Source organism: Impatiens glandulifera, chromosome 4 (genome assembly GCF_907164915.1).
Source record: "Impatiens glandulifera chromosome 4, dImpGla2.1, whole genome shotgun sequence".
Lineage (NCBI taxonomy): Eukaryota > Viridiplantae > Streptophyta > Magnoliopsida > Ericales > Balsaminaceae > Impatiens > Impatiens glandulifera.
The window spans coordinates 7,689,529-7,750,476 of NC_061865.1; the positions used below are offsets into that span (position 1 = coordinate 7,689,529).

General features: G+C 29.7%; 6 protein-coding genes across 6 annotated transcripts; all 6 read left to right on the forward strand.

The window, feature by feature from the left end:
• The first annotated feature begins 10,963 nt into the window (after window positions 1-10,963).
• On the forward strand, window positions 10,964-13,186 carry LOC124935729. Its single transcript, XM_047476148.1, has 5 exons — window positions 10,964-11,182; window positions 11,725-11,797; window positions 11,870-12,051; window positions 12,267-12,339; window positions 12,924-13,186. The coding sequence occupies exons 1-5, from the start codon at window positions 11,081-11,083 to the stop codon at window positions 13,109-13,111; spliced, it is 618 nt and encodes a 205-aa protein (XP_047332104.1). The 5' UTR covers window positions 10,964-11,080; the 3' UTR covers window positions 13,112-13,186.
• Window positions 13,187-15,312: 2,126 nt separating this feature from the next.
• Window positions 15,313-19,340, forward strand: LOC124933953 (FRIGIDA-like protein 3). Its single transcript, XM_047474404.1, has 4 exons — window positions 15,313-15,470; window positions 15,811-16,846; window positions 17,087-17,256; window positions 18,477-19,340. The coding sequence occupies exons 2-4, from the start codon at window positions 15,823-15,825 to the stop codon at window positions 18,966-18,968; spliced, it is 1,686 nt and encodes a 561-aa protein (XP_047330360.1). The 5' UTR covers window positions 15,313-15,470; window positions 15,811-15,822; the 3' UTR covers window positions 18,969-19,340.
• A 1,371-nt stretch (window positions 19,341-20,711) lies between these two features.
• Window positions 20,712-21,273, forward strand: LOC124936175 (protein transport protein Sec61 subunit beta-like). Its single transcript, XM_047476645.1, has one exon. It carries the CDS (start codon window positions 20,742-20,744, stop codon window positions 21,069-21,071), a length of 330 nt encoding a protein of 109 aa, XP_047332601.1. The 5' UTR covers window positions 20,712-20,741; the 3' UTR covers window positions 21,072-21,273.
• Window positions 21,274-27,417: 6,144 nt separating this feature from the next.
• On the forward strand, window positions 27,418-28,656 carry LOC124934611 (alpha carbonic anhydrase 7-like). The gene is made up of 5 exons (XM_047475137.1): window positions 27,418-27,511; window positions 27,623-27,840; window positions 27,949-28,055; window positions 28,160-28,262; window positions 28,357-28,656. Exons 1-5 carry the CDS (start codon window positions 27,418-27,420, stop codon window positions 28,654-28,656), a joined length of 822 nt encoding a protein of 273 aa, XP_047331093.1.
• A 15,620-nt stretch (window positions 28,657-44,276) lies between these two features.
• LOC124934612 (alpha carbonic anhydrase 7-like) lies at window positions 44,277-45,544 on the forward strand. The gene is made up of 5 exons (XM_047475138.1): window positions 44,277-44,370; window positions 44,496-44,695; window positions 44,819-44,925; window positions 45,045-45,147; window positions 45,245-45,544. The coding sequence occupies exons 1-5, from the start codon at window positions 44,277-44,279 to the stop codon at window positions 45,542-45,544; spliced, it is 804 nt and encodes a 267-aa protein (XP_047331094.1).
• A 2,649-nt stretch (window positions 45,545-48,193) lies between these two features.
• On the forward strand, window positions 48,194-49,433 carry LOC124934613 (alpha carbonic anhydrase 7-like). The gene is made up of 5 exons (XM_047475139.1): window positions 48,194-48,287; window positions 48,399-48,616; window positions 48,725-48,831; window positions 48,936-49,038; window positions 49,134-49,433. Exons 1-5 carry the CDS (start codon window positions 48,194-48,196, stop codon window positions 49,431-49,433), a joined length of 822 nt encoding a protein of 273 aa, XP_047331095.1.
• Window positions 49,434-60,948: the final 11,515 nt, after the last annotated feature.

Consider the following 60,948-nt stretch of genomic DNA (forward strand, 5'->3'; position numbering starts at 1 on the left):
TGGACATCCTTAACAATATAAGTTCAACTTTTAATTAACATATATATATATATAATAATAATACTAATGTTTAATTTCAAAGTGTTCGGATTGTCGGGTTGAGAGTTGTGGTTAATTTGGATATATATGTGAGAGTAAATGGATATTTTGTTCGAATTGTGGGTTGACCCGCACATAAACTTAAAACGGTTAAAAATAAAATTAAAATATTATATATATGTTCCAAATTTGCAACCTAACAAAACAATTGAAAGTGTGAATAATCATTTAACCAAGTGTGAATAAGATGAGACTTGTTGATGGATAATAAACCGGTAACTATTGAAAGTGTTTAAAAAATATGTAATAAATCTAAATAAATAAAATTAATAATTCAAAATTTATTTAAAAATACAAATATTATATATATATAAGTAATTTTTATATAAATTCTATATGTATACATAAAATTATAAATATAAATCAACAATCTTAAGTGGCCTAGTGGTTGAAAAGTTAATGCTACATACTAGAGACCATGATTCAAATCATGTTATGCACAATTTTTAAACTATTAAAAACCATTGATGGTTAATATGTGAAATAAAAATATTGTTTATCGAACTGAGAAGATGGTTGGATGCGAATGATATTGGTAAAAATTTGCGATTAAACAACATTCACAAAATTAAAAATCAATTGGGGATGGATTGTTAAAATATGACATGGAATTGGTGGGTGGGTAATGACATTTACGATATAGACATCGATAGTTTGTTGATTTGAGGTCACAAGATTAGAGGTCAATTAAGGTGGATAAATATATGGAATGAGATGGTTGGTTAGTCGAAGTGAGTATGTCATGCGATGAGAGGTATATTGGGTGAGCATAAGTAAGTAGGGTTGTTTATTGTAAAATATGTGAGGAGATGGATTATTTGACCGAAATGAAAGTATGAGATGTTCGATTTGGGTGGATAAATATAAAATGAGATGGGTTGGTCAATTGAAGTGAGGGTCGTGATTTGACCAAAATGAAATTGTGTAAGGTCACACAATATGAGAGGTTGATTAGGGTGCAGATAAATGTGGAATAAGATGATTAGTTATCCGAATTGAGGATAAAAAAAGTTAGGTTGTATATTGTAAAATATGTGAGGAGATGGATCACGAGATAAGAGGTCGGTTGTTGGAGATGATTGATTTAACCGAAGTAAAAGTGTAAGGTCACATATAGGAGCTCGATTATTGAGATAGAATAAGAGTGTTTTAATTTTTATTTTAATATTTTATTCGTGATTTATTAAGAATTTCAAACATTGAATACATATTTTAAAATTATTAAATTTATTTAATTTATATTTTTCACGATAATTAAATATTTCTAGTTATGATATAAAAATGTTAACAAAATTATTAACTTTGATGATTGATTTAATATGAGATTCTTCTAAACTTAATGCTTATTATGGAAGACATGAAACTGTTAAAATCACATATTATGATCTAATTTTAATTATCTCATTAATAATGGTTTGGGTTTAAAATTATTTAATTAAAATATTTAGGGAGGAAATGTTTATCGTAGATATATCTTATCTGTTTTTAATTAGCTTATTCTTCAAATTTGGGACTTTTCATTGGGTAACATTAAAATTTTTGACATTTCCTTTAGATATATTTAATATGAATTTTAATGGTTCGAATGTAATAAAATATAATTAAAAAAATAATAGAAAACTGAATTTGAACATAAAGTATATTACTTTGGGAGTAAATAATTGACAAAGTCTGGAAATTGAAAGCAAATGTTGATTAATTAGGAAACGACCATACTTGAGTGGGTGAAGGGAAGAAAAGGAAACATGTCATTTTATTTCACTCAAATCAAATAAATAACATAGGCAGTCCTTTTCTGTCTTCTTTCCCTCAAAAGAAAAAGTTGATAGTGGAATTACGCGTAAGCCTACTTGGATTTGAAATATATTATTATTATATATTAATTATTCAAGTTATTTATTTAATTTAATTACTTAAAAATATAAAACAAATATAAATTAAATTAGTGTCAACATATAACATATTTTTGCCTATTTAATTAATTTGTGTTATTATTTTATTTATTTAAATTGTGATGTAAAAATTAACTCTTCACATTAACATTATTATTATTTTAACTATCAAATTATTTATTTAATGAATTAAAATATACTTACTTTAATTTTTAACACAAAATGACATATCAACACATTGCAAATAACATTAAAAAAAAAAAAAAAAAAAATCTAGATTGCTTCGACCATTTGGATATAAAAGGTCCTTAGGTAAGGTTCATACACCATCTAAATCTAAGAGAGAGAAACAAGAGCCTAAATCATAGAGGAAGGTTTAGAGGGATTAAGCAATGGTTGGAGGTATGTAATTTAATTTGTTTTCGATTCCGCGTTAATTGTATGATCTGACCAAACTGTCTGTTAACAACAGATACTCAACATAATTTAAAGGTAGAAGAAGGAGAAGATCAGCCAAAGCAGAAGAAGAAGATGATGATGATGAAGAAGCTGCTGAAGAAGCTGCAGAGTACTACTCCTACAATAATACTGAAATATGCGGTATTTGTCACCTTACCTTTCTTCTATTTGTATCGCACGTGTCTGTTCGACATAGTCAAGGACATGGCCCAAGATCTCTTCATTGACAAGGCCAAGGATCACTTCAATGACATGGCCAGGGGTGCCTTCATGGCCATGTTTTTAGCTGGCTACGCGCTCATTAAGAATGAGAAGATGAACAAATTAGACAAGCAGCTTGGTGGTGATGATGATCAACAGCAAGCTGGTGACCCACAGCCAGTTAATTGTCCTGCTGCTGCTGGAGTCAGAGCAACAAGGAGTGAGCCCTTGCATATAACTTTTGTTATGTTCGGCCTAAAGCTCACCGTTATAGTTTTCTTCTATAACAATGGCATGACTCTGTTTTCCATGGGCAAGGAGTTGGTCATTACCATAGTCAAAGAATTGGTCAAGGGTTTGGCGATGGCCATGGCCATATTCTTCATCTTCATGGCCATACTTTTCATTTTCATGCTCATAATTGGTCAAACGTCGAGGGATGGACAACGTCGACACCATGCAGTAGTATCCGATGATCTTCTGCATATTAATGAGCAAATTCCTACTAGAGTCGTGGACCAAGACAGGCCTCCCGAGATGATTAATTTGCATGCAAGTAAGCTACAAGTAATTGACGAGGAGCCAAAATACATGAAACCTATGCTTAGTCCAGTTAGTAAGCACGAGGACATGAAATCAGATAAGAAAGTAGTAATTGATGAGAATAATGATCGTCACATGAAGAACAAGAAGAAGATGAAGAAGAAGACCCGCCGTAATGGTAGAGGAGGGATGACTCGGGCGATTTTGGAGGCGATTGATGGGTCATGTGATGTTTTCATAAATGCCTTTACCAGAGGAGACTTTTTTTCCTTTTGAATTCAACTTAATTTGGAACTAGCTATATATATATTATATTATAACTCAATAATAAACCAAAAGTACTACTTTGCTTTATTTGTGAAAATAATCAATTTTTATTATTGTACTATTGTCCACCTCCTTATCCCTCCCTAACTAGCTAATCCTTTTTTTCATTTTGCAAATATATATTTATTTATTTGAAAATTAATTTTAGTGAGAAAGTAATTAAACGTGTTTTCTTCCTCTTGGTTAGTCTAGTGTCTCCCCTAGCTAGTATAAATATAAAAGGAATAGCTAGATCCATATATATACTTCCTTCAATTAATTCAAATAAAGTATAAATAATAACAATTTAATTATATATACATATTTTTTAAAGTTTGAGCCTTATAAAATGGGTTAAATTTAAAGTTCCATCCCTATTCCTTAAATACACAAATAATAGCTTTAATTCAAGCTTCAAATAACTATATATTTTCATGACCATTTTATTAAAGAACCAAAATATCATTTAACATGATAAATAATAATAACAACTTTTGAAAAGCTTATATTTTCCCTCAAATCATTGATTCAATTGTCATTAATTTTTAATATCCTCCTAATTGATAGTTTGTTAATACTCATATAATTAGTTAGTTGGGGAGTAAATAAAAGTATCAATATTTTCTTCTTTTAAGAAAATATGTAATGTAAATTAACAAGATATGTTGGACATGAAGAGAAACTCATATTTTAGAAGGAATGTTCAATTTACTTAATAACTTGTGAAATAATATATAGGTATTTCGATAGGGATCTAAATAAGGGCTATAGGGGAAAAAATGTAATAATGATACTAGTTAAGGTAAGAAGTACTTTTCTTAGGTTCTACTTTAAAATATAGTCTCTACATATTGAATATTTTAACACGTAATAGTTATATCATTTAAAAAAAAAAAAACATTAAAACCCTATATCTAATAAAGGAATCTCAAGATTTGAAAAAATCTTTATCTCAAGATTTGAAAAGATTTAAAAGTATAAGTTTTTAGTTCAAAAGTAATCGACTTTCACGAGACCCCTATATAAAGGAATCGACTTTCATTCAAAAGTATTAAGTTTTTAGTTCCTATATTATTTTTTAGCAATAGAAAAGAATTACTTTTATTCATTTATACTAGTTTAATTAATTATGATAAAAAAAAATTATATTTATTATTGTTACTAAGATTTAATTTATATGTTTTGTTTAATAAAAATCACTAAAATAATTTATAAGAAAATAAATATTACAAATTCATTTTACACTTAGAAATCTTTATATGGTAATTTTTTAAAATTCTACTTTGAATTATTATAAAGTTGAAAATTTTAAAACATTTTCATTAGTATACACAATCTTACGTAAAGTTTAAAATAAGTTTATTTTTTTTAAAGAGTGAGATCTGTTTGAATATTTGTTAGTATCAATTGAATGGAATAACAAAAATATTTATAAAAAAATTACTGATAAAATGAACCATGACACCGTAGTTTTTCCCATTTTATGCATAAGATTCATTCTTTTGCAACATTTTTTATTTCCGTACTATTAAGTTTGATCCACATTTCAATGACTGAGATCATTTGATTATTAGTGATTACAAGTTTCATCTTATCTGCAAAATTAATATTTTGTCTACCATACTTTTGTTAAAGAAAATACCAAAAAGAAATGATGAATTTTCTTTTGACCATCACACCAATTTTGATTTTTGATATATATTTTTTTTTATTTGAAAAAAGTGATGCAATATTATATAAACTAGCCTGTATCTCGTGCATTTGCACGAGTAATAATATAAAAAACCATGAAAAAAATATTACGGTAAAATTTTTATGGGTAGGTCAACCCACCATCCGACCCAAATATTCATTTACTCTCACATATATCCAAATTAACCACAGCTCTCGACCCGGCAATCCGGACACTTTAAAAATTAAGCATCATTATATATAAAGATTAGTTAGTTAAAAAGTTGAACTTATATTGTTAAAATGTCACGCGTTTATCAAATTTTGGGTTGAATTTAAAATGTAAAGTGTTATTAGTATAGTTGGTTAAAAGGTTGTATTTATTTTGTTAGGTTGCAAGTTCGAACCATACCTATAACATTTTTAATTTTATTTTTAACCGTTTTAAGTTTATGAACGGGTCAACTCACAATCCGACCCAAATATCTATTTACTCTCACATATATCCAAATTAATCACAGCTCTCGACCCGGCAATCCGGACACTTTAAAAATTAAGCATCATTAATTATATATATATATATATATATATATATATATATATATAGATAAGAGTAGTTTAAATATAATAACAAAAATATTACAAAAACACGAGTGTTCAAATTGTCACTAAACACACATTAAAGACAACGAGATTAAACATTTGAGAATTAACAATGAAAATTTATATAAAAAAGGTTCACCAACGAACAAACATAACATAAAATACAGCGTTAACAAAATCGAAGTTCATTACTAATATCAATGAATTCACGGACAGATACCACCAATTTTTATATTCTGTTCTTTTGTGTTTATTTTTATAGCTCGAGTTTGATATTAATTTAAACAAATAATTATGAATTTATTGACATTTGTTTTTACAAATTTATCTCAAATCCAATTTTAAGAGAGTTGTCAAATTAACTCACCAGAAAAAAAAGTGTTCAAATTTGAGCAATTCTTGATGCGTCTACTTCACAAGAACATATATTTTTTTTATTAGTTTAGCGTTTTTTTTTTTCATTTCATAAAATAAAAAATAAAAAAAAGCCTAAAAGTGGGAGAAAACAAATAACTGAATTAAGCTAGACAAACTCTTACAGCGTTTTAAATCTCACCCTACTAGTAAACCCATCAAATGGAATATTTCAGCTTTGACTCATGCTTCAATTGTCTTCATTAGTTAGGATACATCTCCAAGTGTGAATAAGAGAATTGCCATCAGCAAGCAACCACGTCATTCCAGATTTGCCCCACAGAATCTTCAAACTCTAGTATAAATTCTTGCATTACGCTCAATCCAAACATTGTATATATACCAAAGCACCAGAGAAAGTTGCACATTCCTTGCTGCTCATACTTGGATTGCAACTTCCAAAGAATTTATTGTTCATACTTAGATGGATATTCTTAACTAGCCTCTCTAAGGTCCTGGATTTGATTCCGTCAGATGACAAGTTCTGCACCTAGTTAAATTATTAAGTGTGTTTTCGAACTATTTGTTTAACCCGCGTGATTAGTTCATACTCCAAATAAAAAACGGAACCAACGTTTAAAAAAAATAATAATATACTCAAATAAATATAACTCTATTCTCCACATTGGACCCATCCCTATCTCCCCACATTTTGTAATAAGTACAATACTTAAATAGGGCTAATGGAAGATGGCATTATTGCATATGGGTCTAGAAGAAGCATCATATAATAAATTTGAATATCTAACCCAATCTCATCTTTCTCTAGATAAAATGAATGTGAGTGAAAATAAGTGACCAAATAAACACACACAAAAAAACGCTAGGCTCAAGATAGATTTATTAAGTTTTAATTAGCAAATCAAACTAATTTAAACACGGGAAGATTCGACTTTAAGAACTAATGGGACGATACAATGAACGAAGAAAGTGGGTCAAATTTAATTACAATATTCACCTAAATTGCTCGCATAAGAAATTGTAACTACTCATTTATGTTCCAATCATAATTACAATAATTTTTTGTTTTAATATTTATGTATCGATCTTCATTATATTTGTGTACAAGTACAAAAACGAATAGCGAACTTATCCAATTTTATGTGCCTTGTGCTGAGTCAATACAAAACATATTAGCTCTCATTTTATAAATGAGAAATGAAATTACAGAGAAGATATAAACGACTGCCTCCTCCATCAACCAAGTCATGATCATCCCCTTTCTCTTATCAATTATAAGTCAAATGAGAATGAAACATGCTTCGAGTTTGGCTTACCCAATTTGTAAAATTTAAACATAGGTCACGAGCTAATTTTGAAACAATCATATATTGCAATGTATGCATCCTTCCTATTTTAGATGTTTCATTTTATAGTTATAGCCAACTTTGCAACTTTGTTTTACATAAATGGTGCCAAATTACCCTGTGAGATACAACATCCGATTAGCTCAGACACACTACTACTCAATTAAAGACACAACTTTGGCATTTTTAAATGCATTGGTAGATAAATTAGGAACGTATTTTGCTTACAAATTTGAAGAATCTCTATTTAACTAGACCTTAAATGTGTTTCTCTTTCGAGTTGCGTCAAACACGAAACTCATGAGCATTTTCTCCTTTATAACATGGTCGAATTACTGTATGTTGTAACTTATGTGGTAAAAAAAATTAATACAGGCATGATTTCTTGAGAATTTGGGGCCAATGCAAATTTAAATTTTAGGGGTCCTAAATTAATAAAAATAAAAAATCTTAATAATATAAAATGAAATATTAATAGTTAATATATTATAATACGAAAATAAGAGATTAAAAATGAGATAAAAAAATATATAAATATATATAATAATATTAAAGAAGAAAAAAAGGAAAAAATAAGATTAATAATATAATATTATTAAATATTAAAAAATGAGAGTTCTATAAAAGTGGGGCCTATGCAATTGCTTAAGTTGACATCGGTTGTTTATTACTATTCAAGAAACCACACATTTGTATGACATACATGGATACAAATTAATATATTCAGTTCATAACCGCTGATGAGAGTGACAAACAAGAGTACTATTTGGAATTTTGCGATATGAAATTGAACCAAATGAACGGATCTATCATTGTTTTGACTGGATCTATCATTGTTTTGACTGCGATAGGTATGCCGACACTTTAAATGTGGGGAGAGTGTTAAATATATTTCAAGGTTGCATCAAGTTTGGAGGAAGTTATTCCGACTCTTCTAACCACCAACATCCCTTCATTGCATCCCAATTTCAAAAAAAAAAACATGATCTCTTTTAGTGACTTGCATCCCAATTTTTAAAAAAATTATAACTTTTGTAGTTGGAGTAAAAAGGATGTTTGACAACATCTTTTCTACACAAACTACAAAATTTATAAAATTTAATTGAAACTTGGATACAAGTGAGGGGATGTACATCTAAGAAATAAAAAGATGTAATGTTTTTGTGAAACTAGCTAGGATGCAAGTGAGGGATGTTGGTGGCTGTAAAAGTCACACATAAACCTCCAAACTTTATGCAGCCTTGAAATATATTTAACACCCTCTTCACACATAAAGTTTTCAAAATAATGATTGATCTATTCATTTGGGTTCAATTTAATCTCGTAGAATTCACAACCGTACTCTTGTTCATCACTTTCATTAGCGGTAAAAATATGACTTTATTCTTGTTTATCATACAAATGTGTGATTTCTCGGGGTAGTAACAAACAACTGATGTCAGTACTATAATTTGCAAACATAACAATCATATGAGAATCTGAGAATCTCGTATTAATTCTTTTACCATATGAGATGCAACATATTGTAAATCGGTCATCATTCAAAGTAGAGAATGCTCATAAGTTTCGTGTTTAACGTAACTTGGAGGATGATAGGTAGAAAGAAAATTATCCTAACTTGTAAGTGAAACAGTTCCCAATTTGTTGACAACAAGTAACTTAAAAAATGTAAAAGTCATTTCTAATGGAGGAGTAGTGTGTTTGAGCTAGTGGATAGATAAGTGAAAAGGGTGATCATGTCTTGGATGATGGAAGATGCAGTTGTTTATATCTTTATGACCTTCATTTCTTTTATAAAATGAGCTAATAATATGTACCAACTCAACACAAGCCATAAGAAAATTGATGAGTTCACTATTACCTCTAGTTATCTCGATAACGTTTTTTTGTCGCAGCACAAAAATATCACGAAGAACGATCAATAAACATTAAAAGATGGTTATGATTAAAACTTAATTAATGAGTAGTTACATCTTCAATATAAATTATGATTGAAGATTATTTTAGCAACATCTTCAATACATATCTTATTTTAGCAATGTGCTTCTTCTCTTTTATACTCATTTCTTAGATATTTGGATTTGAGCTTTTATTTGAGCTCTCTCTTTTGCTTTTTCTTTAATCTATAAAAGAGAATAACATTATATAAGAATAAAAGAATCTTAATATAAGAGCTTCTTAGATCCTTAGTTTTTAGGATTTTATGCATTTTTTAAAAATAAGTTTGATGCATAAAGGAATAGGCTATTTAAGATGTATTTAAAATCATTTATTAAATTAATTTTTAATATTTAAAATATAAATTTAATAAAATAAACATAAAAATATTTTAATATTTTAGTTAATGAATTAAGTAATTTTGTTGTTAAAATAAGTTTTTACGTCATTCTTTTATTTTATTTCTTTAGCGTCCAAACTCTATTATATTATTATAAAAATTTAATGAAAATTCAGATATTTATTTTTTTCTATTAATAAAATTAAAACAATTAATTTATATAAACACAATTATATTAATTTCAGATTTTACTTTTGTTTAATCTGTTTATTAATTTATTTATATAATTTAGAATTATTAACCTTGTTTGAAATTTAATTAATACGAAGTTAATTTCAAATTAATTATTCGTTTTAATCATGTGTAATGAGTCCGTATAAAAATATTTTTTAAATAAATTGTTGACTCGAAATTATTTAAAATTATAAATCGAGAGTAAAAAAATAAATAGACATATTATAAAATTGATACAATTGAGAAATTTATTGGATTTCAAACGTTCAGAAATAGAATTCTTGATTTAAATTTTCTTTTAGATTGGTATTGTTTTAAGATCGTAGATATGCAATGCACTTCTCAAATTTATTTTCAACTTCTCAAATAAAAAGTGGAAGATTGAGAATTTGAGAGTAATTATGTGAGATAAAGAATTTTATTGGGAATATTAAAAATACAAAGTTGAATTGGGTAGGGATAAGAGTAAAATAAATTATGTGTTTATTATGATATTTGTGATGATTAATGATTAGGCACGTAAAAAGTCATCTTATTCCTTAATTAAAAAAAATATTTTATTTTTAAAAACAATATAAACGGATATCGGATTTCAGGTTTGAGTTTCACATACGCCCATCCCCGAACTCAATCGGGTACCTTCTTTCTTTCCTCATGCCCGCCTGATCCCGAACCCGACAAACGAATACACACAAATATTGAGTATACGGATACTCATTGTCATACCTCATCGTCACATAAATTTAACGAGCTTTGAGATAATAAAAACAACAATGAACCCAATTTTTCTTAACATGTTTATTTGTCCAAATTTTTCTTAAATCCAATTTTAAAAGTATTTTCAAATAAATCCATTAAAAAAAATTGTTCAAATTTGAGCAATTCTTGATAGGTCTACTTCACAAGAACATCATATATTTGTAAGATACTGAAAAATCAGTGGCGTGCATGCTTCCAATAGGGTTTGTGGATCAGAAAATAAAAGGGTTCTCTCCTCATGGCTCTTTTCCTCCTCAAAAGAAAAGGAAACTGAACAATTCAAAATTTCAGATCTCTGCTGCCTCTCTAAGAGTATGGCGACAACCGCAGGAGGCTCTGTTGCTTTCTCAAGCTTTACATCATCGCCGTCCTATTTCAGCACCCACAAAGGCAACACCCACTCGCCACTTCCACCGGTACGAGTTTCTATCTTGAATCTTCAATTAAGCTTTTAGTAGTTCTGGATTGACTTTGATTGTGAGTTCATGAGTCACAGAGCTTTGAAAATTTTGAAATATCAATCAATATTGCTTACTCATTCAGTCATATATGTGCTATTGGAATGGAGGGAAAGACTTGGTTATGCATGTGAGAAAGATTACTGTTTTTTCAACTTCCATTCCACCCTATTTTGCACATTAGTTTCTTTCTGTTTTCTGATACCATCTGGCACGATTTGAAGGGTTTATAGATTGATTGAGGTGAAAAGAGGAATGGTTGAAGTCTTGCTTTTGATTCTGAATTTGGGTTCTGATCCGAAATCCCCAATGATTTTCTTGAAAACGTGTCAGCCTAGGTTGAAATTCACCATGTTGACATAACTGTCTGGTTCAATATAAAACACATCTAACAGATGATGGATTTAGTTCTTCTACATTGCTCTACAATTAATTGATTCAATTGACAGTCTTATGATTAATGCTGCTTAATATTTTTCACATAATTGATCTGTAAACAGATGGTTGCTAAGTATTTCTCTAAAAGGCGAAACTTTGCCTGCTTTGCTGCACAAGAGTCAAATACTTCAGCAGGTGTGGGTTTTGCTTAATTCCCTCCTTTTTCATAAAATGGACTCTTTTTTAAACGAGGGTGTCTTTATTCAGTTACTGCTGAAACGGAAGAAGTGAAGCCAGAGAAAAAACCAGCTAGGCCAAAGCCTGCTGCGAAAGCTCCTGTGAAACCGCTACCAGAAATGATGATGGAAGATGTGATACCTTCGCTAAAAGAAAGAATCGAAACCCAAGAAGATATCACTGACCTCGAACTATCTTTTCAGGACAACCGGGTTAGTTATCAAATTGGAAATTAATGAAATTCAAATAATACAAGTATATTTCACTTGACAGTCACATGATTTCCTTAACTACAAAAACTATGATATCATTAAGCATATAGTATGTTTGAAATGACTGTTATTCTTTAAGCATACTAGATAAAAGATGAATATTGATTTTTGTTTTCCTGTTTTTGGTTGGTTGATTATATTATCATTCATCACAGCTTGAAGGTTCATTTCTGAAGCTGGGCTATCCTTATTCATTTTGGGCGTTTTTTCCTGATGGCGTTATCACAGGTATATATATATTTTTCTTAAATGCGTGTTAAGTTGAAGTTGGAGATCGAGTTAGCTTTTTTCAGGGAATAAACTCTGGTTTCAAAAAAGGAAAATATGGTTAAATGAAATAAAGAGTATGAAGAGAATCAAGACATCTTTGAAAGTTCAATATCATCCCACTTATTCCCTTTGAAATCCATTGATCCAATTTCTTCATTTCATCAAGCAATCTAACATAAGGAAAACAACCAAGTCAACCCAAACCAGCAACAATAGTAAGAACCCTACAATTTACAAATCCGAGAACAGCACACATAAACTATCACCAACTATCAAACCGTCAAAAATACCCAAATACATCGATGGAAAGTGATCAAAATCCCCATTAATGTAGTCAATCCAAGAGCTTCTATAATTTTTTGAAAAAAACAAATCTTGATCAAATCTTTTATTTTGGTTGATGATTCGATAAAAGAAGGAACCAATGATGGGATAGAACCACATCAAACAAGCCATCAAGAACAATTGATAAACTAATTTCTTCTTATGATCTCAAAGTTAAGTTAAGAATGACTTAGATTTTCATAATTCTGGTTGAACAGGTCCAAAAGGATTTTCTATATCCTCCTATGGAAATGAACCAAGCACAGTTGAACCTTTCCTGGTCGATGAGAAGAAAATAACATCAAAACATGTTGTCTTTTGGGTCGAGAAACGTTTGGCTGCTCAAGGTATATTTCCGGTATGGAAAGAATCGTCAAATGTAGAACCAACGAATGATGATTCTTAAAGAAATTGAACCAGATGTCTTGTTGTATGGATTTTTTGCATTTACATTGATGTATATAAACATCATGTTTTATCATCTGATCCCAGCTTGATATATGAGTTCTGTTGATAATGGGAGAAAACTTTTGAAAAAGATACATGGAAAAGGAGCTTAGGTTAGACCACGATTTGGAATTTTAACAAGAACGAGGTAATGTACCTTCTGGTGTCTGAGATGTTTTTTTAATGAATGTTGTGCCTTGACGGTTTAGTGGCGGTCGAACCGACCTATCATGATTTATGGTTAAAATTAAAAAAATATATATAACTGAGTTAAATATTTTATTTTAAAATATAGCACACCCACTTCAATTTTAAAATATTTTAACTGAATTATATAACTTTTATTCTCTTGAATAAATTTTTTATTATAATATATGTGACTATTATTTACTTATTAAAACAAATAATTTATATAATTATATTGTTTAGCAATAATGTTTTTTGAGATGAAATAAATTCGATCAATCTGAATTGGTCAATAAATAAAAAATGATGGATTGAGATTTCATTAAATTGAAATGTTTGTCTAATTTGGTATATAAAGAGGCTTGTTTACCCTAATTTAAATAAGAGGAGTGACAGAGAGAGAATTTGATGAGGGAATGACTTGGCATTTCATTAGTTGGAAAATGTAAAAATGAGAGAAAAGAGAGAAATTATTTGATTTTTTCAGCGAATAAGATTATGCCACGTCATTCCCTCACCAAATTCCTTATCCAAATTCCCTCACCTAATCTTTTTTTCTTTAAATAATTAAAAATCAAACAACTAAAATAAAAATTTAACATTTTTATTACAATAAAATTTATAAAATTATATTTCTTGCATTTTAATATATAATTCCAGATAAAAAAAATTAGTTGGGTTCAGGTTAAGTTTAGTTAGTAAGCGTTATTATACTTATTATACAGGTATGTAATATAAGATAACATAATTTTTTTTTTTATCAAAATGGTTTCGAACCATCATTTTTCTTTTGTCAAATTTTATTGGCCTCCTTCGATGGTTTTTTTAGTATCGGAGGGTGCTTTATTTTTTTTTCCATCAATTAGTTTTGAGTTGATGTTACGTTTTGTTTGATCCAACATCCTATTTAGTCGGATCGGTTTTTTCGTCTCGGATTTTTATAGTTCAAATAAAACTCTCAATCGTCAGTAGGTCGTTTGTTGCTCAAACCCTCCGATTGTGTTGATAATAATTTCTCATGTCCGTGTCTGTCCCATAGCAGCAAGGAAGATAAAGTAATCAGATTTGAAATTTTTTCATGTTTTCAATAAAATGTTATTCGATTTAATTTTTCATATGTATAATCTCTTACATGTATTCTCCCATGAATTGTATACATTTTTCACTATTTCGACCACAATTTTTATTTGGCATATTTTTTTCGGCGTTGTTTATCAACCCTTGACTAAGGATAATATTAATTGCCGTTCATAATCTTTGGTAAAGATTCTTTAAAACACGGTTTCATTGATTCATTCGACTTGCTATATTATAACTCGACTTGCTCTATTATAACAGTCATCGTTCAAAAACTCAAATAAATTCATCTTTAGAGGGATTCTCAACAAACTCGAATAATCGTTGAATTATTTCTTATGAGAGTATTATTTTTGTAAATTGTTTATGAAATTTAATATTTAGATTATCAATTATTAATTTTGATTTTGTATTTTTTATACGTTATTTTGTAATATTTATTAATTAATTTTCCTTAGGTAACTTTTAATAATTAATAATATTATTGTGTCTTATAACTCATTTGTTAAGTTGAATATTTAGCCGCCACTAATTCTAAGTGGATAATTGATACTATTCTTTATTTATTTTTTCAACATTAAATATTTTAACGGAATAGACCAAACGCGTTAAATAAATATCTCAGGCCAGCGCAGCCATTACCCGTCGGCTGTTATTATATGGATCAAACCTAACCCGAATTCTAACCCGCCTCGTTCCCGAACCAGCAAAGTCCGAACCACAATGTTATCTCTTATTATCTGGATCAGTGGACAAACCCGAAAAATTCTGACCCGATCTCTTTCCCGAACCAGAAACGTCCGAACCAAAAAAAAAGAGTCCGAACCAAAAACAAAAAAAATAGCAAAAAGCCAAAAAAAAAAAAAAAGATGAGAGAGAAACTGTGACTTTTGTCGGAGACTGCAATAAATAGTATAAACCCTTCTCTCACTTACTTTCCTCTTTCTCTCTCTAGGGATTCGAAGGTTCAACAGGAACTCTTCGACGAATATGGCTTGATTTCTCGGCGAAATTCGCCGTCATCGAACAATCTCTCGTTTCCACTAACCGATCCAGTAAGTACTCATAGACTCCACTCGTTTTCTTCATTTCAATCGTTCAATCACTCTATCTAATCTTTCAGATCGACTCCTCCTTCAATTTCACTTCACTTAGGTATGTAGCAAAAAAAATTCGGAATTATTCTTCGATTTGACGAAATATTCAGTTAATTTCCCCGTTTTATACTCTTTATTTGCTTCAGATTGTTCTTCCGATGAGTTTGAATTGATTATGTATTTTACTGTGTTTTGATTCGTCTTATTAGCTAATTGATGGATCAGTATGTTTAATATGTAATTTACTGCTTAGAAGTCTCATTTTCACACCACTTTTGTTCGTTTATGGTTGCCCTAGGGTTTCTGAGCAATGGAAGATACTCAGTCAGTTTCGACACTTATAGATTCGACAACATCAAAGATACAACAACTTCAGAAAGCGTTTGCTGAGCTAGAGAGTCACCGAGCTGTAACTCTTAATCTGAAATGGAAACAGCTCGAGGAGCATTTTCATGGACTTGAGAAGTCTTTGAAGAGACGTTTTACTGAACTGGAGGATCAGGAAAAGGAATTTGAGAATAGAACAGGGGAGGCGCAGGTGATGTTAGAGAAACGTGAAGCGGCTGTTGTTGCGAAAGAACAAGCTTCGCTCGAGAGGCTACAAGAGAAAAGAGATGCAGCGTACTCTATTATAGCTAACGCTATACAGAAACGTAGGAATGTTGTAGATGCAGATGGAGATGAAGACCAAGGTGGGGAACTGGTTACGGATGAGCAGCCATTAGAAAATCATCTGGAAAACACGAAAAGCTCCTTTGTGAATGTAAACATGGGGGTAAAGTCTCATCCCGAGCTAGTAAAATTGTGTCAAGAGATGGACTCTGAGGGACTGCACAAGTTCATATCGGATAATCGTAAGAATCTTTCTGCCATGAAGGAAGATATTCCATTCGCTCTGAGAGCTGCATCAGACCCGGCTTCACTGGTTTTGAACTCTCTCAATGGTTTTTACTGCACAGACAGTTCGAGTGCGGATGGTAAAAAAGATGGAAATTTACTAGGTATCCGTAGGACTTGTATTATGCTGATGGAATGTCTTAGCATTCTTCTTACTAGCCTGAACCCTAGTTCCGTCTCCAACCTGATCTCTGAGGATATAAAGGAAAGAGCTAAGGGCATTGCAAAAGAGTGGAAACCAAAGCTAGCTGATCTTGATATGGATGCCAACAATGGCAGTGCTTTGGAGGCTCATGCATTCTTACAACTTCTGGCCACTTTCGGTATAAACTCTGATTTCGATCAGGAAGATTTAATAAAGCTTGTACCTATGGTTTCTCGTCGTCGACAAACAGCTGATCTTTGTCGTTCGCTTGGCCTGTCGGAGAAAATGCCAGGTTTATTATTTCGTTCTGCCCTTTAGTTTATCTTTTCACACTACATAAAATTGGCTTGAAGTTTAATTTAATGAATTTTTTTCAAAAAGGTATCTGAATGGAACATCAAATTCTCGTAAAATCATTTTTGAGCTGTTAGTGATTTGGTGATGTTATGGAATCCATTTAAATATAAATGAATCTAAGACGAATAATGTACTTGCTTAGTTGCTTATAATGTGTTATGGCTTAATTTTTCAGGTGTAATTAATGTTTTGGTGCAAAGTGGAAGGCACATAGATGCTGTTAACTTGGCTTTTGCATTTGAGCTTACTTCTCAATTCTCACCAGTTTCATTGCTGAAGTCTTACTTGAACGAGGCAAAAAAAGCCACTTCACCCGTCAAGGCTGGAAATACGTCTCATGTACAGGTAAGTTTATCATGTTTTTATTAATCAATGAAAAAACAAGTTTACCTTATTTTCACTTCACATATACAAGGGTTGAAAGCAATTGAGCTTGGTATATTCAAGTTCATTTGTTTGCTACTTTGACAAGTTAAATTGATGGTAAATGACTTTTGAGTTTGTTGTCTTTGTTAACTGAATTTATTAGTTTCTTACTTATTGTTCATTACGTTTTCCACAAATAATAGTAACAATAATTATTTTTTAAGTACAACTCAATGAAAGACCACATTCAAAATAACATAACTGCCCAAAACCACATCACAAATAAACAAAGACCAACAAACTCAATCAATGAACATCCACTAAACAAATAGTGCACAAATAGTGCACCTAGTGTTGTAGCTCAAGTTGTAAGAGTCTTGAACTAAAAGCATGAGGTCTCGGTTCGATTCCCACTTAAAAAGGTCATTTACGTGGGATGTTGTGTTAGCCTCCTCCAGGTATAAAACCCTAGTATGAAGAAAAAGTCTTATATTTCATGATAAGTATCTTCATCACTTTCAAGATTCACAATAAAATCAATATCATCTATTATAGTTAACAAATCATTCAAGACCTAGATTATTTGGATATAAGATTATTCAAATCATCATTTAAAATATCCTCATTTTTCTTAAAACCCTCCATAAAGAAAACCTTATACCCCTTGTTCCTTTTTTCCTTAATTAACCCGGTTAGTTATACCCTCCATCATCAAACAAGGTTATTTGAAAACGAACTTAACTAACTCCTACATAAAGTTAGTTTTGTGTTATAGGTTTCATAAGAAAGAACCTCATGAACAGGGACTGATCTATGTACCGGGCTTAAGCCCAGCCCAAAAAACAAATTGTTACCTACTTAACATTTATATAACCCAATCTTTTAAAAAGTACATTAGATTTGTATTAGTTGTCTAGTGATTTTTATTATAAACTGTATATATATATATATATATATTCTATCTTGTGTGGTCGATTCTCGCTAAGTGCATCATTTTTTTTATTTTTTTTATATTAAGTTCAAGCCCCTAACTCTAATCTCTAATATATGGTTCTGTCCCTCCTATGAATGAATCTATATACATACAATAAATGTTTTAACTTGATTCATTCTGGGTGCTATTCGCAAATGGTATATTTAACACGATTCATGTTGTTGACTCGCCCAATGATGGGTGGGTCGGTCTTGTCTATTTCCAGAACGATATAAATGAAAAGGAGCTGATGGCGTTAAAGGGTGTGATAAAATGCATCGAGGAACACAAAATGGAACAACAATATCCTCTAGACCCACTAAATAAACGAGTTGTTCAGCTAGAGAAGGCAAAGGAAGACAAAAAGAGAGGTACAGAAGTGGTTAAACCTCAGACCAAAAGACCTCGTGCAAGTGGAAATGGAATTGGAATTGGACACGGGCCTCCTCGAATGATGACTAACAACAACATGGCAGACAAGAACAACAACAATTTCCATCACCCTCGAATGGTAACCGACAACAACAACAACAGGTACCAGCAGCAGCAGCAGCAGCAGCAACAATATATGTACGAGAGGCCTTATTTCTACCATGGACCTCCTCCACCTGCGGAGAATCACGTGACAATGACAGCACAACCTGCTTACGGTTTACCAGCTGGACATGGAAATTTCTTCGGAAACGGGTTCCAGTATCAGGCTGCTTATCTTCACTAAAGCTTGGTAACAGAAAAAAGAAGAATGATAATAATAATAATAATAGTGGTGATGCTGTTAATCTTTTGATTTGATGATATGATATGAAGATGATCATGTTAACCTCTAGTGTTAACCCTACTCTGTTCTCTTTTCTCTTGTATGCTTTTGTTCTATGATTGAATTTTAGTACCAAGACTGATGGAATGGTGATGATGATGATGATGAAGAAGATGAAGAACTTTAAGGTTGGTTGGTTGGTTGTGTTACTTTAGTTGTCTGTCTGTCTACTACTGAATTCTCTAATTTGTTGTATAATCATCTGACTTATTCTGACACTGATAATATGTGAACCACTTTTAATATATTCACCTGTTCTTTGTTTGGTTTTCATTTTTTTACTTCTTTTTTTGGCTTAGTATTACTTATTGATATGGCTTTAATTTATAGGTTTTGGTTTGAGATTTAAATAATAGGGCTTTAGATATGAGGTTAAATGTTAAATTGTATGTATTTGAATGTGTTTTAAGAAGTACCTTTTTTAACATGATTTTATTTGGATCACATTAAGAGCTCGTTTGAGGAAGTGTTTTTTATAAAAAAAATTTAAATATAACTGTTTTATAAAAAAAATTAAAAATCAGTTTTTTTTGTGGTTAATATATTTTATAAAAACATAGATAGTTTGATTATTTTTTTTTAATCATAATATTTTTGGGATTATTTAAATAATCTGAGTTATTATAAAAAAAATAATGATTAATATTAATTAAAAAATAATAAAGTATTATTTTATTTTGAAACATTTCATATTTTAATATTTTAATTAATAAATTACGTAATATAAAAAAATGGAGAATGGAATAAAAGGACGTTAATATTTTTATTATTAATAGTCAATTTATTTATTTATTTTTTATAAGCATAATTAGTTATAAATATAATATTTTAGTATTTTTTTATTATTGATTAATTAATTTATTTAGTTTTTTTTGTATTATTTTAAGCATAATTAGTAATTGTTTTTTAAAAGGTTCATATATATAAAAAAAAAAATTGAAAAAAAAAATCGTTTAAGAATAACGACGAAACATTCAAAATAAGAAAAAACACACAATAAGTTATCGAGTTCGTAAATTTTCGAGAAGAACGACTACTCGACGTACTCTACTAACTTTCCTAAACGAATCTAAAAAAACGTCATCATAATAATATTATAAATAATACATATTAGACGACTATGTTGGACGATTTTTCTACAACTAAATAATTCGAAAAAGAAACAAATCATAATAATATATATAAATAATGTTTTAGTGTTACAAATTAATGAAAGTGATTTAAGTTGGTTAAATATTAAATTATATATATATATATTTTAAATGAGAATTAAATTTATAATTTATAAAAGCAAATGAATTAAACTATTAAGATAGTTAAATCAATAGATTATTTAAGTAAAATAAAATATTTTTATTGACATAAATGTTGGTAGGTGGGGAATCCACCGTGTTTTTCAAATTTCCACAAGTAATAAATGAACCAGCTATAAAACTTAAAGAGATAAATTAAATCAAAAACAATAAACAAAGGGTTAAATTAAATTTATTTAAAAGTCAACATTCAACGTGCAGTTGGAGGGCGAAATTAGACTTTTCACACAAGTTTATCGACGAAGATTCGTTCTTTATCTCCTCTTCGTTCTTCATCAATCGATTAATCAATCGATCGATCGATCTAGCTTTCTCTCTCTATCAGATCTCCATTTCTCCATTTTCAAATCTCCTCACAGTAATGGCTAAAGGTGCATCTCAATCACAATCATCTACCTCCTCAGGAGGAGCTACAAGACCTGGTCCAGTCGGAGTAGCGCCGCGTGGATCTGCCGCCGCTACAGCTGGAATGCGTCGTAGGAGGATCGGTGGATCATCATCATCATCAAGTGGATCTGCTGGATTTAGTGCTGGAAGTGGAAGTAACGTGCTAAGATTCTACACCGATGATGCACCTGGACTCAAAATCAGCCCTACTGTTGTTCTTGTCATGAGTCTTTGCTTTATCGGCTTTGTTACTGCTCTCCATGTCTTTGGAAAGCTTTACCGCTACAAATCTGGTAGTCCTTAATCTTCATCTCTTTAGATCTACCACGTTTGATCGATCGATTGATTGATTGAATCTCAGATCGTTTTCTTTGTTTTCGATCCGGTAATTTGGTAACTGATACACGAAGTTTTGATTTGTATGATTTTCTTAGTTTGAACTTGAATTTGAACCGCAATTCAGCTTTTGTTTTGTTTAATTTAATGATGGATTTGTTTTCATGTTATAGTTAATTGAAATTCAGCTTAATGATTATTGCATTATGGAATCAATCCTTTACCTGTTCAAATTTGATATAACTTTCTTTAAATGCTTTTCCATGCAAGGTTAGAACTCAATTAATGCTATTATTAAGTTTGTTCATTGTAAACCTAGCTAGCTGATAACTTATTAGGAAATGATCTAAAACAAACCTTCCATTACTAGAAATTTGCTTTTTCATTAGGGTTCTTAAAGTTTTATATCATTGTTCTAGATATGGGTGATAAAGATTAGTTGGAGATTTTATTTCCTTTTTGAGTTTGGGTAGCTTTGATATGGAGATTCTTGTAATCTTAGGCTTGTTATTGTTATTCACATCTCAATGCGTATAACTAAATACACAAATTTACAACAAGATGGGCTTAGATGATGGGGTTTAAATTTTGTTCTATTGAGATGAGATTTTGTTCTTCATAAGAAACCTTCTCTATAGATCTTGAATTGTTGGTACTCTTTTTCTTCTCTAATATATATATGGAATTTGTTATTTGGTATATCTTTGTGTAGATCTTTGAAATAGTGGCTTTGTTTGGAAACATCATGTATGGTAGATTTCTTATCTAGATGTGGATCTTTAATTATCATAGTTGGAAGTGGGTTGTGACCCAAATTGAAAAATTCATTGTCCTTATTTTTTGGTTGAATCCATATATAGAAACAATGAATTAAGGTCTTTTTTTTGTTCTTTCTTGATATATTATTATTGCTTTGTTAAGACAAAAGCTAATATTCCTTCCTTCTATTATACCCTACCCTGGTTTGATGAAGTGTTATTTTTCAGTCTAATTTTACAGGAGCAGACATTCTCCAACTTTATTTGTTCCTTTCATTTTAATTTAGGAAGTTAAACAGGAATTTGGTATCATGAATGATATCGGGAATGATTTGGAAAATGAATTTTTTCTCTCCTATTAGATTTAAGTTCATTCATATCATTCATTATACCAAATTTTGGCTCATTTTTTGGAATGGTTTATTTGAATAACAATTAAAAAAAATTAATTTGTGTTCATTTTAAGAAAGTGGATTTTTTTGGTAAAAGATTTAGTAGGTATTAATGTACAATGATAAAATAATTTAAAAATAAATAAAAATAAATGGTGTTTAGTATTTTAGTTGAAAAAAGTGTAATGTGATTAATGAGATAGTGGTTGATTTATATATGTATTTTAAAATCCATCCAACAAAGACTTTAAATGAGAATCGAACCTGAGATTTTCTTGTATTATCTCTTTTAAAACATTTTTTACATCTGATATAATGTATTGTAGACCTTTGAAAATCATCCTTGTTAGCACTTTTTGTTGATTATTTTTGTCGTTTTGATTTTTTTTTTCTTCATTTTATTTTTACAAAATTGCCTTAACTAAATGACTTAAAAAAAGGTATATTTCACAACAAACTTGTAGGAAAATATGGATTATTTTTTCTGGTATTTTAGTGTCTATATTATTGTACATGAATGAACCTATTTGGAATGATATTTTCACAAAATTATAAAATTCGTTAAACTACAATTGTAAGATAAAAAATTATTAAAATTTTCAAGAATGAGAGAGAAGCAACATTTTTTACTTCTTCTTTCATGGATCGCCTATTAATGAAGTTAATGATAATTCTGACTTATTATTATCCATCCATTTAATTACCACATTCAACCGATTTTAATATAGACTTCGAACAAAAACTAATCTGTGAGATGCCTAATATGTTTTGAATCACTATTTAATTGGTTTGATTTAATGATTTATGATAATTTAGTTTAGTTTCTCAATGGTAGAATTGAGTAATGTTTGGGGTTGAATAAAACATATTTAAAAAAAGGATTTTAACTATTTTAATAATTTCAAGTTTTATTTACTTTTTAAAACAGAATTTTGAAATAACTAATCAATAAACCGAAATCGACAATTTATGATTTAGGCAAACTGATATCACCGATTTGATTTTGCATTTTAATCTATAAACCGCCCAAATAAATGATCACTATGAGTCACCCTCTATAGAATTTGATTCATCATTTTTTCCACTTCCAGCTCCTATATTAATATAGGAGAGACTTTTTTTTTCACGGGCAACAAAAAGCCTTCGCCGTCCAAGGAATGAACTCCAAGAAGAACTCTTTTTAAATTATTCCGACTCCGACGCATTTATTTTCATCTACTTACTTTAAGATCTCGGCATACACACATGGAATAGTCATAAAACAAAATAATTTTTGTGAACTTTTCTTTTAATTGTAGGCTCACAAACCTACTATTTGGTATTTGTTTGACCATTATGGACTAGACAATTTTTTCATTAAAAATACAACTCATTTTATTGACCTAGTAAATTAGAAAATTGCAATCTAATGGTGTAAATATATTAAAAAAAATGGGTTTAGTTTAAATTTGGGCATATCTTGTAATTAATTATCCAAATATTACTTTATAATAATAAAATTAATATGTCATTAATATATATGGTCAATTCACTTGACTACATGACATTCTTTCCGATAATAATTAAAGATATATTTGATCATTAATGTGGAACTTTATGGAGTTTATATTACTTGAAATATTTTATTTTTCCTTTTATAGGACGAATCTCTTTTCATTGATCCAACTTCGTAGAGACTTTGGAAATTATTTAAATGATTTGAATAATTAATAAATTGATGAATTATTCAAATAATTAAATAAAATTTAAATAATTAAATAAAATTTAAATAGTCAACATGATCAAACAATCCCGTAAACCTATTTTTACCACTTCTTTCATCCATTTTATATTTATAATCCATTTTTATACATATTATTTGTTTTATTACGAATTTAAAGAATACTATAAACAAATATTTAAAATAACTTAAGACATAAATATTAAACATTGTTTAAGTGAATTCAAAGCAAAACCAACCCGGCCCAAATACAATCATAAGTGCTTATCCAAAACAAACAAACAAAAGAAAACCTAAAAATCCAAATTGAAAGAAAAAATGAGTATATGTAACATTCAACTTAGAAATACAAAACTAAGCTTATACAAAATTTATGATTCTGTTTAGCATAATTTTTATTTAGCTCTGTCAATAAACTAATATAAAAGTTTAAACCCCAATTAAACTTAGTAAAAAATAGACTTTTTAAAGCTCGAAAATACAAACGTTATTGACCAAAATATGAATGCTATTGATTTAAGATGTTCATATGAATTTCAGACGCCAACAGACGACTAAATACTGAGTCGGTATTACAAAAATGAATAATCACGACAGTTATAAAACCGACCTTATTAACTAACCACGTTCGTAAAAAAAAAAGAGTAGATGTTATTAATCAATAATGTTCGTTTTTATAGCGGATTTGATTATTCAACAAAGTCCATTTTACAACTGACCTTATTAATCAATCATACGGACCTTATTAATCAATCATACGGACCTTATTAATCAATAATATATATGTTTTTATTACCCACGTGATTGAAACATGATTATTCAATAAAGTGCAATAAGGAGAAGGTGTGAGTTAATACACAATCTTAATACAAGGAAATGATATATTCAACAAAAGAAAATTATATCTTTTGGTGTTTGGTGTATAATTTTGATATAAGAAAATAAGATTAGCACGAAAAGAAATTAAATCTTTTTTTTTTTTATGAAAATACAATTAGGAAATATGTAAGAATATTTTGAAAACTTTTTAAGAGATCTGGAAAAGATATTGATGTTGACATAATTAAGGCTTATTTAAAGGTGTAGTCGGACACTTTAGAAATCCAAATATTTTTCTTGCGAGTATCATTTCATTGTGAGTTGTATGTGAACTTTCATTATAAAAGAATCATTGTAATACTCCTATAACAATCTTGATAATAAAGTTGAGAGTTTCTTGTGCTTCGAAACTAGATGTATGTCTGTTTTTGTTGAACCACTATAAATATTGTGTTTGCGTTATTTAGTTGTTTTTTTACGTTTTCGTAATGTTCGATGTTGTTATTGCTTTTGTATTAAAGGATACTTCATTTCCTGATATCCCAAAAAGTGGTATTAGAGCGAGGTTGTTCGAGAGGAGAAGAAGCTAGAGAGCTTCGATGTTCCTTTGAGGGTTCTCGACAAGTTCTAGGGAGGTTTCCAAAAAATGTCCAAAGTTGTAGCTCTTATTGGTATGAAAGACTGCCAAGTTTGAGGTGGAAGAAGTACGAGTTACTTGATGTCCAAAAAATTAACTTGACTTCAAGACATTCTTTCAGAAAATAATTAAAGATATATTTCATCAGACCCAGAAAGAATAAGTAAAACAAAATCCAATGGACCTAGCAAATATTCAAAGGGATGGTTTGATATTATTTGAAAATTTGGTGGTTTCAGCTCCACCCTTGTTGTTGAAGTGTAATTCGATGTCTCATATCGATATATTGTTGATTAGCTAACTCCAATGACAAATTTATAAATTAGAGTTACGGTGAACTTAAAAACATTTAGAGGGAACTTGAAAAAAATAAAAAAGAACAATAAATAAAAATGGGGTAAATGTGGATTTTGACTTTTTCTTTAGAATTATCAAACTAAATAGTAAATTAAACTAAAAAGAAAACTAAGACAAAAATGGTCATGTTAATTTCAATGTGAATTAATATTTCTTTTAAAAAAAAGAAAAAAAAAAGATGAGTATAGAACTTTCAATGACTTGACTAAATTCAACACACAAAAGAACAAATGAAAGATAATAGAACAAACACTTAGGGATTGTTTGAAAATAAAGTGTTTTTTAGAAAAGAGAAAAACAATAGAAAGTAAATTATTTGAATCAAATAATCAAAACACGATCATACTTGATACATTGATTAAAAATGTTATATATTTTAATTGTGGATTGAAATGATTTGATTAATTAATTGCTGAATTATTAATATAATGAAATAAAATCTAGACAAATACACATGATCAAACAAGCATACCCAGCAATGACATTGACGGTATCGTATTTTTACCACTTCTTAATTTGCTTTTCCATTTTTATTATTATTTAATTATTACATTTATTCCATTCCCGCACACCCACCTGCTCTAAATAAAATCTCTTTATTTTTATTTTTATTTTATTTATAGCAAATTAAAGTCTCCATAATCTAAACAAAACTAAAATGTTGAAACATATTTAGCAAAAAAAAAAAAAATAACAAGATTATTTTGTGGAAATTGATTAAAATTTAATGTTTGAATACTTGATAATTTTTGAAAAATTTGAATTCAGACACTTGTTGTTAGCCTTATGTGTTTTGGTGGAGTCGACAAAGTACTTCTTAATCGTTTTCTTGAAAATTTATGAACTCGATAATTTTAATTTTTGGGTATCATTTTATTTTTTTTATTTTTTTTTTATTTTTTTTTTTTATGTTTTGTGCCTTTTTATTTTATCTCATTTTATTTTTGTTGTACTTCAATGTAGAACATTAATATAAAAAAACATATGCTAACAACACACAAATCAACTAATTAGATGAACCTATTTCTTTCAACCGAGTCCAAAATTTTACCAAATGTAAGATCACTAGTTTGCTTTTAATAATAAAAAATGAATTCAATACTAGCAAAACTACTATGTCATAATACCTTCTCATTGAAAAAACATCAACATTTTTAATAATAATAATAATAAAAAATCTACAATGTAATTATTTTTTCTCTCTAATACTAATTGGAAGGTTCCTTAAAATATATACATAGGACTTCATAATTGTCTAGGTTATCTTATCAATGAGATTTAGAATTTGAGGTGGGTTGAATTCTTCAAGCATGTATTCAAGTACTATACTTCAACACATGGTGTAGTCTTGAATATATCTATAAAATATATGTATTTGATGATGCTATCATATTTAGAAAAATTAAGGTTAATTAACATAAATAAATAGTGTTTATAATTTTCAAAGTATGATGCATGCATGGAACATTAGTATTATTGTTGTTCACATTAAGGAAGATCATGGCTGGCCTCTTCCTATATAAGCTCTTCATCTTCTCAACCCTAAAACCACACAACCGGCCTCAATTCTAATTCAATCACTTATAATTATTTGTAACAATCTTCTATTCAAAAGAGAGAGTCTTCAAGAGATGGAGAAAATTAGAAGCATTAGTACTCTTCTTATACTTTTCTTCATTTTGTTCTTAGCTTCTTCCAATTATACAACAGCATCTGAGAAACATGGTAAGCATTATTTTTTACTTCATTAATATTGTCTAAACAATCAGGTAAAAATTTTAATTTATAGTTAACACAAAGATGGCATCATACATTAATGATAATAAATGTATGCAGAGTATGCGGGAGAGTTCAGCTATGAGTATGATAGCGAAAGGGGACCGGAACGATGGGGAGAAATACGAGAAGAATGGAGTATGTGTAAGAATGGAAGGATGCAGTCTCCAATTGATCTTTCGAATGAGAGAGTTGAAATGGTTTCCCATTTAGGGATTGTTAAAAGGAAATACAAGCCATCCATTGCCACCCTCATTAATAAAGGCCATGACATGCAGGTAAAAATATAGTTTAATTAATGTGATTAATAATTAGATCTCGATTAAATTAAATAGGTCTTGATTGTTATTATCATTTTTATTGATATGTATAAACATTGATTGTAGTTGAGTTGGAAAGGCGACGCGGGATCTATAAAAATAAATGAAACTGAATATGAACTCGACCAATGTCATTGGCATTCACCTTCCGAGCATACCATTAACGGTCAAAGGTAATACTATTTTTTCAATGTTTGAAAGTGTACGTCGCTTGAGTAGTGGTGAAACATTAGAATAATAATGTTTGGACTAATATAATTCCATAAACAAAATGTAGATTTGATCTCGAGGCTCACTTGGTTCATAAGAGCAAGAGCGGAAAAATTGCCGTTATAAGTATCATTTACAAACTTGGACATGCCGATTATTTCTTAAGCCAGGTACCTACTCATTCTCAATCGATTGTGTATTATCTTTACTATTAGAAAATTGAGAATAAATTGTTTAAGATTGATGTTGATATTTTGCTTTTAGTTGAAGGAAGATTTGATAGACCTTAAAGACAAACTAGAAATGGAGAAAATGGTGGGGATTGTAGATCCGAGAATGATTGAGATTGGAAATCATAAATATTACCGTTATCATGGTTCTTTAACTACTCCTCCATGCAATGAAACTGTTATTTGGACCGTCGTCAATAAGGTAATGACAGTATCTAGAGAACAACTAAAAGTGTTGCGGAAGGCAATTCATGATGAATCCGGGAGCAATGCTAGACCATTACAATCCATAAATGAACGTACAGTTCAATATTATAATCCTGAAGATTATTAAGAATAGTATTGTGAAGTTTATAATTGATGGGTGTCATGTACCTTTTTTAATCTAGTTAATTAAGTTTGTTTAATCATATTTTTATTTTGTTTATTGTTATTTGTACCAATAAAAGACTTAATGTGATTTGGCCTTATGAATAAAAATATTATTGTGTGTTTTTCACCAGGATTGATATATGTATTGTATCATATATTCATCTATTTACTATATTTGGTGTTTGTTTGGCCATTATGGAATATAACTTTTGTAAAAAAAAATAGTACTCATTTGATTAACCTATCAAATTACTAAAATCAAATCTAAAGTGGACAAATCTCTCGTAATTAATTATCCGAATATTACTTGATTTACATAAAAATATCACTAAAACAAAAAAAAAAAAATAAACATACTCACATCCAAATAAATTAGTATGGCCATATTAAAGGCTCACAAAACTAACATCTTTAGGAGTTTAAGTAAACTCATGCTTTAACCCATCTTAATTATTTTTAATAATCCAATAACTAACTTTAAAATTTATTGTTATATAAGTCTAATTCAATCATTTATTATTTTTTTTTGTCTATTTGATAAAATAAACTATTAATTTGTATAACAATTTAAAAAGTAATTATTTGAAATGGCCTTATAAAATAGTTATTGTGAATTAAGAAATCGAATGAGTCTTAATTCGGTAATCCATATTACACAGTACTCCTGATTAACTTTTAAGGAAATTTCATACTTTATAATAATTAAGAATTTCATATTGTCATGCATTCAATATTCATGATCACATTCTTTAGAAAATAATTAAAAGATCTATCAATTAAGAATTCCGTTGGAACTTTCAAAGACTAGATTCAACACAAATACATTTTTACAGTCTCTTTCAACTAACACTATGGATTTTATATTATTTGATTTCTTACTTTTAAAAGGATGTATCCATTTAAATAAAAGTTTAATCCCATTTAAATTTATAAAATACTAGTGTGATTATTAAATCAAATATATATATATATATATATATATATATATCTAAATCAAAATAACCATTAATTACAAAGTCAACCAAAAATATATATTGTCCACATCCACATTACTGAAATGTCACTTCAAATACTGCATTTTACTATCCGATTATTTGATTTTGTGAACCAGTAAAACAAAAACATACTTAAACCAGATCATAGTGTATAACCACAAGCAAGGAAGTAGGCTCCGAGAGGAATAATATCTCCCAAACCATTTTAATGAAATGACATTATTAAACGAAGTCAAATCCAGTATATCTAAGCGCTTCTTCACTATTTTATATATAATATTTTAATATTTAAAATTAATTTAACCTAATTAATTAGTCATATATCTTTTTTATAAATCTAATATTTTAGCTGAATGATTTAAAATTGAAAGAAAATATATTTTTTTTATATTTTTAGGATGGTGTTGGACTTATGCATAGGTTAAATATTGAATATTTGAATTAAATTTAGGTACTATTTAGTGTGAATAAAGTATATACAATATAATGTTATTAGGTTGCTAACATTGAATATGTCCTTTCATGATCCATACATCATCAAATAGAAAACCCATTACCCACTCTTGAATTTTAAGGATTAAATTTCATAATATTAATAAATAATAAAATTAATTAGCTAGGTCATTAATGTCGTCATTTCACTCGACTTCATGACCTTCTTTCAGAAAATAATTAATAAAACAAAATTCAATTGGACCTTCCAAAGACTCACGTACGTTTACAAGTCAAACACTACGGATTGTTAAATATTATTTGAAAATATTGTCTTTGTAGTGATAACGACCAAAATCAATTAATATTAATCCACAATTTTTATAAACTATTTTTAAATTTGTTACACAAGTTTTAATAAGTTATTATCAATAAATAAACTTTCAACAAATGACTTTATAACTGAGTTACGGAAATAATTAACCCTTATGTTGCTATTTGAACATTGTTTAATTTAAATCTGAATAATATAGGATAGGATTTGTATCTCCCAAATCCGATCAGCTTGAAACAATCTGTAAAAAACAAAAGAAAGAAGAACACAAGAACACACAGATTTATAGTGGTTCACTTAAATTGAGCTACATCCACTTCAGCCACCACCAGATTTCACTATGAAGAAGAAGAAGGAATACAGAGTTTTTTGGCTCACACTTTATCTCTCTAAAATTCTGTCTCACTAATGTAAACCCTTAATAATCACATATTTATAGGGTAAACATTCAGGAAATAAACCTAAATAACTTTGGTCAGGCCCAAGCCCAAAACCAAAAAAAAAAGAAAACCCAATAAACTCTAATTAACAATGTAGAATTTATTATAAGTGTAGGCTCCATAACTCAACAATCTCCCACTTGGAGACTAACTTCATCATCTCTCGATCGGTAGTGGCTTTCCATTCGGTGTCTTAACGAAGAAGACCAACTGAAGTTACACACAACTTCAGTTTCTCATTTGTCACAGCTTTCGTCAACATATCAGCTGGATTCTCACTCCCGGGAATCTTCTCAAGAGCTAATACTCCATCTTCTAAAGTTGACCGGATGAAATGATAACGAACATGTATATGCTTCGTCCTTCCATGATAAACATGATTCTTTGCCAAATGAATGACACTCTGACTGTCGCATCGCAACACACTTCCCTCGTAGTCTTGACCCAATTCTCGCAAAAGGGTTGTAACCACATCATCTCCTTAGCAGCTTCTGTCACAGCAACATACTCTGCTTCACAACTAGAAAGAGCAACAATCTTTTGCAATTTTGATACCCAACTGATTGCAGTACCTCCCAGAGTATAAATGTACCCTGTTGTGCTCTTCCTACTATCAACATCACCACCATTGTCAGCATCAACATATCCTTCTAAACCCATATTAGACTTTCGAAAACACAAAGCGAGACTCGTACTTCCTCTTAAGTATCGTAGTATCCACTTTACTGCTTCCCAATGTTGTCTTCCCGGATTGCTCATGAATCTGCTAACAACTCCCACTGCATGTGCTATGTCTGGTCTTGTGCAAACCATCGCATACATAATACAACCAATGGCAGAGGCATACGGAACAGTTGCCATGTAATTTTTCTCCTCCTCTGTTGAAGGCGACTGATCTTTAGATAGTCTGAAGTGACTAGCTAAGGGGGTAGTAACTGGTTTTGCATCATACGAGTTGAACCTACTAAGAACTTTCTTCACATATTCTTCTTGTGAAAACTTGAGAACTTCTTCATCCCTGAAAATTCTCATCCCAAGGATTTGTTTTACAGCACCCAAATCCTTCATTGCAAACTTTTCAGACAACTCTTTCTTAAGCTTGTTAATCTCATACAAGCTTGCTCCAGCAATCAACATGTCATCAACGTAGAGAAGAAGAATAATGTACGATTTATCAAACCTCTTGATATAGCAGCAATGATCAGCTTCACACCTCAAAAAATTGTTACTTTTCATGAAGCTATCAAACTTCTTGTACCATTGCCTTGGAGCCTGTTTCAAACCATACAGACTCTTCTGAAGCTTACACACAAGCTCATCTTTTCCTTTGATTTCAAATCCTTCTGGTAGTCGCATATAAATTTCTTCATCTAGATCACCATGAAGAAAAGCAGTTTTGACATCCATTTATTGAAGATGAAGGTCTTCTTTCACAACCAAACTCAGAATAGTTCTAATTGTCATCAATTTAACTACTGGAGAGAAGATTTCATTGTAGTCAATACCTTCTTTCTGTTGAAATCCTTTCACAACCAACCTTGCCTTGTACCTCATGGTTTTACCATGTTCTTCTTTAATCCTGAAGATCCATTTGTTGTGAAGTGCTTTCTTTCCCTTTGGTAGCTCAGTGAGCTCCCAAGTCTGATTCAACATCAAAGAGTCCATCTCATCTTTCATCGCAGACTCCCACTTAACCGATTCATCAGATTGTATTGCTTCCTCATAGCATTCAGGTTCACCTCTATCTGTCAACAAGATATAGTTTAGAGATGGAGACCACCTCTCAACTGGTTTTCGATTCCTTGATGATCTTCTCAACTGTATAACCGGTGTTTGCTGATTTACCTCTGGGGCCACGTTCTCAACGATTTCATCTTCAACAACACATTGTTCTTCTTCGACAACCGGTATATATTCAGCTGAAAATTCTCTCAAATCGACTGTACCAGTCTCTTCCAACTTGGAATCACCACCTGATGTCTTCCCAACACAATCTTTGTAGAGAACCTGTTCATTGAAGATAACATTTCTGCTACGAATGATCTTCCGATTTTGATTATCCCAGAAACGATAACCAAACTCGATATCACCATAACCAATGAAAAAACATTTATTAGACTTTGGATCAATCTTGCTCCTATCACATTCATTAATATGAACATATGATAAACAACCAAACACTTTCAAATAAGAAAGGTTTACTTTTTTATTGCTCCAAGCTTTTTCAGGAATTCTGAATTCAAGAGGAACAGAGGGTCCCCTGTTTATCAAATAGGAAGCAGTATTAATAGCTTCTGCCTAGAAGGTTTTAGGCAGCCCTGCATGCAATCTCATGCTTCTAGCACACTCGTTCAATGTTCGATTCATTCTTTCAGCTACTCTATTCTCTTGAGGCGTTCGAGGAACAGTCTTCACCATACTGATCCCATTCTCAACACAATACTCTTTGAAATCTGAATTGATATATTCACTTCTGTTGTCGGATCTCAAGCACTTAACTTTCTGATTTGTTTCATTTTCAACCAAAACCTTCCACTTCTTGAAAATAGCAAATACTTCAGACTTGTGCTTCATAAAGTAAACCCATACTTTCTTGTTGAATCATCTATAAAAGTCACATAGTAGTATGATCCGCCAATAGAAGAAACATGTGCAGGTCCCCACACATCAATGTGTACCAACTCTAGTCTTTCTTTCTTGAGCTCCTTCCCAGTTTTTAAGAAACTCACTCGTTTCTGTTTTTCAAGAATGCAGTTTTCACATAACTGATGTTCAACAGACTTCAGTTTTGAAATCTGTCCATTCTTCAAAAGAATTTTCATCCCTTTTTCGCTCATATGGCCCAACCTGCAATGCCATAGCTCACTGTTCTTCGAGTCATCAATTACAGCAGCAACTGTTTCTCTGCAAGTTGAAGTCGTGTATAACGTTCCAGTTTTGTGACCTCGAGCAACAACAATTGCTCCTTTAGTCACCTTCCATGCACCATTTCCACAACTGAAATTGTGACCTTCTTCATCAAGTTGTGTAACAGAGATCAAATTGATGTCACCTTATTAATCTTCCAAACAGAACCATTTGCCATCTTCAATTTGATGTCACTAATGCCAACAATATACAGTGGCTCACCATCTACGAGATAAACTTTCCCACAGTTTCCAGCCACATAATTCTCCATTAATTCTTTGTGAGCAGTGGTGTGGAAAGACGCTCCTGAGTCCAAAACCCATGAATCTATCGGGCTATCAAAAGACACAAGTAACGCATCAGTGACAGATTCTGTAACAACGTTGGCTGCATCATTTTTATCATCACCGTTTTTCTTCGGTGCTTTGCAGTTCCTCTTCAGATGACCCTGTTTACCACAATTCCAGCACTCAAATGTCCGCCCAGACTTGGACTGACTCCTCCTGCTCCTTGACATAAATCTGTTCTTACCTCGGTTGAAATTTCTATCATTAACTCGGCCCCTATTTTCCACATTCAGAGCAGAACCTTTGAACGTTTCACCAGAATCAATTTTACAAACCTCTTCAGCAAGAATACGATCTCTAACTTCAACAAATTTCAGTTTAGCATTTCCAACTGAATTACTAATTGCTGCCCTTATAGGTTCTTAACTATTTGGTAGAGATGCTAACAAAATCAGGGCACTAACTTAATCCCCAAAATCAATCTCAACAGATAGCAATTGATTCACAATTGTATTAAATTAATTCAAATGAGTAGTGACAGAAGTACTATCAACCATTCTTAAGTAAAAGAGTGTTTTCATTAAGTGTACCTTGTTGTTAGCAGATGGTTTCTCATACATATCAGAAAGAGCTTTCATCAGACCCATGGTGGTCTTCTCCTCAACTACATTGTGAGAAACTGTCTTGGCTAGCGTTAATCGGACAACTCTCAAAACCTGTCTATCAAGGAGTTTCCATTCAGCTTCATCCATCTTCTCTAGTTTCTCACTCAAAGGAACATGAAGCTTCTTTCCATAGAGATAATCTTCAATCTGCATTCTCCAGAAGGCATAATCTGTCCCATCAAATCTTCCAATTCCATGTCCTATACTGTTCTCACTTGTCATTGTTTCCAATGCTCAGATCTAGCCTAGCTGCTCTGATACCAGTTGTTAGGATTTGTATCTCCCAAATCCGACCAACTTGAAACAATCTGTAAAAAACACAAGAAAGAAGAACACAAGAACACACAGATTTATAGTGGCTCACTCAAATTGAGCTACATCCACTTCAGCCACCACCAGATTTCACTATGAAGAAGAAGAAAGAATACAGAGTTTTTTGCCTCATTCTTTATCTCTCTAGAATTCTGTCTCACTAATGTAAACCCTTGATAATCACATATTTATAGGGTAAACATTCCGGTAAGAAACCTAAATAACTTTGGTCAAGCCCAAGCCCAAAACATAAAAAAAAGAAAACCCAATAAACTCTAATTAACAATGTAGAATTTATTATACGTGTAAGCTCCATAACTCAACAATATATATTATTTTTAAAAAGAAAAAGAAGATTCCAATGGACCTTTCAAACAAGACCTTGTAAAAATACCGAATCAATGACATTTACGCTGGTATCCTTATTTTTACCATTTCATTCTCTTTCCATTTTTATATTTATTAATCCATTCCCGGGCCATCACGTGCTCTAAATATATATATATATATATTTTTATTTATAAAAAATAAAAGTCTACACAATCTTAATTTAATAAAACAAAAATGCGAAAGCATACTTGTAATCTTTTTTAAATATTTAATCTTAGGCATTATAATATCAATGTACATAAAGATCAACTAAGAATTTACAAGTTCAAAAAGAAGTATATTAAGACATAGATCCTTTATCGATCCAAGTTAATTTCATTGTAGTTCGAAATTCTCAATTTAGATATAACTTATACATAAAAAAAAAACTTACTAACCCATTTTAGACCATAGATTATTTCCCTTCAGCATTTGTATACGGATTTCTAGAGCCTCTATTTATTTTAAGAAATCCACTATTTCACCAACCAACTTGCAATACGATTACGAATTATTTCTAACAAGCATTCCATGTCATTCCATCCTATGAAAAGATCATAAACTCGATCTCTACCTTTTTTTATAATAATAATAAAGCAATCTTCGAGAAATGTGTAAATTCTATGAAGTAATTTGTTTCTTTGTTGCAAAATGATATCTTTAATATTTTACAAAATGTATAGCAAAATTGTCTAGGTTATCCAAGAGATTAATTTAGAATTTGAGGTGTGTTGAATTCTTCTAACATGTTTTCTAGTACAATTCTTCAGCACATAGTCTTAGATCGATATATGCACAAAATATGTATTGATGATGTTATCATGTTTAACTTTAGAAAAATTAAGGTTACTTTGAAATAGTTATATATATTTTTTTTATAAAAATGGATTACATCAACAAAGATTTTTATCATAGATATAATAGTAATTTTTTTTTATATAAAAATGAATCACATCAACAAAGAATTAATGGATCAAAAGAAGAATAAATTAGTAATTTTGAGTCATGATCTTCAGCACATAGTCTTAGATATATGCACAAAATATGTATTGATGATGTTATCATGTAATTTAGAAAAATTAATGTTACTTTGAAATAGTTATATATATATATATATATATATATATATATATATATATATATATATATATATATATATTTATAAAAATGGATTACATCAACAAAGATTATTTTTCAAATATATAATAGTATTTATTTTATATAAAAGTTGATCACATCAACAAAGAATAAATGGATCAAAAGAAGAATAAAATAATAATTTTGAGTTAGGATCTTAAACCTCTCAAAGAATCCCAAAAACTAGACAAAAAATATTATCAATAAATTCTAGGAACAAGATAACATAGTTCAATTTTTACAATCCAACCAAAATAATGTAATCTTTAATGAATTCACATATTCTTTATTACACTTAAGTAATTAACCTAGGGATGCAAATCAAGCTATTCGTGAGGCGTTCGGTCAAAGTTTGACTTAAGCTTGACTTTGAACAAGCTCGAGCCGACTCGTTTAATATTCGAGCCGAGCTTGAGCTAAAATAATATTTTCTCGATGATTTTTCGAGCTATTGTGAGTCTTATACTAAATAATATATATTATTTATTTTAATATTAAAATTTAAAATTTAAAACAAATATTTTGTATTCACTCTCTCCCGGTTCAAAGTTCATATGTCATGCCCATACTAAAATTCAAAATTAGAAACCTCTAATTCCCTAATCCGTGGTCCATAGATTATATATATTATACATTATAATATAATATATTCCGTAAATATATTACATAAATGAGTCGAGTCTGAAATCAAATTTATAAACTCGTTGAAGTCGAACTATTTAATACTAAATCTGGTCAAACATCGAGCTCAAGTTGGTTTGAGCTCGATTCAGCTCATTTGCATTCCTAGATTAACTCACTAAATGACATAAAAAAAGTGATTTCTAATAAATAAAATATCACGAAATCGATTCTAATTCAAAAACGTTTTAAATAGATTCCTAGATTAAAAAAAAAATGGTAATTTAATTAGATATATTTCTTAAAGCTATTTTGATTATAAGGTAATTTAATCATCAGTTTTTTAAAACTAACCCAAAATTCTTATAAATCCAATAACATAGAATAATTAGAGTTAAAGTATGATACCCGATTAATATAAGTAAAATATAATTAGTCAGCGATGGAATCTTGAATTTCTTCCCCAAATACGTGCACATTCTCATATTCAATCAAGAATCGCGTCGAAATTAAGATCGTCGGCACGTTTGGCACAATAGGTACAATCGGCACGTTCGACACAGTTGCTCGGGTCGTACGATTCAGTTAATTTGGTAGTCGGTTACGGGAAACGTGGTCAGAGTAAAGATCGTCGGCACGTCTGGCACGTTCGGCACATTGAGGAAAATCGTCTAAGGTTTGAATAAGGTCGTTTCAAGATTGTTGTTCTGACTTTAACCCCTTGTTTTGAGGTCTTATTGGAATATGGGTAAAAGGAAAAACAACAAGGCAAAAGAAGTGGAAGATTTTGTTCTTAAAGGAGTCAAGGCCATAGAAGTGCAGGACTTTGTTCTTAAAAGAGTCAAAGAAACTTTATAGAAGAAAATTAACAAAATAACTAAAGAAGTTGTTAATGAAAAAGTGCAGGAAATAAACAAAGACCCAATTGCTGCTCAAAAGCCTTTGGAACATAATGTAGGGATTAAGGGGAAGAAATAATGAGTTTGGATGATAGGGTATAATCAAAGGGCAAATTTATTTGGACTAAAAAAACAAAATCACCAAACTCCTGATGCATGCTAAGAAAGAATAGATTGTACTCATCAAGGAGAAAATACAAAGCACAATCGTCCAACTTAACATTCAATATCTCCAAGACTTGAATTTACTCAAGAAGGATGAATAAGAAGTGATAGTAAAATGGTCTGTTGCAACAATGAGGGAGTTAATGAATGCTTCTAAATTAAAGACATATACTATCAGAAATAATTCTACATGGAAAATCAATGAAATCTGGAAAAACAACATTGGGAAAAAGGCTAAATATCATGCATACAAAGGAAAAATCTACTTAGGCAATGTATAGACAAAAGTGGAGGTACTGAATTCTCCTTTTGAATTTAAATTGCCTACTATATTAGAAGAAAATTGTGTTAGAGAATGGGAAATGTAGTGGTGGGAGGAAAGAATAGAGTTTCCTTCCTAGTCACCAAAGAGGCACTTATGAAGCAATGGGAGAAAAAGGGATTGTTGAAAATTTCAGCGACTGTACATGATCTCTACTTTCTGAAATTTAAGAAGGGATCAAATCTGGATGAAATTCTGGAAAATAAGCATACATATATTGGATCAAACTGCATGAAGTTGGAAAGATAGTCTAAACATTTGAACTTATTAAGCAAGCCTAAAGAAACAACTCATATTTGGTTCAAACTTTGGAATATCCCTGCACACATGTATAATGTAGAAACTCTTAGTCATTTTGCAGGTTTATTGGGTACGTCATTATATATGGACTCAATTATTGAAGGAAGAGAGCACCTATAATTTGCTAGAATTAGCATTGAGGTGCATCCTAGAAGCACACTGCCGAATAGTATGACAGTAGTAGACAGAAAAAGAAAACTTACTATCATGGAAATCACTTATGAGTGGAGGCCATACAGATGCACTTTCTGCAATACCTTCAAACATGCAACCAAAATTGTTATTTGGTTAAGGAAAAGATAAAAAATTCATAAATGCCAGAAAGTAAAAATGGAGGAAAATGAAACAGAGGTGCCTATTATATAAGATAAAAAAACTTGGTTAAAGATCAGAAAACAGAAAATAAAAAAAATTATGTACAAGACGAAAGCAGTACGATGAAGAAGGTGGAACCTCAACCTAATCATATTGAAGAGATAGTTGAGGATTCTCAATCCAATCAAGTTGAAGTGATTGTTGATGAAAATAGAGAGGAAGATACTCATGCTAATCAAGAGGAAGAATAAAATTCTAATGTTGATATAAAGGAATCCAAAGTTGTTGAGAATTCTAAAGTTGAAAATGAAGAAAATAAAGACAATGATCTTGAAATTCAAGTTGAGAACAACAAAGTGAAGAGCTCAGAATTCCTGAAGAATAATTCTTTTTATCAAATTAGAACGGGTTCATATAAAGGAAAAAATCAAAATAAGAATAGACCGTACTCATCATCATCTTTAGTTCACCCCTCTTTCATTACAAGAGGAAGGGGAAGGGGAAGGGGAAGGGGAAGAGGAAGGACAAGGGGAAGAGAAAGACAACCTGTTGAAACATCAGGTTGGTATGGAAATAAAAATCCTGATTGAGATAATTATGATTTGATACAATTTGTAATCTTTGTTTGTAATCTTCGTTTTTCGTATGTTTGATGAATACTAATTAGTTTCTTTAAGGTCGTTTGATTTTCATCTTTTAATCATAGCTAGGGTTTGTTTAGATTTGATTCTTTACCCTCCCACTTTTGGGATTTTAATGAAATGATTTTAACCGTTTTCCTAAAAAAATATAATTTGTCATTTTCCTTAAAATATATATATATATATAATTAGGCAATAGGTATAATACATTGTATATTTATTTTTGTTTGAAATTGCTTATTGTAGATTTGTTTTTATTTGAAATAGTTAGGTTTTTTAAGCGGTACAAAATAAATAACATAACTATAAGTATGAAAAAAAATTATTCTTCGATTGAATTTTGAACCTCTTGTTAAGTAATTTATAACCATTGATCGTCTAATGTTCCAACTATGTTATGTTTTTTAGAAATGAATTATAGCTAATTTTACTAATAAACTCATTTCGTTTTCAAATCAAATTATATTGCATTCTCACTAATGTGATAAGCCGCCATTTATATGTAAGACATGTATATAGCCGACCGATTCAAGTATATTACGAGTTTTGTATTATGGTATCATAATTTATATTTTGTAATCTGTTAGACTTAGTTAAATAATGAAAAATGAAAATTAATTAAAAGAAAAATAATTAATTATGAAAAAATATTTTAATAAACTTAGGTCAATAAATTTAAATCAATACGACAAAATTTTAATGATGTGATCTGAAAAAAACTAAGTTGTTAAAATTATCTTTGCGCAGATACGTCTGAAGACATCTTCCTTCTATCAGACGTGTTGTCTGAGCAAGCGCGATCAAACGTCTAACTTCTACAGACGGGTTAGTCTGAAGAAGTCCGCGAGCAGACGTCGTATAACTTCTACAGACGGGTTAGTCTGAAGAAGTGCCCGAGCAGACGTCGTCTAACTTCTACAGACGGGTTAGTCTGAAGAAGTGCGCGAGCAGACGTCTAACTTCATTAGACGTGAAGTCTGAAGAAGTGCGTGAGCAGACGCTTTGCTTTAGCAACATTCTGAAAAAGCGTGAGTAAACGCCTTGCTTCAGCAGCCATCTGAAGAAGTGCTCTACTTATCTACACAGCTCACCAGCACAGTGGACAATAGAGTTCGTTATAAGCAGACGTCCTAGTCAGCTTATTACAACTACCATCTAGCTTTCAACCAATATAAAGTCGACACGTAATATTTATAAATCAGATTCGACTGTTGCCTACACCTCAACATCAATGTACAACGTCGAATCCCTGGATTTATGAACGGCGGATCCCTGGATTTCCGGTACGGTGAATCTTTTCGGTCAATTCACAATCCAAGAATCAGAGTCGACCGTTGCTAAGCTTCAATATAAAAGATCATCTAAGTACAACGGAAAACTCCCTCTTGAAGCACTTTTATGCCAACTAACTCAGAAAAAGCTTCTGCAAAGTCTTTTACTCTCTGTTAAGCATACATTGTATTTCATTAAGCCGAGAATTAAAATTACTGTAATATATGTGATTGTTATCAGTATTGTAAGTTGAACAGAGGTTGCCTGTTCAACATAGTGTTAGTTAGAAGTTCAGAAATAGACAGTTGTTAAATCATGTATGTCTGACTGGGTTTGTGTAGTCTCTATACGAATCAAAGCCTTTTAGTGAAAATCCTTATGAAAACATAAGAAGGGGTGACGTAGGAGTTTTATCTCCGAACATCCATAAAATCCTTGTATTCTTTCATTTATGCAACTTTCAATCTCTTATCTGACGCTTCAAATTGAGCAAGCATTTCCGCACTTGAATCCGTTCAAGAGGTTGCGAAGATTTAAGAAGAATAGAAACAGATTTTAATCTCTAACAGGATTAAAATCGAATTGAAAGTGTCTTAAGTTGTCAACTATATTTTGACCCCCCTATCTATAGTTGCCACCGATCCTAACATAATCTATATTATATTATTTGCATTTTAATTAAATGACTATCGTACATCTTCCTCTCTTTATCATCAATATTCTTATGCCCCACCATGATCAAAACTCTAGCATGAGAATAGAGTTTTTCATAGTGTTTAACTTCCTTCTATATCTGATGCGACTAGTGAGGAACAAACATATCCTTAATATTGGCATTCCTACAAATAACAATGGAGTTAAGCTCAAAAGACGTCACAATGAGACACTTGATCTCGCACCCAACATCATCCTAGAAGCTAACCGAGGCTATGTCCCGCACAATGAATCTAGATTTCTAACGATAACTCTTTCATAAATAATATATATTTGACTCAAAATTCTACCACCCACAGTGCAATTAGACTTTTTGGTAACTATTTAGACAATCATGAACAAATTTACATTTAATTAACTATCCCCAAAGACTATTTGGTTCAGATATAAATTCTAATACGCAATTTGAGAGAATAATTTTATTAAAGGAAATAAAATCTCGGATACACAAGCTTCTTGATCCTTGATCCTTGTCTCGCTTGACCTTAACCCAACCTGCCAAATGACCGCATGAAGAATTAGATGGTAGGAAAAAAGAATATCTTAAAATATTCATTGTTTTTATATTGTAACACTATTTAATTTCAATATGAACTAGTATTATAAAAAATGACTGAAACTTTCAATGACTTGACTAAAGAAACTTCAGGTGGTCTAAAGAACAAATAAAAGATTATACATTTCTCTTGAATAAACAAGGTTAGGGATGGTTTGAAAATAATATTTTCTTAGCAAAATAAAACAAAACAAAAAATTTCTTTTAATCAAATAATCAAAACACGGTCATATTTGATATATTAATTAAAATTGTTATCGGGAAAGAAATAATGACATTTTCATATTTTAATTGTGGGTTGTAATGATTTGATTAATTAATTAATTGTTGAATTATTAAAATAATTAAATAAAATTTAATCAAACAATCCCCTACAAATCCAGCAATGACATTAATTAATTAATTGTTGAATTATTAAAATAATTAAATAAAATTTAATCAAACAATCCCCTACAAATCCAGCAATGACATTGACTTATCCTACAATTTTTACCACTTCTTTGTCTTTCCATTTTTATATTTAATTAATACATTTATTCCATTCCCGCGCACTCACGTGCTCCAAATAAAATATGTTTTCCTTATTTTATTTATAACAAATTAAAGTATACAAAATTCTAATTAAACAAAATTAAAATGCTGAAACATAACAAAAATAAAAATAAGACAATAACCTAACAACATTTTCTTGTGGAGTATGTTTAAATTTATTTGATAATTCTCGGAATACTAGATAACTTTTTAAAATTTTGAATTGAGATTATTGATTGAAAGTAATAACTTTTGAATAAATATCTCGATTATTTTCTAATGTATTATCTAATTAGTAAGAAAATGTCAAACTTTTAATAATCATAAAACTTCGATATTTTTTTATTTGAAATTAAATGAAACTAGCATTACACCTCACAGTCATTGTTTCCCGCCTAAACTCTAAGCGCTTCCAGATGGAATCGAACCCGTAACCTTTTGGTCTCATAATCGTTCAATAATGCGTATCATTTATTAAATTATTATTACGTTGTTTCTAAAATTTGGTAATCTTGATGTATTTGTATTATTATTATTATTACTACGAAGTTTTTATGTTTTTTTCTTTTCTTTTACAATTGTATCCTTATTCTTAATGTAGAACCTAAAATCACACAAATCCATTAAACCCTTCTAAACCATAGCTCATTTCCCTCCAAGATTTGTAAAATAAATTTAGATTAGCTATATATATTTCTTTCACTTGAGTCCAAAATTTTAACAATAAAATCATGAGTTTACATTCAATTATAAGCAATAAATTCAATACTAGCAAAGTTGTCATTCCATCACATTGAATAAGCATACATTTTTTTTTATTACTATAATAATAATAAACACCATTCAAGAAATACGTAAACTCTAAAAATTATTATTTTTTTATTTGAAATATATCTCTAATACTAATTGGAAGGTTTCTTAAAAAATATAATACAATTAGGACTTTATAATTGTCTAGGTTATCTTATGGAAGAGATTTAGAATTTGAGCTAGGTTGAATTCTTCTAGCATGTTTTCAAGTACCATTCTTCAACAGATGGTGTAGTCTTGAAAATATATATAAAATATGTATTTGAAGATGTTATCATATTTTTAACTTCAGATAAATAAATGTTAATTTGAAATTAACATAAATAAATAGTGTTTATAATTTTCAAAGTATGATGCATGCATGGAACATTAGTATTATAATGGTTGTTCACATTGCCATGTCATATGAATTAATTAAGGAAGATCATGGCTGGCTTCTTCCTATATATAGCTCTTCATCTTCTCAACCCTTATAACACCACACCACCCTCAATTCTAATTCAATCACTTATAATTATTTGTAACAATCTTCTATTCAAAAGAGAGAGTCTTCAAGAGATGGAGAAAATTAGAAGCATTAGTACTCTTCTTATGCTTGTCTTCATTTTGTTCTTAGCTTTTTCCAATTATGCAACAGCTTCTGAGGAACTTGGTAAGCATTAATTTTTACATCAATATTGCCTAATTAAACATTTAGGGAAAATTATAATTTTACGCTAAACGCAAATATAGCATGATCATCTACACAAAACTTTTAATGATGATGAATGTACGCAGAGTACGAGGGAGAGTTCAACTACGAGGTGGATAGCGAAAGAGGACAGGAAGGATGGGGAGGCTTGTGTAATAGTGGAAGGATGCAGTCTCCGATCGATCTATCAAATGAGAGAGTTGAAATGGTTTCTCATTTAGGGATTGTTAAAAGGAAATACAAGCCATCCAATGCTACCCTCATTAATAAAGGCCATGACATGCAGGTAAATATACACTTTAATTAATGTGATTGATAATGTCATCTCGATTAAATTGAATACGTTGAGAAAGACCTTTGGTGATATTTATTTATAATTTTAATTGATATGTATAAATAAATATTGTAGTTGAGTTGGAAAGGAGATGCGGGATCTATTGAAATAAATGAAATTGAATATGAACTTCAACAATGTCATTGGCACTCACCTTCTGAACATACCTTTAACGGCAGAAGGTAATACAATTTATTAATTTTAAAAGTATTTTTTATTTCACAGTGGATGTCGCAAAAGCTATGGTGAAACATTAGACTAATGAGGTTTGCATTGATATAATTGTTTAAACAAAATGTAGATTTGATCTTGAGGCTCACTTAGTTCATAGGAGTAAGAGCGGAAAATATGCTGTTATAAGCATCATTTATAAACTTGGACATGCCGATTCTTTCTTAACTCAGGTACTAATTCATTCTTGAATGATCAATTGTATATCTATATTTATTAGAAAAATGAAAAATAGAAAGTTTATGATTGATGTTGATATTTTGCTTGCAGTTGAAGGAAGACATGATAGACCTTCAAGACACACTAGAAATAGAGAGAATGGTGGGGATTGTAGACCCGAGAATGATTGAGATTGGAAGTCACAAATATTACCGTTATCATGGTTCACTCACTACTCCTCCATGCAATGAAACTGTTACTTGGACCGTGGTTAATAAGGTAATGACAGTTTCAAGAACACAACTAGAAGTGTTGCAGGAGGCCATTCATGATGAATCAGGGAGCAATGCTAGGCCATTACAATCCCTAAATGGACGTATAGTTCAACTTTATATTCCTGGAGATTATTAAGAATAGTATTATGAAGTTTATAATTGGTGTGTGCCTTTATTATGTACTTTTTTAAATTTAGTTAATAAGTATGTTTAATAATCATTTATTTTATTTTGGATATTGTTTTATCATATACCTATAAAAGACATAATGTGATCTAGAGTTATGAATAAAATATTATTGTGTTTTTTACAAATGTGGATACAAGTATTCTATTATTTATTCATCTATTTACTATATTTGATGTTTGTTTGGCCATTGTGGACTCTATAATTTTTTCTTTAAAAATATAACTCATTTTTATTGACTTAGAAAATTATGAAAATCACAATCAAATGGTGAAAGTATAACTAAAAAATGGTTCAGTTTTAATTTGGACATATCTTGTAATTAATTATTCATATTTATATTATTTTTCAATTAAGGAGAACTAAATGACACCCTAAGTCAGGATCTTTCTTTAACTTAAAACGCTATCGCTATCGCTATCGGTTAGAAATTATCCAAATATTACTAGATTTTTATAAAAGATCACTGAAATAAAAAAATACTCACATTCAAATAAATTATTATTATACATTATTATACGAAGTTTGAGTAAACCCATGATTTACTCACTTTAATTATTTTTAATTATTCACTAGCGAAATTTTATAGGTATAGATCTTTATCGACGGTATAACAGTGTAAAAAGTAGGAAGAGCACAACAGGGTACATTTATACTCTAGGAGGTACTGTAATCAATTGAGTTTCAAAATTGCATAAAATTGTTGCTCTTTCTAATTGTGAGGCAGAATATGTTGTTGTGACAGAGGCTGCTAAGGAGATGATGTGGTTACAACCCTTTTTGCTAGAATTGGGTCAAGACTACGAGGGAAGTGTGTTGTGATGCGACAGTCAGAGTGCCAATCATTTGGAAAAGAATTATGTTTATCATGGCAGGACGAAGCATATACAAGTTCGTTATCATTTTATCTGGTCAGCTTTAGAAGATGGAGTATTAGCTCTTGAGAAGATTCCTGAAAGTGAGAATCCACCTGATATGTTGACAAAAACTATGACAAATAAGAAACTGAAGTTATGTGCAACTTCAGTTGGTCTTCTTCATTAAGACACCTGATTGAAAGCCACTAACAATCGAGAGATGATGAAGTTAGTCTCTAAGTGGGAGATTATTGAGTTATGGAGCCTACACTTATAATAAACTCTACATTGTTAATTAGAGTTTATTGGGTTTGTATTTGGTTTTGGGCCTGACCAAGAGTTATTTAGGTTTATTACCTGAATGTTTACCCTATAAATATTTGATTATTAAGGGTTTACAAAAAAAAAAATACATAATTCTATAAAGATAAAGTGTGAGGCAAAAACTATGTATTTCTTCTTCTTCATAGTGAAATCTGGTGGTGGATGAAGTGGACGTAGCTCAATTTGAGTGAACCACTATAAATCTGTGTCTTCTTGTGTTCTTCTTTCTTGTATTTTTACAGATTGTTTCAAGCTGGACGGATTTGAGAGATACAAATCCTAACATATTAGAGCGAGGTTGTTCGAGAGGAGAAGAAGCTAGAGAGATTCGATGTTCCTTTGAGGGTTCTCGATAAGTTCTAGGGAGGTTTCCAAAAAATGTCCAAGTTGTAGCTCTTGTTGGTATGAAAGACTATCAAGTTTGAGGTGGAAGAAGTACGAGTTACTTGATGTCCAAGGAATTAACTTGACTTAAGAAAATAATTAAAGATATATTTGATCAGAACCCATCAAGAATAAGTAAAACAAAATCCAATGGACCTAGCAAAGATTCAAAGTGATGGTTTGATATTATTTGAAAATTTGGTGGTTTCCGTTCCACCCTTGTTGTATGGATATATTGTTGATTAGATAACTCCAATGACAAATTTATAAATTAGAGTTAGGGTGAACTTAAAAACATTTAGAGGGAACTTGAAAAAAAATAAAAAAAAAATAATAAATAAAAATGGGGTAAATGTGGATTTTGACTTTTTCTTTAGAACTATCAAACTATATAGTAAATTAAATTAAAAAGAAAACTAAGACAAAAGTCGTCATGTTAATTTCAATGTGAATTAATATTTCTTTTTAAAAAAAGAAAAAAAAGATGAGTATAGAACTTTCAATGACTTGACTTAATTCAACACACAAAACAAAAAGAACAAATGAAAGATAATAGAACAAACACTCTTAGGGATTGTTTGAAAATAATGTGTTTTTTTATTAGAAAAATAAATAAATAAAAAATAAATTATTTGAATCAAATAATCAAAACACGATCATACTTGATATATTAATTGAAAATGTTATATATTTTAATTGTGGATTGAAATGATTTGATTAATATAATGAAATAAAATCTAAACAAATACACATGATCAAACAAGCATACCCAGCAATGACATTGACGGTATCGTATTTTTACCACTTCTTAATTTGCTTTTCCATTTTTATTATTATATTTATTCAATTCCCGTACACCCACCTGCTTTTCCATTAGTATTATTGTTGTTCACATTAAGGAAGATCATGGCTGGCCTCTTCCTATATAAGCTCTTCATCTCCTCAACCCTAAAACCACACAACCCTCAATTCTAATTCAATCACTTATAATTAATTGTAACAATCTTCTATTTGAAAGAGAGAGTCTTCAAGAGATGGAGAAAATTAGAAGCATTAGTACTCTTCATATACTTTTCTTCATTTTGTTCTTAGCTTCTTCCAATTATACAACAGCATCTGAGAAACATGGTAAGCATTATTTTTTACTTCATTAATATTGTCTAAACAATTAGGTAAAATTTTTAATTTATAGTTAACACAAAGATGGCATCATACATTAATGATAATAAATGTATGCAGAGTATGCGGGAGAGTTCAGCTACGAGTATGATAGCGAAAGGGGACCGGAACGATGGGGAGAAATACGAGAAGAATGGAGCATGTGTAAAAATGGAAGGATGCAGTCTCCAATTGATCTTTCGAATGAGAGAGTTGAAATGGTTTCCCATTTAGGGATTGTTAAAAGGAAATACAAGCCATCCATTGCCACCCTCATTAATAAAGGCCATGACATGCAGGTAAAAATATAGTTTAATTAATGTGAATAATAATTCCATATCGATTAAATTAAATAGGTCTTGATGGTTATTATCATTTTTATTGATATGTATAAATATATATTGTAGTTGAGTTGGAAAGGCGACGCGGGATCTATTGAAATAAATGAAACTAAATATGAACTCGACCAATGTCATTGGCATTCACCTTCTGAGCATACCATTAACGGTCGAAGGTAATACTATTTTTCCAATGTTTGAAAGTGTATGTCGCTTGAGTAGTGGTGAAATATTATAATAATAATGTTTGGACTAATATAATTCCATAAACAAAATGTAGATTTGATCTCGAGGCTCACTTGGTTCATAAGAGCAAGAGCGGAAAAATTGCCGTTATAAGTATCATTTACAAACTTGGACATGCCGATTATTTCTTAAGCCAGGTACCTACTCATTCTCGATCGATTGTGTATTATCTTTACTATTAGAAAATTGAGGAAAAAATAGTTCAAGATTGATGTTGATATTTTGCTTTTAGTTAAAGGAAGATTTGATAGACCTTAAAGACAAACTAGAAATGGAGAAAATGGTGGGGATTGTAGATCCGAGAATGATTGAGATTGGAAATCATAAATATTACCGTTATCATGGTTCTTTAACTACTCCTCCATGCAATGAAACTGTTAATTGGACGGTAGTCAATAAAGTAATGACAGTATCTAGAGAACAACTAAAAGTGTTGCGGAAGGCAATTCATGATGAATCCGGGAGCAATGCCAGACCATTACAATCCATAAATGAACGTACAGTTCAATATTATAATCCTGAAGATTATTAAGAATAGTATTGTGAAGTTTATAATTGATGGGTGCCATGTACCTTTTTTAATCTAGTTAATTAAGTTTGTTTAATCATATTTTTATTTTGTTTATTGTTATTTGTACCAATAAAAGACTTAATGTGATTTGGCCTTATGAATAAAAATATTATTGTGTGTTTTTGTATCATATGTTCCTCTATTTACTATATTTGGTGTTTGTTTTGCCATTATGGAATATAACTTTTGTAAAAAAAAAATAGTACTAGTTTGATTGACCTATCAAATTACTAAAATCAAATCTAAAGTGGACAAATCTCGTAATTAATTATCAGAATATTACTTGATTTACATAAAAATATCACTAAAACAAAAAAAATAAATAAACATACTCAAATCCAAATAAATTATTATGGCCATATTAAAGGCTCACAAAACTAACATCTTTAGGAGTTTAAGTAAACTCATGCTTTACCCATCTTAATTATTTTTAATAATCCAATAACTAACTTTAAAATTTATTGTGTTTTGATCATTCTTTTTGTTTGTGCTTTTAGTTTTTCATTTTAATTTTTGTAAAAGGTACCTGGCATCTCTTGTGAAGCATGATGAACAAAAAAAAAAAAAAAAATACTTTTATTATTGAACTAGTTGCCCTCATAATAGTATTAAAATATTAAATTTCATTTTTTTGATGTAATTTTATGAAGTTATGGTTAACAATATAATAACTTGAATTGTAACTATAGTTTAACCAAACTCTTATATAAGTCTAATTCAATTATTTTTTATTTTCTTTTTTTGTCTATTTGATAAAATAAACTATTAATTTGTATAACAATTTAAAAAGTAAATATTTGAAATGGCCTTATAAAATAGTTATTGTGAATTAAGAAATTGAATGAGTCTTAATTCGATAATCCATATTACACAGTACTCCTGATTAACTTTTAAGGAAATTTCATACTTTATAATAATAATAAAAATATATTGTCATGCATTCAATATTGATGATCACATTCTTTAGAAAATAATTAAAAGATCTATCAATTAAGAATTAGTCAAACAGAATTCCGCTGGAACTTTCAAAGACTAGATTCAACACAAATACATTTTTACAGTCTCTTTCAACTAACACTTTATGGATTTTATATTAATTGATTTTTATTTTTAAAAGGACGAATGCATTTAAAAAAAAGTTTAAGCCCATTTAAATTTATAAAATACTAGTATGATATATATATATATATATATATATATATATATATATATATATATATATATATATATATATATATATATATATCAAAATAACCATTAATTACAGAGTCAATCAAAAATATACATTGTCCACGAAAAAACATTAACATTACTGAAATGTAACTTCAAATATTGCATTTTACTATCCAATTATTTGATTTTGTGAACCAGTAAAACAAAACATTACTAAAATCAGATCCTAATGTATAAGAAATGAGAATATCAGCTTGGAGACGCAAAATGGATATCCCAATTTCTCTATCCAAAGCATGCAAATGCGTTGATAATATATATATATATATATATATATATATATATATATATATATATATATATATATATATTTTACATTTTAACTTTTCAACTTTTATTTTATCAATTTTATATATTAAACTTATTTATATAATTAATTTATATAAGTTATTTATATTTTAATTTATTTGTATGTTTTATTTGATTATATTTTTATTTTTATTCTATATTTTATATTAAATTTATTTATATAATTATTAATTTAATTCATTTATATAATATTTTTTATATAACATAAATTTATAATAATATTTAAAAAATATATATATAATAATATTAAAAAATATGTATTTTTTGTGTTCGTGTATTGTAATTTTTGAATTTTTAATAAATTTTTATAATTAAGTTTAAAATATTTGGATGATATTATAATATTGTGGTGTAATTTATAAGTTTGTAAAATATATAGGTGATATTAAAAAGTTATAAAAGTTGATTTAATTTAAGAAAGAATATTATAAGAATATTCTTTTGGGTTTGAGAATGGATTTTTGGTTGGAGAAGAATTACTGTTTGATGTGAAATTTATATCAAAATGAGTTTGAAAAAGAGTTTCGGTTGGAGATGGTCTAACCACAAGCAAGGAGGTAGGCTCCGAAGAATAATAATATCTGCTACACCATTTTAATGAAATGACATTGTTAAACGAAGTCCAATCTAGTATACCTAAGCACTTCTTCACTATTTTATATATAATATTTTAATATTTAAAATTAATTTAACCTAATTAATTAGCCATATATCTTTTTATAAATCTAATAATTTAGCTGAATGATTTAAAATTGAAAAAAATATATTTTTTTTAATATTTTTAGGATGGTGTTGAACTTATGCATAGGTTAAATATTGAATATTTGAATTAAATTTAGGTACTATTTAGTATTTAGTGTGAATAAAGTATATACAATATAATGTTATTAGGTTAATTTAGCACTTATTTTAAGGATTAAATTTCGTAATATTAATAAATAATAAAATTAATTAGCTAGGTCATTAATGTCGTCATTTCACTTGACTTCATGACCTTCTTTCAGAAAATAATTAGTAAAACAAAATTCAATTGGACCTTCCAAAGACTCACGTACGTTTACAAGTCAAACACTACGGATTGTTAAATATTATTTGAAAATAGTGTCTTTGTAGGGATAACAACGACCAAAATCAATTAATATTAATCCACAGTTTTTATAAACTATTTTAAAATTTGTTACACAAGTTTTAATAAGTTATTATCAACAAATAAACTTTCAACAAATGACTTTATAATTGAGTTAAGGAAATAATTAACCCTTATATTGCTATTTGAACACTGTTTAATTTCAATCTGAACTAATATATATTATTTTTAAAAAGAAAAAGAAGATTCCAATAGACCTTTCAAAAAGACCCTGTAAAAATACCGAAGCAATGACATTTACGTGGGTATCCTTATTTTTACCATTTCATTGTCTTTCCATTTTTATATTTATTAATCCATTCCCGGGCAATCACGTGCTCTAAATAAATATTTTTTTTATTTATAAAAAATAAAAGTTTACACAATCTTAATTTAACAAAACAAAAATGCCAAAGCATACTTGTAATTTTTTTAAATATTTAATCTTAGGCATTATAATATAAATGTACAAAAAGATCAATTAAGAATTTACAAGTTCAAAAAGAAACATATTAAGACATAGTTCCTTAATCGATCCAAGTTAATTTCATTGTAGTTCGAAATTCTCAATTGATATAACTTATACATAAAAAAAAAATTACTAACCCATCTGAGACCATAGATTATTTCCCTTCAGCATTTGTATACGAATTTCTAGAGCCTCTATTTATTTTATGAAATCCACCATTTCACCAACTAACTTGCAATACGATTACGAATTATCTCTAACAAGCACTCCATGTCATTCCATCCCATGAAAAGATCATAAATTCGATCTCTTCCTTTTATTTTATAATAATAATAAAGTAATCTTCGAGAAATGTGTAAATTCTATGAAGTAATTTGTTTCTTTGTTTCAAAAAGATATCTTTAATATTGAACAAAGGGTTTATTAAAATGTATAGCAAAATTGTCTCGGTTATCTAAAAGATTAATTTAGAATTTGAGGGTGTTGAATTCTTCTAACTTGTTTTCAAGTACTACAATTCTTCAGCACATAGTCTTAGATATATGCACAAAATATGTATCGATGATGTTATCATGTGTAACTTTAGAAAATTAAGGTTATTTTGAAATAGTTATATATATTTTTATAAAAATGGATTACATCAACAAAGATTTTTTTTCATATATATAATAGTATTTTTTATACATATATATAAATTGATCACATCAACAAAGAATAAATGGATCAAAAGAAGAATAAAATAATAATTTTGAGTTAGGATCTTAAACTTCTCAAAGGAATCCCAAAAACTAGAAAAAAAATATTCATTAAATTCTGGGAACAAGATAACATAGTTCAATTTTTACAATCCAACCAAAATAATGTAATCTTTAATGAATTCACCTATTCTTTATTACACTTAAAAAATGGTAATTAACCTAGGATGCAAATCAAGCTATTTGTGAGGCGCTCGGTCAAAGTTCGACTTAAGCTTGACTTTGAACAAGCTCGAGCCGACTCGTTTAACATTCGAGCCGAACTTGAGCTCAAATAATATTTTCTCGATGATTTTTCGAGCTTTTGCGAGTCTGATACTAAATAATATAAATTATTTATTTTAATATTAAACTTAAAATTTAAAACAAATATTTTGTATTCACTCTCTCCCAGTTCATATGTCATGCCCATATTATTATATTATATTGCCTCTAAAATTCAAAATTTGAAATCACTAATTCCCTAATCCGTGGTCCATGGATTATATATATTATATATTATATTATAATATAATATATTCCGTAGATATATTACATAAATGAGTCGAGTCGAGCTTAAACTCAAATTTTTAAACTCGTTGAAGTCGAATTAATTAATACTAAATCGAGTTAAACATCGAGCTCAAGTTGGTTTGAGCTCGATTTAGCTCATTTGCATTCCTAAATTAACTCACTAAATGACATAAAAATAAGTGATTTCTAATAAATAAAATGTCACGAAATCGATTCTAATTCAAAAACGTTTTAAATAGATTCCTAAATTAAAAAATAAAATAAAAAATTGATAATTTAGTTAGATATGTTTCTTAAAGATATTTTGATTATAAGGTAATTTAATCATCAGTTTTTAAAACTAACCCAAAATTCTTATAAATCCAATAACATAGAATAATTAGAGTTAAAGTATGATACCCGATTAGTATAACTAAAATATAATTAGTCAGTGATGGAATCTTGAATTTCTTCCCCAAATACGTGCACATTCTCATATTCAATCAAGAATCGCGTCGAAATCAAGATCGTCGCCACGTTTGGCACAATAGGTACAATCGGCACGTTTGACACAGTTGCTCGGTCGTGCGGTTCAGTTAATTTGGTAGTCGGTTACGGGAAACGTGGTCGGAGTAAAGATCGTCGGCACGTCTAGCACGTTCGGCACATCGGGGAAAATCGTCTAGGTTTGAATAAGGTCGTTTCAAGATTGTTGTTCTGACTTTAATCCCCTGTTTTGAGGTCTTATTGGAATATGGGTAAAAGGAAAAAACAACAAGGCAAAAGAAGTGGAGAATTTTTTTCTTAAAGGAGTCAAGGCCATAGAAGTGCAGGACTTTGTTCTTAAAGGAGTCAAAGAAACTTTAGAGAAGGAAATTAACAAAATAGCTAAAGAAGTTATTATCGAAAAAGTGCAGGAAATCAACAAAGACCCAATTGCTGCTCAAAAGTCTTTGGAAAATAATGCAGGGATTAAGGAGAAGAAAGAAGAAGTTTGGATGATAGGGTATAATCAAAGGGCAAATTCATTTGGACTACAAAACCATAATCACCAAACTCCTGATGCATGCTAAGAAATGATAGATTGTACTCATCAAGGAGAAAATACAAAGCACAACCGTCCAACTTAACATTTAATATCTACAAGACTGGAATTTACTCAAGAAGGATGAATATGAAGTGATAGTAAAATGGTATATTGCAACAATGAGGGAGTTAATGAATGCTCCTAAATTAAAGACCTATACTATCAGAAATAATTCTACATGGAAAATCAATGAAATCTGGAAAAACAACATTGGGAAAAAGGCTAAATATCATGCATACAAAGGAAAAATCTACTTAAGCAATGTATAGACAAAAGTGGAGGTACTGAATTTTCTTTTTGAATTTAAATTGCCTACTATATTAGAAAAAAATTGTGTTAGGGAATGGGAAAATGTAGTGGTGGGAAACTACATAGGAAAGAATAGAGTTTCCTTCCTAATCACCAAAGAGGCACTTATGAAGCAATGGGAGAAAAAAGGATTGGAGAAAATTTCAGCGAATGTACATGATCTCTACTTTCTGAAATTTAAGAAGGGATAAATTTAGATTAAATTCTAGAAAATGAGCATACATATATTGGATCAAACTGCATGAAGTTGGAAAGACAGTCTATAGATTTGAACTTATTAAGCAAGTCTAAAGAAACAACTCATATTTGGTTCAAACTTTGGAATATCCCTGCACACATGTATAATGTAGAAGCTCTTAGTCATTTTGTAAGTTTATTGGGTACGTCATTATATATGGACTCAATTACTGAAGGAAGAGAGCACCTATAATTTGCTAAAATTAGCATTGAGGTACATCCTAGAAATACGTTGTCGAATAGTATGACAGTAGTAGACAGAAAAGGAAAACTTACTGTCATGGAAATCAATTATGAGTGGAGGCCATATAGATGCACTTTCTGCAATACCTTCTAACATGCAAGCCCAAATTGTTATTTGGCTAAGGAAAAAGATCAAAAAACTCATAAAGGCCAGAAAGTATTGATGGAGGAAAATGAAACAGAGGTGCCTATTATTAAAGAGAAAATTTTGGTTAAAGATCATGAAACAGAAGATAAAGAAAATTATGTACAAGACGAAAGCAGTACGATGAAGGAGGTGGAACCTCAACCTAATAATATTGAATAGATGGTTGGAGATTCTCAATCCAATCAAGTTGAAGTGATTGTTGATGAAAACAGAGAGGAAGATACTTAGGCTAATCAAGAGGAAGAAGAGAATTCTAATGTTGATATAGAGAAATCCAAAGTTGTTGAGGATTCAAAAGCTGAAACTGAAAAATAAAGACAATGATCTTGAAATTTAAGTTGAGAACAATAAGGTGAAGAGCTCATAATTTTTAAGAATGATTCGTTTTATCAAATTAGAACGGGTTCATATAAAAGAAAAAATCAAAATGAGAATAGGCAGTACTCATCATCATCTTCAGTTCACCCCTCTTTCATTACAAGTGGAAGGGGAAGGGGAAGGGGAAGAGGAAGGACAAGGGGAAGAGGAAGATAACCTGTTGAAGCATCAGGTTGATATGGAAATAAAAATCATGATTGGGATGATTAGGATTTGATACAATTTATAATTTTTGTTTGTAATCTCTGTTTTTGTATGTTTGATGACTACTAATTAGTTTCTTTAGTGTCGTTTGATTTTCATCTTTTAATCATAGCTAAGGTTTTTCTAGTTTTGATTCTTTACCCTCCCACTTTTGGGATTTTAATGAAATGGTTTTAACCGTTTTCCTAAAAAAAAATATAATTAGTCATTTTCCTTAAAAAAATATATATAATTAGGCAATAGGTATAATACATTGTATATCTATTTTTGTTTAAAATTGCTTATTGTAGATTTATTTTTATTTGAAATAGTTAGGTTTTTTAAGCGGTACAAAATAAATAACCTAACTAAAGTATGAAAAAAAATTATTCTTCGATTGAAATTTTAACCTCTTGTTAAGTAATTTATAACCATTGATCGTCTAATGTTCCAACTATGTTATGTTTCTTACAAATGATTTATAGTTAATTTTACTAATAAACTTATTTCATTTTTAAATTAAATTATATTGCATTCTCACTAATGTGATAAGCCGCCATTTATATGTAAGACATGTATATAGCCGACCGATTCAAGTATATAACGAGTTTTGTATTATGGTATCATAATTTATATTTTGTAATATGTTAGACTAAGTTAAATAATGAAAAATGAAAATTAATTAAAAGAAAAATAATTAATTATGGAATTTTTTTTTAATAAACTTAGGTCAATAAGTTTAAATCAATACGACAAAATTTTAATGATGTGATCTGAAAAAAACTAAGTTGTTAAAATTATCTTTGCGCAGATACGTCTGAAGACGTCTTCCTTCTATCAGACGTGTTGTCTGAGCAAGTGCGATCAAACATCTAACTTCTACAGACGAGTTAGTCTGAAGAAGTCCGCGAGCAGACGTCGTATAACTTTTACAGATGGGTTAGTCTGAAGAAGTGCCCGAGCAGACGTCGTCTAACTTCTACAAAAGGGTTAGTCTAAAGAAGTGCGCGAGAAGACGTCGTTTAACTTCTACAAACGAGTTAGTCTGAAGAAGTATGCGAGCAGACATCTAACTTCATCAAACGGGTTAGTTTGAAGAAGTGCGCGACCAGACGTTGTCTGAAGAAATGCGCGAGCAGACGTCTAACTTCAGCAGACGTGAAGTCTGAAGAAGTGCATGAGCAGACGCTTTGCTTCAACAACAATCTAAAAAAGCGTGAGTAGACGCCTTGTTTCAGCAGCCATCTGAAGAAGTGCTCTATTTATCTGCACAGCTCACCATCACAGTGGACAGTAGAGTTCGTTATAAGCAGACGTCCTAATCAGCTTATTACAACTACCATCTAGCTTTCAACCAACAGAAAGTCGACACGTAATATTTATAAATCAGATTCGACTGTTGCCTATGCCTCAACATCAAAGTACAACGTCAAATCCGTGGATTTCCGGTACGGCGAATCTTTTTGGTCAATTCACAATCCAAGAATCAGAGTCGATCGTTGCTAAGCTTTAATATAAAAGATAATCTAAGTACAACGGAAAACTCCCTCTTGAAGCACTTTTATGCCAACTAACTTAGAAAAAGCTTTTGCAAAGTCTTTTACTCTCTATTAAGCATACATTGTATTTTATTAAGCCGAGAATTAAAATTACTGTAATATCTGTGATTGTTATCAGTATTGTAAGTTGAACATAGGTTGTCTGTTCAACATAGTGTTAACTAGAAGTTCAGAAACAGACAGTTGTTAAATCTTGTATGTCTGACTGGGTTTGTGTAGTCATTATACGAATCAAATTCTTCTAATGAAAATCCTTATGGAAACAGAAATAGGGGTGTTGTAAGAGTTTTATCTTCGAATATCCATAAAACTCCTTGTATTCTTTCATTTCTACAACTTTCAATCTCTTATCCGACGCTTCAAATCGAGCAAGCATTTCCGTACTTGAATCCGTTCAAGAGCTTGCGAAGATTTATGAAGAATAAAAACAGATTTTAATCTCTAACAGGATTAAAATCGAATTGAAAGTGTCTTAAGTTGTCAACAATATTTTGACCCCCTATCTATATATAGTTGCCACTGATTCTAACATAATCTATATTATATTATTTACATTTTAATTAAATGACTATTGTACATCTTCCTCTCTTTATCATCAATATTCTTATGCCCCACCATGATAAAACCCTAGCATGAGAATAGAGTTTTTCATAGTGTTTAACTTCCTTCTATATCTGATGCGACTAGTGAGGAACAAACATATCCTTAATATTGGCATTCCTACAAATAACAATGGAGTTAAGCTCAGAAAATGTCACAACGAGACACTTAATCTCGCACCCAACATCATCCCAGAAGCTAATCGAGGCTATGTCCCGCACAATGAATCTAGATCTCTAACGATAACTCTTTCATAAATAATATATATTTCACTCAAAATTCTACAACCCACTGTGCAATTAGACTTTTTGATAACTATTTAGACCAATCATGAACAAATTTACATTTAATTAACGATCGCCAAAGACTATTTGGTTTCAATATAAATTCTACTACGCAATTTGAGAGAAGGATTTTATTAAAGGAAATAAAATCTCGGATACCCAAACTTCTTGATCCTTGTATCGCTTGACCTTAACCCAACCTGTCAAATGACCGGACAAAGAATTAGACGGTAGGAAAAAGAATATCTTAAAATATTCATTGTTTTTATATTGTAACACTATTTAATTTCAATATGAACTAATATTAAAAAAAATGACTGAAACTTTCAATGACTTGACTAAAGAAACTTCAGGTGGTCTAAAGAACAAATAAAAGATTATACATTTCTCTTGAATAAACACGGTTAGGGATGGTTTGAAAATAATGTTTTCTTAGCAAAAACAAAACAAAAAAAAATTCTTTTAATCAAATAATCAAAACACGGTCATATTTGATATATTAATTAAAATTGTTATCGGGAATAAGAAATAATGACATTTTCATATTTTAATTGTGGGTTGTAATGATTTGATTAATTAATTAATTCTTGAATTATTAAAATAATTTAATAAAATTTAATCAAACAATCCCCTACAAATCCATCAATGACGTCATTGACTTATCCTATTTTTACCACTGATTTGTCTTTCCATTTTTATATTTAATTAATACATTTATTCCATTCCCGCGCACTCACGTGCTCCAAATAAAATCTGTTTTTCTTATTTTATTTATAACAAATTAAAGTATACAAAATCCTAATTAAACAAAATTAAAATGCTGAAACATACGTACAAAAATAAGACGATAACCTAACAACATTTTCTTGTAGAGTATGATTAAAATTTATCTGATAATTTTTGGATTGAGATGACCGGTTGAAAGTCATAATTTTTGAGTAAATATCTTGATTATTTTCTAATGTATTATTCAATTAGTAAAAAAATGTCAAACTTTTAATAATTATAATCCTTCGATATTTTTTTTGAAACTAAATGAGACTAGCATGACACTTAACATCTTCACCGCTTATACTCTAAACGCTTCCACCGTGACCTTTTGGTCTCATAATCGTTCGATATTGCGTATCATTTATTAAATTATTATTACGTTGTTTTCTAAAATATGATAATCTTGACGTGTTTTTATTATTATTATTACGAAGTTTTCATGTTTTTTCCTTTTATTTTATATTTTGTGTAGTTGTTCTTAAATGTAGAACCTAACAACACACAAATTCACTGAACCCTTCTAAACCATCTTCTAAACCATAGCTCATTTCCCTCCAAGATTTGTAAAATAAATTTAGATGAGCTATATACTTCTTAAAATCATGAGTTTTCTTTCAATTATGAGCAACAAATTCAATACTAGCAAAAGTTGTCATTCCTATTGAGTTACGGAGCCTACACTTATAATAAACTTTACATTGTTAATTAGAGTTTATTGAGTTTTCTTTTTTTTTGGTTTTGGGTTTGGGCCTGATCAAAGTTATTTAGGTTTATTACCTGAATATTTACTCTATAAATATGTGATTATTAAGGGTTTACATGGTGAAGATAGAATTCTAGAGAGATAAAGTGTGAGGCAAAAACTCTGTATTCCTTCTTCTTCATAGTGAAATCTGGTGGTGGCTGAAGTGCATGTACCTCAATTTGAGTGAACCACTATAAATTTGTGTGTTCTTGTGTTCTTCTTTCTTGTGTTTTTACATATTGTTTCAAGCTCCTAACAATTTCATCACATTAAATGAGCGTAAAATTTATTTTTATAATAATAATAATAAACACCATTCAAGAAATGCGTAAACTCTAAAGAGTATATTTTTTTTATTTGAAATATATCTCTAATACTAATTGGAAGGTTTCTTAAAATATATAATACAATTAGGAGTTTATAATTTTCTAGGTTATCTTATGGAAGAGATTTAGAATTTGAGTTGGGTTGAATTCTTCTAGCATGTTTTCAAGTACCATTCTTCAACAGATGGTGTAGTCTTGAAAATATATATAATATATGTATTT

Excerpts from the sequence above, each read along its gene's own strand:
- LOC124935729 (XM_047476148.1), top strand. The coding sequence starts at position 11,081 with ATGGCGACAACCGCAGGAGGCTCTGTTGCTTTCTCAAGCTTTACATCA. Across the intron at positions 12,052-12,266 it reads TATCTTTTCAGGACAACCGG|CTTGAAGGTTCATTTCTGAA; the intron begins GTTAGTTATCAA and ends CATTCATCACAG. Across the intron at positions 12,340-12,923 it reads TCCTGATGGCGTTATCACAG|GTCCAAAAGGATTTTCTATA; the intron begins GTATATATATAT and ends CTGGTTGAACAG.
- LOC124933953 (XM_047474404.1), top strand. The coding sequence starts at position 15,823 with ATGGAAGATACTCAGTCAGTTTCGACACTTATAGATTCGACAACATCA. Across the intron at positions 16,847-17,086 it reads CCTGTCGGAGAAAATGCCAG|GTGTAATTAATGTTTTGGTG; the intron begins GTTTATTATTTC and ends TTAATTTTTCAG. Across the intron at positions 17,257-18,476 it reads GAAATACGTCTCATGTACAG|AACGATATAAATGAAAAGGA; the intron begins GTAAGTTTATCA and ends GTCTATTTCCAG.
- LOC124936175 (XM_047476645.1), top strand. The coding sequence starts at position 20,742 with ATGGCTAAAGGTGCATCTCAATCACAATCATCTACCTCCTCAGGAGGA.
- LOC124934611 (XM_047475137.1), top strand. The coding sequence starts at position 27,418 with ATGGAGAAAATTAGAAGCATTAGTACTCTTCTTATACTTTTCTTCATT. Across the intron at positions 27,841-27,948 it reads ATAAAGGCCATGACATGCAG|TTGAGTTGGAAAGGCGACGC; the intron begins GTAAAAATATAG and ends CATTGATTGTAG. Across the intron at positions 28,263-28,356 it reads CCGATTATTTCTTAAGCCAG|TTGAAGGAAGATTTGATAGA; the intron begins GTACCTACTCAT and ends TTTTGCTTTTAG.
- LOC124934612 (XM_047475138.1), top strand. The coding sequence starts at position 44,277 with ATGGAGAAAATTAGAAGCATTAGTACTCTTCTTATGCTTGTCTTCATT. Across the intron at positions 44,926-45,044 it reads CATACCTTTAACGGCAGAAG|ATTTGATCTTGAGGCTCACT; the intron begins GTAATACAATTT and ends AACAAAATGTAG. Across the intron at positions 45,148-45,244 it reads CCGATTCTTTCTTAACTCAG|TTGAAGGAAGACATGATAGA; the intron begins GTACTAATTCAT and ends TTTTGCTTGCAG.
- LOC124934613 (XM_047475139.1), top strand. The coding sequence starts at position 48,194 with ATGGAGAAAATTAGAAGCATTAGTACTCTTCATATACTTTTCTTCATT. Across the intron at positions 48,617-48,724 it reads ATAAAGGCCATGACATGCAG|TTGAGTTGGAAAGGCGACGC; the intron begins GTAAAAATATAG and ends TATATATTGTAG. Across the intron at positions 49,039-49,133 it reads CCGATTATTTCTTAAGCCAG|TTAAAGGAAGATTTGATAGA; the intron begins GTACCTACTCAT and ends TTTTGCTTTTAG.